Consider the following 72,089-nt stretch of genomic DNA (forward strand, 5'->3'; position numbering starts at 1 on the left):
TAAGAGAATCATCAGCACAATGTTTTTATATATTTTAAACTATAGTTATATTTGTGAAAGTGCAAAGAGGCATGGTGCATGATTCCAGGCACATTCATTTGGCAATTGCTTCCCTGAAAACCTTTCAGGGATATGAAGGGGAACATCTTTTAGTAGAAGAAGTTCCTTAATTCTCCAAGATATTTGCAATCTTTCTAATTTAGTGATTAGTCACCATGCCTAATATAGTCTTGTTTGCGAAAAGTTTATTTTCTTACTCTCTCTGCTAACTCACTGAAGTGGTCTCAAGTTATAAACCAATAAAATCAAAGGCATTACCAAAATTAACAGTGGATAAAACTGTACTCTATTGTTTGTTTAAAATATGTTCCATTATATTATACAGGATGTAAAATTTTGCTTTGTATACATTAGTTAAACAAGATTAATTGTTCTTTCTGCAAAGTCTAACATCTTGCTATATTGCATAAAATGTTGATTTTATTAAACGATTACTGCCAATGCTTGTAAATTTCTTCTTACTTTGTAGAAAACACTGTCCATCCAATCCTCTGAGGTCATTTAGTTCACTACCACTGGTCTTTTATTGAGTTGAGACTAGGCTGTAATCCCCAGAAATTGGAATCAATGAAATGACTTTAAAGTGAAAAGTTCTACATTATAATACAAAATGGTTCTTTAATGTATTTACTTCTCTGTATATTCCATTTCATTTGAAAGTACATTCATACTGTAATTAAGTCAACAAATTATTTTCTAATTCTAATGCTCAGACTAGCTGGTAGCAGAAATATTCAATGGATTTTTCCCACCAAATGAAAGTAGTAATTTAACTTAATTCAAATACATGAAAATTTGTTTATCCAATAAAGAGATTCAAACTTGGAAAATAATATCCATGCCATTGAAAAAGAATATTTCTGCTAATGAGGAATTGATATTATAACACTTGTATTTCTTGAACAATATTCAGACCAATTATAAGTAACTGGAGACTAAACAGGTAGTGATTTCTCTCAATACTGTGTGTTTCACATTTATTTTTTCAGAGAACATTGACCATCCTTTTAGAATAAATATTCAGTTGCCGAAAACATGAAAAAACTAAAGGATAGAAGCGAACATTTCCTGTCAGAAACCTGTATAAGTTTCTCCCACTAAAAAGAAAGTAAATTACAGAAAATTTTATGTGATAAACTAAGAATATTGACCCTCTGATGACTTTGAGACAGAATTCTAGAAGACAAACTTCACCTTGACTGTGATTTAAGCTTTCTTTTGGAACTGTGCCTTGACTTTACTGGCGTATAAAAGCTCACATCATCGTTTCTAAATAGAGTTTCCACTGTAATGGGTTATTAATATTGCCAGTGCTGTTTGACTGAGAACCTGAATGGGCGTGAGTGCACTGTAAATTTAACACTAAGCATTGGCTGACTGTCACCGAAAGCTGCTGTGTGTGAAGGAAGTCCTCACACGTGGGCGGAGACAGTTCTGACCTTGTTGCTCTCTTCTCTTTGGCTGCTTCAACCCAGAGGCATTGTCAGTGTCAGTGCTAAGAAGGAAATGAACTGATCATTGCAACAGACTTAGGCTAGAATTAGTAAGTAAAAGTGGGAACCGTGGTATGTATTAAGAACGTCATCTCTCTGTGTGTGTGTGTGTGTGTGTGTGTGTGTGTGTGTGTGTGTGTGTGTGTGTGTGACACAAAAACAGACGATATTGTGAGCTATAAAATTCAGGATCTGAGCATGCAAATAGGGCTAGGTCGTGCCAGGATCTTAGAGCTGGGTGATTTCTGGCATTGGCTGGTACCTTACTTTCTAAGCACACAGTCAGCGTCTCCAGTGCTGCGGAGAAATGTGAAGGACTTTCCGATCTTTGTAATCAAAGCCCGCGATATACAGCTGAATCTAAGACATGTATTGTCCAGATTATATTAATAGTAATGCTTAATTGATAGTAGATGAAATACAATAAATACCGACAGCAGTCTTTCCCTGGAATGTTGTAGAAGAATGTCTGGGAAGAGGAAAACATTTCCTCCTGCCTGATGTTTTTGTTCTCTGTTCGTTAGAAACCTGGGGCTCACTTATTAACCTGGATCCCTGATATCTCTCAGACGCTGGCCCGGAAGCACACACCAGCCGATATCAGGCCTCCAACACATATACAGCAGAGGACTCACGGGTCTGCGTTCAGTCAGAGCAGATGCACCTAACCTTTAAGAGACCGGAGGCCCAGGGAGTTTAGAGGTCTAGGGGTAGGTGGGGTGGGGACATCCTCATTAAGAGAGGGGAGGGCAGGGAGGGGGTATTGGAGGTGGAACAGTCAGAGGGTGGACCGGGAGGGAAATAAAATCTGTAGCGTAAAGGAGAGAGAGAAAGAGAGAGAGAGAGAGAGAGAGAGAGAGAGAGAGAGAGAGAGAGAGAGAGAAGAAATCTGGGGCTTAGTTGTTCTTTCTATATTGAATTTCTTCCTCACTCTTATCCTTTTACTTTAACTTTTCTCACTTTCAGAAAATAGTTGCAGCACAACTTTCTTTCTATTTCCATCAGATTCAGAATACTTAATAACCATTTCTTCGTTTTATACACTCATAAATGTTGTGCATAGCAAGAGCCTTTAGGAGTGTAGACATTTAGGGAAGAGATAGGGTAGCATTACGTGCAAGAAGACCCCTGGGTTCAATCCCATTTCCCCCACCCACAACCCTTTTCACTACAAAAAGTAATAAAATCTATGGCTCTTAATTTTCTTAGCTCTCTAATTCAGTTACATGTTGAGCAATTGTTCCCTCATGATTTCATCATTTTAGAACACTCTCTCCTGGTGAAACTCACTCCCTTTTCCTTTCTGCTCTTTATCAAATTCGGGGACACTTGTGGCTTGAGCATACTGCCCCTCCATGATGCCTTTCCTCCTCCCTGCTGCTTTTGGTTCAACTCTCACTTACCCCTCATTTCATGTTCTTTTACCGTGATGCTCAATCAGTCACTTACTAGCCTGGCTTCTATCACAGGCGATGAGGTAGGAGAACAGGTTTTGACCAGTGGCAAGTTTAAAATAGTCTACAATGCCTGTCACCGCTAAGGTTGCCACTGAAAAGCTATCAGATCACATGTGCCAGTCTGCCTCCCTGCATGCTCTCCTCTTGCTTTCTTAGCTAATTTATTTTCTGAGGATATTTAGAATGGTAACTTCAAACTTAAATTTCAGTCTTCCTCTGTCTCTCTAATTTAAATCCCTAGAGTTAGTATTTGAGACCCTGCTGTAAGACACAAGTTTGTACCTATGATGCTAACTTCTTCATGAATTAAAAAAGTCCTGCCCCTAACCATATGGCACCTTTGTCATCATCTTTATTGTCTATTATATATAACTTATAATATACATGCTATAATATATAATTATATGTAATAAACTTATTGTGTATAATACATTAAATAATATCTAAATATATATCATAATTATATTATAATTATAAATAGAGAAGCTATATAATAGCTTCTATAGTCTATAATCTTTTCCTGGTTTTACTCCTCCACAACTGTTTCCAAAGCTTATTACCAGCCTGATAAAATTTCATGATTTTTCCCTTGACAACAAAAAGTACTTTTGAGATAATGACATCATGCCTCTGTTCTCTGAATGTGATTTAGTCATCACACAAGTTTTAGCCTCCCTCAGACAGATGAGGATTTTAAAAGTCATGTTATGTTTCCTTGGGGTCCTTAAGCGGTTCACTTTTTTAAAGTATAATTTCATTTAATTAGAGCATTATTTTCAGTTATAAATTCTCTATTTCTAAATAAGATAAAATAGATCATAATGGGATTCACATATTTTACCTGAAATTGCAATTGCTTATTTAGTTTGTCATGTCCTCTATTAATAAATCATATAATTATTTCATAATAAGAATTATTTCAGCTAGTATGGTAGACATTTTATTCTGTCATTCTATTATGTTGGAATCAACAATTATAGTTTTCATGAGAGAACAAAACAGGAATCATTTCCAATAGGAAAAAAAACAACGAAAATTAAAAACACACTTGGTGATTTGATGTACGTGGATTAACTCATGACACTTGGGTCGATTAACCCTGGTCAACTGAGATTTATTATGACTGGTGGGCACTCTTAAATGTCAGTCACTAACTGGACAGGAGAATGGTTGAGGCCCAGGACATATTCATTCTGATGGAAGCCCACTAATATCATCAGAGAAAATGGCAGACAAAATACTGAGTTTTATTATTTAGACTTATCATTTAAAATACCTTTCTGGAAAAACACTACAACTTCTTAGTGCATTCTAGACAACGTGTGTAGAGCTATCTTATTTCTAGTAACATTCTCGTATAAGATTAAGTGCGGCAGTGGAAGAATGCTAACTTAAGTGGCCACTATTGACTCTAAGCAGGTGTGTGACCTTGACTAGCCCAATCATTGTTCAGCAGCTTGTTTAATCTCCATAACAACACTATAAATGTCTGCTACTAACTCTCTGAAATAACGTCAGTGAATTTTGCATTACACTTTTCTAAATGACATCACCTTTCAGTAAAGTATTTCCAGCACCGTTTGTATTTTTGTAAGATATCCTTGTACCAGAAATTACTATAAAATGCCACGTATTGGGAACAAAAGAAAAGAAAACAAATCTGTTCTCTCACTCTCGAAGAATGTGTGCAAATGATTCATTGAATGATCTGGCCCTGACAGAATGCAATCTTCTGGCCTTTGGCAGAGCCTCGGATATATTCGTCTTTGGCAATGAAGTAGGGCAGGAAGTCCCAAGGGCTTAGAGAGGATGGAATGTCTTAAACTCAGTGCTACAAAGTTCCCCTGTAGAGAACACATGTGTCACAGAAGAAACAAGCTGTTAGGCTTTACAAATTCTACATTATTTTTTTTACTGTATTATTTTTCTCGTTTGATAAGCTGTCAGTGTGTAAAAGCACACAGAGAAATTTTGGTAGAGGCAGAAAAAGGGAAACAGATAAAATAAAGTATCTTAAAATCATTGTGCTTCTGCAATCTACAATAATATATTCATGTGATAATCTGACTTGCAAATTTTTACAGCATTACATGAGGCATTGAGATTTATTTCACAGTGGTCTTTCCTATCACTAAATAACATTCTTCAGGATTCAGAAGTATTAATGGTATATTCCAAACTTTTCTCTACACCTTTTTACATTTACATAATAATGATGACCTTTGAGACTCGGCACCCTATGTGTCTGAGGGTTGAAATGTAATGTCTAATAATATATATTGTGGCTAAAGATATTTAAAGACATAGGCAAGGGGAATGGTAAGAATTATTGCATCAGATTGCCAAACTGAAAAATTGGAAAAGCTATAAGCTACAATTTCTTATATAAATCATTTAAGTTAATACAATTAATAAACAAACAAGCTGTACATTGCATTGGCAGGACATAAATTCTAACCATGCCATGTAGCAGTGGCTGCTACATATATGGCATTTAGTTCACCTTTACCAAAACATCATGAATATTTCCTCAGCAGTGGCATTGTTATTTGCATAAAGTTATAAAATGTACGGTAACTGCAATGTGGAATATTTTCTTACCTTGAATTTGAAATTATTCTCCCATGCCCATGTGTTTTACTACATGTTCTCTAGTTGCCAATGTACAGAGTTTGTGTACCCTCTGAGATATAAAGCTGAACTAGAGTGTGCAGGTCACCACCCGCAGGCCAGTCAAGGACAGACACGATCTTAGCCGTTACTGCTGCTTTGACTCCATTGTTTCCAATATATGAACTGCTCCTCTTACACACTTGTAGAATGAGGTCATTATGCAGGAAGGCAGGTCCAGGATAAGACAGAGTCTATCATTGTAGGAGAAAGAAGGGTAGGCTGGGCAAAGTCTAGGAAGGAGAGAGGAGAAGGAGGAGCGAGGGAAAGAAGATGGAGACAGGGGAGGAGGAGGATTCCGATCCAGTAGGTCAATTTTATCTTGTCTAGGTGGGTGGTTTCCATTTTCTTAAATTGGCAGTGAATTTGTTTTTGTTCTGTGGATGCATTGTAGATTGAGAATTTAACACATAAATCTAATTGTTAAAGTACAAGTATCTAGAGCTTTGATTTTACTGCGCTACAGGGAATGTGAGCAAAGTTCCCAGCGGGCAGAGAAACAACCTGTTTCAGTTCTGGAAGTCATGCTAGGCTACAGGATTACAGGATGCATGGGGCTAGTGTGTGAAGAAGGAGTCTCTCTCTCTCTCTCTCTCTCTCTCTCTCTCTCTCTCTCTCTCCCTCTCTCTCCCCCCCCCGGGTGTGTGTGTGTGAGTGTGTGTGTGTGTGTGTGTGTGTGTGTGTGTGTGAGAGAGAGAGAGAGAGAGAGAGAGAGAGAGAGAGAGAGAGAGTGGTCACCAGATCTCCTGGAGATGAAGCTACAGATGGTTGGGACATGCTGGATTCATTTTAATGGGATTAGATTTGCTTTTGTAGTTACACTTATTTTTGTGTGTGGGGGGGGAAGGGGTTGGAGGTGGGAGGTGTGTACTCTCCGTGCTATTCCTGTGTAGATCAGAGGACAATCTGCTTGATACAGTTCTATTTTTCCAGCATGAGTGTCCCAATGATTAAACTCAAATAACCAGGCAAGTGTATTCTTTTCTGAGCTACCCTGTTGCCCTAAGGGATTAGTATTTTTTGAAGGTAATATTTAATTATTTAAAATGATAAAATAGGACACTTAACTGTCGGATGTTCAGTACTTTCTCTCAGTGTGCCACAGGAGACTAGAACGCATCCTTCTAACTCACTAACCCCTATAAACCCATCTGGACAGCACTAGAACAGGTTACAGAGGGTTTCTGAAGAGGATAATTGTGTCCTACCTACTTGAGGTAAATGCTTGCTGACCAACAGAAACTGATTAGTTTGTCCACAAACTAATGAGTGAGTGAAGTTCTCTGGGAAATCTCCTAGGAAATTTAGGTGATAATGTTAATCAGAGATGTAAAGTTTGCTTCTCAACTACAAAATTCAGCTCCCATTAGAGGCTTAGTTGAACAAACATCAAAGAAGAACATTCTAAATGCACCCTCTTGGGAATGACAAGGTTGAACTGGTTTCCCAGGTAACAGATGGTTACTGAGAGACAGGTGGTTGTAAACCATCTTGAATGCCATTCTACTCAAGAATGTGGCAACAGGAATGAGAAATCCAGGCAGTAGGCTCTATGGAGCCATCGTTGTAGGGAACAGAAACTGAACAGTCCAGGGAGTCATGAACTACAAGCATTCCTTATAGATCGCTAACAGATTCACACCACTGTCATCATGAAATCTAAAAATGAAATCATTGCTGTATTAAAATCTCTCTCTCAGTCATTTTCCCCCTCTGTGTGAATCCACTCATTATTCTTAGTTCTGCCTTGAAATGAATCAGAAATAGCAAAAGGCCAAACATATTTTCTTCTTTATACAAAATGTCTGAGCTGAGACAAGACAGCAAGTACTGATGGAAGGTGTCTGGAAAAGAACACTCACTCATAGTTGAAATTTTCTCTACAACATCACCTCACAAGGAAAGGGACACCTGAGCATATCAGAAGGTGGCCTTTGCAAAACAAGCTGTTTTCTTCGTACTGTTGGATCTACACATTTAGACCTTTCAAGAAATGTGTTACTTGTATAAACAAAATTCTTCTGCAAGATAGCTGTCTCAAAAATGACTGTCATTGTCCAAATGGGAAGTGCATGAAGGAAAACAGAAAGCTATGAGTAATTCCTCATTGTTACAAAAGACGACGCAGGGAAACAGGAAGGCTGGAGGCATGGCCACTTGTCTCGGGCTCTGAAAGCCACTCAAACAATTTCTGTTCACTCTCCCCAAATTTAAAGTCATTTTCTTTAATAGAAAAGGATGGCAAGGACGTTTGCAGAGACCTGAGTTTTTACTGTCATCTCTACATAGTAACATTACATGGTTTTTACCTGGAAATAGGCACATTTCTTCTTCATTATCTTGGTTTTGCTTTCCTTGCAAGTATATGTTTGTTCATTTTATTTTCCCATTGTTTGTCTTGTTAAACATTTTGCCCAACAGGTATTTTTCTTGTCACATTTTCTTGTGAAGTTTTATTACTCTTGAGTTTGCCCTTTTTAAATATGTATTGACTTCTACAGTTTGCAAACAGATCTTTTAAAAAACTAACCTCCCTGGAAACATATCGAAATCTCACTGAATGTCCACATTGATTTAATAGTTCTGCATAATTCTCAACAAGATTTTTCAGGATTTCTGTTTCTTACCATTCTATTATTTTCTAGAAATTTTCATCATAGGTTGAGAGTACAACCCATTTTCTTCTTGTAGAATGTGACTATCATAAATTGGGGAAAAGTTGAATAAATTTACCATTTTGGTTTCTTTCTTTCATGTCATTTCTTCAGACTTTTTCTGCATATGGTTTGGTAGTTTTCTGCTTTTAAATTTTCCACCTATGAATCACAGTTGAAAAATCACAGTCAATATGCTTGTATCAATTTTGTCATTTACTCTTTTCCTACTCTAATATTGAATCCTTCGTTCTCCAAATTAAAACACTCACTTGGCCATTCTCTTAAGATATCGTTTTATCAGACTCCTTTTTAAGGCTCTCATGGTCTCTGATTTTGAAAAGTGGTTCACTGTGCTGTTTGTAATTTTATCAGATTATGTTTAGAGACTCTTAAATAGAATTTTACTTGAGAATGAATTATAGTTTTAGTTTTGTCCAAATACATTAAATAACAATTAATATATCAGGAATGATTGATGCATTGTTTTTTGCATACAGGCACACAAATCTTCCAAACAAAATATAGTTGCTCGGTGTGCTTAATTATGTAAATACTAATTAGTTTCTTCTACAGTGAGGACTAGACTGGGGCTTTATCTAATAGCTGTAATTTTAGTTATCCTCAGATGTGCAGATCATTGTTCAATCTTTTATGAACAAATCTATTTAACAAAACACAAAATACTCTGATGTAAAAGAAAGTATGTTGGGGCTGTAACATTTGTCCCCTTCCAGTTCAGAACAAGCAGATCTGCTTCAAGGATCCTCAGACTGAGGCTGACATCTGGGTTCTCCTTCCTCCTCCAATTCACAGAAGTTAGATGATGGGATTCCTAGAACTCTATGATCCTCTAAGCCAATCTCATAATTCAGTTCCCCTGCATGTGTATATGTTATTCACAGTTCTCCTGATAAGTGTTTAATCACGACAGAGACAGTATCTACTCCATGCAGTGCCACTTTAATATCCTATTAGGATCCTGGTTTTCAGACTCTTGATTTTAATTTTTGAGAGACTTTAGATCTGGAAAACGAAGACTCCAAAAATTCACATTTCACTGCTGGTCTTTGTTAAGAAGTTTTGATATCATCTATGATTATGTAATTTTACATATTTCCATATTGTTGTATTTTTATTTAAAGAATACATTTCTTCTGATGCCCTTAATATAGGCATTTTAATTTAAGACCCAATCAAAATAGCTCACTTTGCTCAAATGCCTGTATAATTAGTTAACTGCTACTAGATTAATTCATCAGACCAGTTTCATTAATTCACAATGCCTAATCTATCAAATACATCGTATATATATTTTCTCCCTGTACACAGAATTTATTCATTAAAATACCCCATGTTTCATATTCCTGAATACTGGAATGCTGATTTTGTTGTTAGATGATATTGAATTGTACATCGACAGGCGATGAATGAGCACACCAGTATTTATTTCAACATTGACGTCTTCCCATCAGAAAACACGTCATGAAGAGTAGATGTCTTTTGAAATATTGTGATTCAAAGAAAAAAGAATAAGGCTAATCCATCATCAACCATAGATTACAATAACAATTTTCAACAGATTTAGCTCAATAGTTGTTTACCTTTTGCATAAACCACAACCATAAGTAAAAGATGGTGGAGTAATTAAAAATACAGTTTAAGAATATGGATTTAAAATCAGAGAGTTTACCTTGTTCAATTTATGAAGAATAAACCCTAGCACAAAACAAAAGAGACCAGAATTAGTCAAATGAAAGCACAGTAATTACAAAAACTACAGCAAAGCCTTAGGGACAAATCACCTACAATTGTATCAATGGCTTCCGCCCACTGCTAGTTCTTTCTCTACCCGTACATCAGCAATCAGCCATAGCCTTTTCTATTGGTGTAAGGATACTATTTAACCTCTAAAACACGCATGAAAAATCCAGGTTCTTAGGAAAATAGATTTTACTTAGAAAATCATTTCCCCTTGCTCTTAATGGTAAAACACTTGCATTCGATGTATCAGCCAGCTTATATATTAGAGAAAACTATACTACCAGCCATCTTATATGTTAGAGAAAATCTTTTTAAATTTTTGGATAGATAGTGTTCTAAATCAGTAAAATTATATATTCTGAATTTAAGGACTAGGTATTTTGCAAAGATCAAAAATTTTTATGTTTTTATTTTACTTGATTTGAGATACTTTTGTGTATAGAGCATTTCCTTATTTTCCTTACTATGTAATATGAAACAAAAGCTTCTGAAGATTGAGTTTGGTCCTTACAAAGGAATGGTGCCTACATCACTGGCCTATATCAAAACGTCAGTTTCATAGCTTGGCTTCTGAGGGGGACATCATCACACTTGTTTACTTGGTTGATTTTAAATTTAAAATGGTAGTGTGTTGCACTGGAAAATATGAATCAAAAGCAAACCATTTCTGGGAACCCAGAGAGGAAAAAAAAACCACATTGCTACATAACAAACATAGAAGTTTAGTAGAACGATATACACTCTTCAAACATTATTTGGAAGATTACATACTGGTATTCACTCAGTAAAAGATGTTTAGTGATGCCTAGTATAGACCAAACAATGATTTATACATGTGAGACGAGAAAAGAAGAACAAAAAAAGATGTTTTTTAATGTTTAAATTATAATCAAGGGAGACGAGAGCTCACGAGCATGAGAAATAAATAAGTTTTCAACAGGATGTAGGGCAGTGGTAAAGTTTATGGGAGTTGCAAAAGGAGAGTAGAGTAAGGATAGATTTACAGAAAGAAAAAATTGTTTTAAATACTTTAAAAGTAGGGACTCAAATTGATTTGCCTCTCAGGGAAGACATTCAATGAAGCTTAATGACATTGAATGAAATGGGAAGCAGCTCTTGGATTTGCTCAGGCCTCAAGTAAGTGATATAAATGAGTCTCAGTAGAAGAATGTGTGTGTGTGGGGGGGTGTTGTTGTGTTCACCCAGGCATGAGGAAAGAGACCAGCAGAACCCTATAGACCGTTGTAAGGAATCTGCACTTGTGTGTACAAGTCTATATAGAACTGGATTGACTTCAACTGTGAAGGTTGTTCACGTAACAGTTAGCTTCCCTTCTTCTTTTACAACAGCCTCTCCAGCTTTGCTAACGTAGTCATGGCTACCGTGAGACCATAGTCCCCTTGGTTGTAGTGTTCTCTAACATCAGGCCCCAGCTGTAAATGTTAAAGTACAAGCATCCCAGAGGACCCATCAAGACTTCCCAGTCCCTTGCAACCTCAGTATATACTCGTGTTATTGCATACTACCTACATGCTCCATGGTCTTTGCTATATAGACTAGAACAAGTTGATCCTATGGTGTACAGAACTTTCTGCTACCTCTTGAAATCCTAGGCAAGTCAGATTCCCTCCCTCTGTTCAGAGTCTCAGAAAGCTATCCTCCATGCTAACTCAAGCTATCCTCATGCTAACTCATGCTATCCTCCATGCTAACTCAAGCTATCCTCATGCTAACATGAAGTCATACATGCCAGCTGTCTTTCCAACGTTTCCACGTCAACTCATTTTTCCTCATTCGATCCTCTCTTCAGGTTTTGGAAGGCAAGGTTCTCTCCATCCATGAGCCCCTCATTCTCCATCTAGTATGATGCACATTTACTAATGCTTTTTTCCTTCTCACGCACATCGTGGCTCAATCCTATTGGCCCAAGTGGCCCTGAGGCTCTCTACCAACAAAGCTCACTCTGAAGGACCACTTGCTCTTTTCTGAAAACAACATGTGGCTTATAGATCAGCTGTAGTATTTGTACTACTGTAATGGAGAAGCTTGTCAATTCCATTCATAAAATCCATGACTCTTTTATATTGATACACATAGAAATAAGATCTGATTTCACTGAATGTCATCCTTGTATATGGTTATTAGCAACACTGTAGCCATTTTGGGTTTTGCTGAGTTATCCAGAGGGCCATGACAAAGTGACAAAGGCATCAGACATCATAGTGAAAAAAATGGGGAATAAGTAAGGGCTACAGAAATAGCTTAGAAATTAATCCAGCTTTAAATTCTTGCAGAGGACCCAACACTCAAACTGTAGCTCAAAAACTAACCGTGACTCTGGTTCTAGGCGATCCAAAATCCTTTTTGCCCTCCATGTAATATTGACTGTAGACATGGTACACGTTCAATCTTGAAGTCTGTCATTCATGAAAGTAAAGTAAAAATAAGTAAACCTTTAAAATAGACTCTTAACATCTGAAAAGCTAAATTACCTAAAGGATACTTCATATTTAAAAAATCACATGAGGTAATGAATGTTGATTATTTCTTAATCCAATCTAAGTTGATGACCTATCTGTCAACAATAACATCTTGATTGGTAAGAAGATCAAGGTTCCTAGGTTCCCTCATTACGTTATTCCCTCTGCATAAATACAGTGTTCGTTTACCAACACTGCCACCCTCATTCCCCATCTTTTCTCCCATCCTCAGCTTAAATCCAAAATTTAAACAATCAGATATCAATTACTATAAATGAGTGTAAATATTTTAAGCTACTAGATTAGTCCTATAATCCATTTTAAAACAGCAATCAGCCTGGTAATACAGTACTTACGGTTGTCTCTCAGTCTCCATCAAACTCTACATTTGATGGATATTCACACAGTGCAAACTGAATCTGATTGTTGCTTTGTTCTACTCTGTGTATCTGATGATTTTAGTCCACTTCAACACATTAAATAATGAGGCTAAAATAACATAATATGTAATTCAACATTTAAATTCCTGTCATATTCATTAATAGATCATCATGGCTTGTGCTCAGTGTATGCTATTTTTCTTAGTTTGGCTTCAGATTACTGAGTTATGTAAATACTTTTTGTGCATTCATTTATACCACGGAGGTTAAGCCCATGCTTGTATGGATACACATGCTACAGATTTCCAAAATTGAGGTTGTTATGCATGTCAGTGAATATTCATTTAGTGCTTAAATATATAAAGCAAGGCTCAGAATTATCATACCATAAAAGTAACCTGATTGGACAGTCAAGTTTCATATCTAATATCTTATACTTTTATGTATTTGGAACTGGATATTTCAAAACATCAAAATCTGCTATCTCAGTTAATGAATTTGGGTCTGCAGACAACAGCACAGTAAGCAAAATGCCTATTGTATGAGCATAAAAATTTGAATTTGAACCTCCAACATCTGCATAAAATCCAGGAGCAGTGGCACATGCCCACAGTTTCAGTAGTGACAGTCTAGTCTAAATGGTGGTCTACAAGCACAATAAGAGACACTGTCTAAATATTAAGGTGGGAAGTAATGTAGTATGGTTATCAGCCCCTGACATCTTATGTAAAGCAAGATACTCAGCAAATACACGAACACAAATAATGAAACAATAGAACTGATTTAGTATCATTAAAATGCTCGGTATAGAACATTGCATCAACTGAAGCTCTGATAACGTCACATTATCTGTGAAGGCAGAACTGGGCGCAAACAAGCTATAGCCCTTTCTTTGTCTGAGGTATTTCTGCCTTTTCTTCATTGTCATTTTAACATCACTGCTGAAACCGTGTAAATGTAGGATTAATTTTTAAATGCACTATTCATTTTTATTCCATGCATGTGTTCACCTGCTTGTGTGTATGTGCATATGCTATGTGTGCTCTTGTTGTACAAAGAGACCAGAAGACAACCCCTGGAGTTGTAGTAATAGTCAGGTGGGAGCCTGATATGTTCTATGGGATCCACAATATGGGAACCACAATCTGGCCTTCTGCAAGAATAGTGACTGTCCTTAACTTGGGAGCCTGCCTTTAAAGTTTTTATTATGTTTTCCTAATGTATTGGTCTTATAGCTCTACCAAAGAAAATTGTGAAATTCAGGAAACTACTCCTCTCCTAAACAAAACAAAAACAACTAATAATTTAAGCGATCGTTTACAGCAACTGTATTCAACATGTCACTCCATTTTAAGACATCATGGGAAAACGAGCTTGAGTTAGACAGTTTTAACATCTCAGGTCCTCAAATTCCCAATCCTGACGCGCTCCATATATCTTTGGGATGAGAGCAAAATACTGACTTTGCACTTAATGTGTGTATTTAGGCATTATTACATTGATTCAATACTCTCGGACGTTGATGTTTTCAAAACACAATTATATTTTGTATACCCTATGAGCTTATCTTTGTTGAGAAGAAAGATCGTTTTCTAAGACTCCACAAGGCCTAAATTAGACACAAGAACAGTGAGCAGTGGTAGTCAACACTGTGTGAGTTTTCATGGAACCTTTTCGCCTCAGTCCATGGATTTATTTGCCTAATTATTCCCAAGATGTCCTGGTTTGAAATTCACTTTCTACTAATCATTGTTTATTAGGGATCAGGAAGTGCTGACCTTGTAAGCTCTCACGAGACCCTTTCCTTATTACTAAAACATGGCCATTTCCCTGGTCCTCCACAGAGGAGGCTAAATTTACCAGATTCCCAAGTGCAACTGTGAAATAAGTAAACAAAACAATAAAAAAAAAAAAAACCAAAAAACTAGGACTCTGCACATCTTCAAGTATGTCTGCCACTGTATGATGTGAACCTGCCCTGAATTGGTAACAGAGATGGGATTTTAAAGTGCAGGTAGTTTTCTATCCATAACTGAAAATTCTAGTAATGAAGTTTTGGAAACTTTTTAAATAAAAAACAATATAAAATAAGTATATGTCAAGTATGAAAGTATATTAATAAAATTACAATGTTACTTTTATACCAAGGTGTGCTATTAAATAATATAGAAGTTACTATTCACAGTTATTGTTATATTGCATAATGCATTTAATATGATAACCAACATTATCAAGAATATCACTAAGTGATGAACCAAAAAGAGTATTTAAGTTTTGGCTGTATAAAACAAAGAATTATTTTGATGTCCTCAGAGGGACAGAGAGAGCTGGATAATAGAGGTTTTATGGGTCTTTAGAGCAGTTTGTAGTTGAAAACTTATACATCTTTTCCTTCTGGAATTTTCCATATGTATCCTTGAACTACCAAACTACAGATAAAAAGGAAAGACTGTATTGATCATTGTACCGAAAGAAAGTTCTGTGTGTAAATGTCACTTTATATTAGTCGATTTGTTTGATGTTCAGGAACACAGTTGTATAAATATTTTGTATTGTAATCTACAGTTCACATGTGTATGCCAATAGATGATGTTTAAAAGCTTTAAATGCTATATGTAGATTGCTAATTGTTTAAGTGAAGTAAAGGGCTTGGTGTTATATTTCATCCATCTGGCTAACGCTGCTGGGCGGACACTACACAGTGACATAAAATATTCTTGTCTTTAAAGAGCCAGAACACGTTGTTAATAGAGCCTATAATGAATGTATGTAATTGACCACCACAACTATTTCCATCGATATGATAAAATACTGACAAAATTAACACGAGGGAGGAAATATTTATTTTATTTCATAATTCCAGGTTACAGCCCATTACTTCAGGATATCAAGGCCGAAGAAATTAGAAGCAACTGGTTACATTATTTCCATAACCAAAATCTGTGAGAAATAAACTGATGTCTCGTACATGGTCTACACTTATACCATCTGAACTTCTGTGACCAGGGAATGCTGCCACCCACAGTGGACTGTGTCTTCCCATATCAATTAAAGGCAGCAATTCAGACAATGCTTTCAAGATCTGCCCACAGTTAGTAGACTATTCCTTACTCCTCTCTTCTCAGGTGATTCTTAACTGAAAGGTTGACATTAAATTATCAGAAACACTTATACAAAGATGGAAAACATATACTCTTCTTCGGATAATTAAAAATTTGGCGAATATAGCATTTACTTATAAATAAATAGAATGAAATGTACGTATATTTAATAAAATATGTTATGTACCTAGACTGTCATATTATGTGTAAATTATACAATGTTTTGGGTGTTTTTCTTAAAGTAGGTATTGGTGAACAATGCATCTTATCCTTTAATGTTAGTCTTAATTTAAAAACTATTTTGTTTTATGGACAGCATGAGACTTTGTAATAAACAAAAGCTATTAAAGCAATGAAAATTGGTAAAGAATTTGAGAATAACCCTGGTGCGAAATTACCAAATATACAACCCAGAATCAACTAACGCATGGGCTTTAAATAATGCTAAATATTATATAGTATACAAGTGTTTAATTTTAACATTGGTTGCTATGGTTAATTTATCATGCCCAATTGATAAATTAGTCCTCATTATGGGCACTATGATTAAGATAAAATGCAAGATAAGCAGATGCCTGGCTTCTGATGGTTCCACTAGAGAGGTTTTATTTTGTTAAACTTTCCAGAAATTTTATAAGAAAATTACCATGTGCTCCATCTCACAGAGCTGTGCAGGGCTCAATGCTATCTGCTGTTTCCAAAAGCCATAAGATATGCATCATTTCCCACATGGATAAATAGAGACAAGCGAATGGATGAATTATATCTTTATTATTTATTAATACCTATTAAAATAGAAAATAATAAACTGGAGGATGATTAAAAATGTAAACAATATAGCATAAAATGTTCTTTACATATTAATTTAACAGTAATGCAAAAGAAATGACGTGTGATTGTGAAGTTCTAATGTTGAATACCACCCTGACTCTCCCAATTCTTTTTTTTTTTTCTCGGAGCTGGGGACCAAACCCAGGGCCTTGTGCTTGCTAGGCAAGCGCTCTACCACTGAGATAAATCCCCAACCCCGACTCTCCCAATTCTTAATCTAAGAATATTAAATGTCTCCATGTACTGTGACCCCAGGGAGTCAAGGGCAACCCATGTTATAGAAACTTGAATTTGCACACTATTTTGGTTTGTCACACACAATTTGTGTTACGTTGGTTTCGTAATCCTACCACTTTGGAACATAGTTTCCTCATTGATGAGAACAGAATAATAAAATAGTTAGCAGGACATAATATTTATCTTATTAGAAATGGCCTTTCAACACAAAATGAGTGCAGTGGTGTTCAGCGTTTGCTTATGTTGCCGAGAGTAAGTCAGGGACATTCTGCAAATCTTGGTAGACGATATGACTTTTTAAAAAAGTGCCTTTATCAATAATTCATGAAATGTCTCATAGTATGCAAATTGTTTGTTAGAATAGTGTGTTTGGCTGTGCAAACTCCTACAAGGAGAAAAGCAGGGTCAAAAGGATGGGGACTTTTTGTTCCTGGAAAACCTTTCTGATGTTCTTTCTTAAACGTTGCACAAGAAGAGAGAAGGTGATACCAGTGCCGCCCACCTTCTCTTTAGCAGACAAAAATGGCAACTCACGGTTTATTGAAAGTTAACTGCTTTGACTCAGAATAATTAAAATTTTCAAGAAATCACTTGACAACCGATTCCACTTTTGGCTATTATGATCTGTATCATTACATGGTATATAGAAAAATAGTTTTATACTGCTGTCTAGTTTTACATAGCTTCTGACAGAAGTCACTCCAGTTTGAGTCAGATTAGGCAAGAAAAGTGAGTTGAGTAATTTTCAGTGTGCTGTGCCATAATTCATAGTAGCTTGTTTTGAAGTCTGCGTTGTAATGTTACTACAGTGCTATTTAAATGAAAACATGTTTGATTAAGGAGTTTCAGGACACAGAGACACAGCCATCACCCTACTTCTAATAAAGTATTATGACTACTTTTATTCTCACCTACCAGTTTGTTTTTTACTCAATGTATATTATTCATAGATGACCTCAAATCAGGTGATACAAGGAGAGGAAAGCTGAAATTATTGACTTACAAAGACAATGGCAGTGGAAAAATGGGTATTGTAGCAATGCTTAATTCTTTAAAATGATTAAAGCAACCCTGTCCTTCGAACTCTGAAGTGCACACAAGCCATCAGCCCTAAATATCAGGATGTGCTGAGCTTATGCAAAGTCAGTCAGTACCTGCTGCTTCACACCACAGGCAGTGTAGCCATCCCTACCCCCCACACTCTGTTATCACCTCGTTCATTACTCCTTCATCACACTTACTAGTTCCACAATTTTAACTCATTATATCTGTTTCTCCCACAAGACGCCTAATCCTGGAGGTCAGGTCTTTCCATGGCTTATCTGGCTTCAGTAGCTGGCATGAAGCTTCACTGTAAAATGAGTAAATGGTGAGTGGATGACTGGCCACAGAGACAGGATAGAGATGCTGATAAGTACAGCTTGGAGAGTAGTATATCTATTCCTTTGTCTGAGACTAAAGCAAAAATTCTGGGGGGACATATGGTGAGAACTCTAGTCATTGATAGCATTTTTTTCGCTTACTATAAACTATTTTTGTGTATTTGTAGTTTTATATTTCTCTTTTATTATTCCTTGTGCAAAATAAAATTAGATCATAACAAGTCAACAAATTGAAATATCTTTTTTATTGTGGCCTACTAAAATGATCAGACTTAACTAGTGCTTTATTTTTACTTTTTTAATGGAGTGACTCTTTTGACTTACCTCCAGGCTAACGTTTTTGAATATGCAAATGCATTAAGGTTTCAATTCTAAGACCAGAGGATGGCCTGTATTGTTTGAAAACTGAATAGGAAAATCTAGTTTATGGTTTCACTATAGTCACTGATACAAAATAAAATGAATACTTACAGACATTCAGGGCTTAACTATATTTATCTGTTTTTATATAGTGTTTTTTTTTTAATGTTGGTAATGACCTTGGCATAAACTGAAGGAAAAAATCTTCTAGAATGACCTGAAAATATCATGCAAGCTTGTCTGAAATATCATTTCAGAAATATGTTTCTTTTGTAAGGTATTTTAAACAGCAGACAGATTTCGGGGCATATAGTTTAAAGTAACTTCAGAGTCATAACGAAGCCTTAATGTGCTTTTATTATTCAAGCTTTACAAGTAGTTCAGGGAGAGCTCGATGGTATTATCACCACTGTTGAGAAAAACATGCCAACATGCCGCACTTTACCAGGACAGCAGGAACCCCTGCCAGCAGGGCTGTTAGATGTGAGGCTCCCCATCGCTCCATTCAGCTAACAAGCTGCTTTACAGGGGCTCCTAATGTCTGCCTTGCATCAGGCCAGTTCTATCCTGTCGACTTTTCAGGCATATTGCAGAGAGCTCTTCCTCAGTTTTCAGAACTCCTTTCTATTCTCCTGAGAAACCAATAGGTAGTAAACTGCAAGGCTTTAGCATCAAACCTCTTACATACTTAAGCATGAGCCCATGGTGAGTAAACATATCTGGCATTCCTTTGAGAGCATATAATAAATCTTAGATCTTATTCAGTATCCACCTTGAATGCTGCCCCTATAATCCCCCCATCATAATACAAAAAAAATCCTTATTTTAAAAAATAGGTCTTTGAAATTACTTGATTACATGGTGATTATTGCCTGGTCAGGTACACTTTGTTTTCTGTCTACAGTTTTTGCTGATGAGTGCTGTTCAGTGTTTGACGTCGGTGACCACCTTTCTGTTTAAGTCTTGGGTCTGTGGTTTCCCTTCCTGAGGAGGTGTGCGAGGCTGAAATGCCTTATTTGCTGGCTGAGTAGTTCTGAAATGTAAAGCACAGTCCTTAATATTAATATACCTGAAAGTGACACCAGCCATCCATGCCTCTGATTGATACTGCTGAGGTGTTCTCTCCTCCAGAATAGTGCACTGTTGCCTTCCCATTCTTTCTGAACGTTGTCTTCGCAAGACTATTGTGAATAAATATCGCTGCAAATCAATGTTATTGGGTGAGATCTGGAAAAAGATACCCACAGTCAGTCATCTCACTTTTAGTGGGACACACGCATACAGGATAAATAAAGTTGATACCAACTTATGAATTACTTTATTGAAGGATCACATGAAACCAACAATTTTTGTGCACCATAATGACAATGTTAATGTATTCACGTTTCATTACAAATTCCCAACAGTCGTAAAAGCTCTGCTTGACCTATCAAACTACCATCATGGAGGGAAGATGCAGAGTCCTTGAGGTTATCATCAATGATAAGATCAGGAAATATTGGAAGAGTGTTGGTTTGCATCACAACTTTACAAAGAATGTGGCAATATTCACAGTGTCAAAGTTTACTACACATTTAATATGGTCCAATCATGAACACTCACCGCTCACTGAATTGCTCTGGTATTTGGTGTCCAGAAATCAAGTCCGTTTAAGTAGAAAAAGCATATGTGTGTGTGTGTGTGTGTGTGTGTGTGTGTATGTGTGTGTGTGTGTGTCTGTGTGGGTGTGTGTCTGTGTGTGTTTGTCTGTGTGTGTGTGTGTTGTGTCTATCTGTGGTGTGTGTGAGATATGTGTGTGTTGTGTCTATCTGTCTGTGTTGTGTTTGTGTGTTGTGTGTGTGTGTTGTGTCTATCTGTCTGTGGTGTGTGTGTGAGATATGTGCGTGTGTGTGTTGTGTCTATCTGTGGTGTGTGTGTGTGATATGTGTGTATGTGTGTGTGTGGTGTGTGTGGTGTGTGTGTGTGTGTGTGTGTGTGTGTGTGCAAAGAGGAGGAAATATTTTCAACTTAAGTACACAGATCCTGTAATTTTATTTTCACAATAGTTTGGAGGGGTGGTAACTAGATACTCCCATGTAAAGTTTGTTGGGGTTTTCGTTGGAAGGGAGGGTTTGTTTGTTTGTCTAAGAATATGGTATGAAGGACAGCATCTATCATACGCTCAAAACAATAATGTACAACTATATCAGACCAATCCACCTGAGTGTACTTATCCACGAAGGGGAAATATGGACGTGTGAGTGCTGAACTTAGCTTCATTAATACACTTTGGGCTTTCAAGCAAACAAAACACAGTCAAGAACCACTGAACCGCCACTCAGAAAGGGTCTCCTTAATAATGAAATTCATGACCTGAACAGATTAATAAAGGAACAGTAATTTGGCAGGTAAAATAAATTAATTTTGCATAGAAATAGCAGTGTGCTTCAGGTAGGCTAATCTATCTTATGGTCCAGCCAATATTTCACACTATGATGACATGTATCCATTTTATATTCCAGTGCTGTACTCAATACAGCGAGTGTTACACTCATTCATCATCTGCTACCATAATTGTACTTCCCAATTATGCCCCCTTGGTGGGGGTCTTTGTAAGAGAAATAATGGCAATAGACACCAGAGCTTTAATTAAAGAGCAAAATATATGAGTGCCCAGCTGAAGAAACACTGTGTACCTTGAATTCTAATGGGAATTTGGTGAAGACATGCTATTAATTAATTTTTTTGTCATAGATTGTTTATAATCTTTAGGTTATTGGGATATTCTGAATAAGTTAATCGCTTACCTTTGAATGTTACTGGAAGGAGTGAGGTGTGGCATTAGAAGTGAGAGGAGTAAAGAAATAATGAAAATTAATTTTACCTCCTTCCTCATATAACAGTAACCCAGTTGAAAACGTAAGTGAAGGCTGTCTATCTGGGGGTTCCTATAGCTACGCTAAGACCTCTTAACAGTATCCTCTTATCACAGGAGGACGGTCTTACCTTCTACTTCCAATGGGTTCATTGCTATGCAGTACAGACCCCTCTGGAAGGTCGTGCTCACTTCCCAGCTGAAGAAAGTAAAGAATAAAGAGACCTGCTCTCTTGCCTAGGGTTATAATATAAGTTAGCGGCAAAACGCATATTAAAATCCAGGTCTCCAGAGTCCCAGTGTTTTAATTAGCTTAATAATCCATGCTAACTTTCATGATTGTTAGGGCTTAGGTTTTGGTATTCTTAGCGTTGTTCTCAACACCTATGAAAAATGGCTGCCCTTCAAAAGGTTAATGTGAACTATGAGTTACACCAATTATGCAAAGCCTAATCTTTGCTACTTATCCACCTCCAGGGGGATTGTTGCAGTGTGAGCATGGTTCCTCATTCTGTACTCAAACGAACTTTGCTGACTTCTTTGAGAATTTTCCTTTCATAGTACTAACAATGAAACAATGAATTGAATGTTTCCACATACAAACTTAAAATGAAGTAGTAATAATTGTAAAAACTGTAATAAAAAACTTAATGTTCACTGGCTTGTAGACACTTGCATCCTTAATACAAAATGGAAGAGGTATTAGTTCTGTGGTTTGTTTTTTTTTTGTTTTGTTTTGTTTTGGTTTGGTTTTTTTTTGTTTTGTTTTGTTTTTGCAAAAGAATTATAGCATATGACTTTTTTATTTCTAAGGTCAATTTGAAAATGATTATTTTATATTACTTGAATAATCAATTATTGGATTTATCAAAATTATTCATATATATATATATATATAGTTTTTTCTCAGATCCATTTTTTACTTACTTATAATTCATACTGCAAATCAGGTCTATGCCTGTATTAGTTTATTCACATAATTATTTGGTTACTGTTGAGTCGGTTAAGGAGATTAAAATCAGGAAATGATTTTAAGTAGCATAATTAAACTTTTAGAATGCCTACTGTACATGGACTTTAGATGTAGTGTTGAAGTGTTTCTCTTGAGATGTATTTTAATGAAACTCGGTGTTGAAGTTTGGATGGTCATGCCAAGGATAGTTGGGGACCACAGTAGAATACAAACCTTTACTGAATTTCTACTCAGGAGGAGAGCTGGAAACCAAGGCAATAAGAAGTGTTTAGTACACAATGATAAGTCCACAGAATACCAAGTGTGAAGGCATGCACGAGTGTGATTCTTCCAAACTAGATGCCCTGGAATTTTCACTTGTTGGGTTCAGGCCTGTGGCTCATATTAAGGTCTTGGTGTACCCAATGTGTTTCAGGCATTGCTCGACTTTCTCTGCACCTCGGCAGTTACATCTGAGAACAGAACTTCAAAAAACCAGTAGAAATGATGATACTATAGCTATTAAACAAACAAACAAACAAAAAAACATTGTTTAATCTGCAATCCAGTAATCTCAACTCTACAAGTTATGAATAAAAATCTCAGCTAAGGGTTGGGGATTTAGCTCAGTGGTAGAGCGCTTGCCTAGCAAGCGTAAGGCCCTGGGTTCGGTCCCCAGCTCCGGAAAAAAAAAAGAAAAACGAAAAGAAAAAAAGAAAAGAAAAATCTCAGCTAAAGCTTTGAATGCGAGCATTGCAGACTGTAAGCTCCTTTACCACTCTTGGCGTAGTTGTATAAATTTCTTTTTATTGGTATTTAACAAATTGCCATCATTTTGCAACTAACAATGCAAAAATTTTATAATTTGTAAGGTCATACATTCAGAGTCACAAGTCCACAAATATGTGTTTAGGTTTCTACAAGGACAAAATATAGTGGGAGCTGAAATTTCATTTGCCAAATTCTTTCACTTCCAAAGTGTTTATTATTTGGTCTATTTTATAGAACTGAGGCCTATGTTTCCTTTTTCCACCTTCACTATGCCATGGAGATATATCATATATATATATATATATATATCATATATGGTATATATATATATATATGATAGAATTTACATATAGAGTCTCTTGCCTTGTGGTCAAATTAATCTATACTTCAAGCAGAATCATTTTCAAATATTAGCTCCTTGATTCGTGATTTTGTTCTTTATGCCCAGAAAGACTTAAATTATTAAATGGTGTCCATTCACATGATCTCCTAGTTTTAGGATTCACTGGTGTGAGACATTTATTGCATATGAAAATCCCTCTGTGCATCTAATACCAAAAATCTTGGGAGGTGGGTAAAGTATTACATCACTGGGTCAAATGGAGCTGTTAGAATTCTGGTTGACACAGAGTCTCAACCTTTGTTTGTCTCCCTTGACCCAAACGTCCAATAAGTGAAAATCTTAGTTAAGTTAGACCCTAAAATAACATTGAGATTTAACACTTGAGCCCATTATTTAATTCATAAATGTTTAAATCAAACATTTATCACAATGTCATCATTAACTAACTAAATTAATGAGGTGAAATTATACCAAGGATTGGAGAATTACATACTAGAGAAGACACTGAGGGAATTGGGTCATCTAAGCAAATACAGAAGAACACATCCTACTTTGAAGGTATATAATTTTCAAATACTAAATCAGCAAACACAATACTTCTTCAAGCCAAATAGACACAAGCTTTAATCTTGACTGTAGCCTCATGTTAATCACATGATCTTATAATGACATATTACTTGAATTAAAGATGGTGCTTGAAAGTGAGTTCAAGGTTATATGTCTAAATAAATATGTGAAAGATAGTTATTAACTGAAAGAAATAGGACATTTAAATGCTAATGAATATTGCTAGCTTTAATTCTTGACATTTTTATGATGTTTCTATTCAAAATTTGTTCATTTTCTACTGAAAATTTGCTCCAAAACTGTTAAAATACTGGCACATATGTCCTGTTACATAAGACTAGAATAATTCATTTGATTTTATACAAATTGGTTTATCAATCATTGCCCTTTCAAATTTAAATTTATCTTAGCATTAGTTCTGTACTGTTGCTCTAATCTTACATGGAATATAACTGTCAGATATGAGTTACCTTTAGATTTAATTCCATATCATTATTTTTACTAGTGAAACAAAGGTATCAGTGGGAAAATTGCTATACACCTTTGGAATCTATACTCCCACAGCTAACTGACCACTTGAAATATTTTTTTCAGTTGAAGACAACTACTTACGTATGTTATCAATCAGAGAAACTGAGCTAGAAGCTTCACCCTGTGAACCAGTTCTCACAGTGCTGGAAGGTTCTTAGATCATTTAGGAGTAGAGAAGTCACCACCATTATAGCCTAAAAGAGGGAACAGATACCCATACAGTAGTGGCACAAATGTTATGGAGGAAAATAACACATTTTAATTGGACTTAAGTCCCATTCCATGAGACAGAACCTATAGCGGACACCACAAAATTGGCCAAGCACCTGAAACTTAGGTAATGGATCCTAATGGAAAACCTACAGCTATTATTGTGTTAAAGGAATCTAGCAGCAAAACAATTACTAATGACATCCTGTTCTAGCCATAGAACAGTTTGCCATTCATTCTTCACAAAGAAGCATCTTCTTGCACTACACAGAAATGAACACAACCTCAAACTGTTCAATGTGCAGGAATTCTCCAAGATACAGCCAGAACTCCGAGACAGCGCCATCGTGCATGTACACAACCTTTGCAGGTCCAAACCAGACAAATTCCAGCACAAAGAGAAGGAAGTGGACCTAAGAAAGCCTCCCCTCTCACCAAGAGGCTATTCAAAAAGAGGCTGCTAAGAAAGAGAAAATTAGTTATTTTCAATGGCATGTCATTGAGTATGCCAACGACATTCCAGGATGGGCACCAAGCTCAGAAGTAGTTTGCCTACACAAAACGAGATCAATGATTTTATATGTGTTTTTTTCTTGTTTTATCTAGTCTTTTCTTTTCTGTCTTGTTGATATTTGTTGTTGTTTGTTTGAGATAAATAGATTATAGATAATAGGTAACAGATAAATCATAGATAGTGGATAAAAGATGATAGATAGATAGATAGATAGATAGATAGATAGATAGATAGATAGATAGATAGATAGACAGACAGACAGGCAGACATGTAGGTAGGATAGATTGACAGACAGACAGATGGACAAATGGATGGACAAAGAGAAATACAGGCAGGCAGACAGACAGGCAGACAGACAGACAGACAGAATATAAAGTTAGGTAGGGATTGAGAAGGATTTGTTAGAAGCTGGAGTACTAGAAAATAGGATCAAAATACATTGTCATTTGATAGAGTTTATGAATGAAAGTATCTGGTACAAAAAAAAATCCTTTCTAGTGAGTGGTAAGGCTTTCAGATCTTTCCCCAGAGTGAGATATGCTCAGTAAACTGTCACCTGTCAATTTGTAATTTGCTCCATGAAAGGCACTATTTCTGTCCTTCCAGGTCAATTTCTGTGCAAAATCTCAGTTATAGATAAAAGTCAAGAGCCATCTGCATGGCCTATCCCTGCACTTCCTCTTTGGAAGAAAACAGCTACCAACACATGGATACACATATTCCTAAGAGATTAAGAAGCACCTTTACCTTATAAGGTATCAAATTTCATATACCATAAATGTCATTTATCATTTACAATATATGTCCCTATATGTACCTATAAAATATATTGTTTATACTCACTATTGTCTGAAATTTATATTACTAATGACGTGATACAAGTAATGCATAAAAATCTCAGCTAAATCTTTGGGTGCAAGCACAGCAGACGGTAGGTCCTCTACCATTCTTGACATTGTTACTTTTCATTTGGTTTAATACATTTAAAAACTATTTGAGAGTTTTAGTCATGCATACCACACACCTTAATCAAACCCACCACACTGTCTTTTTCCTCCAGTTCCTCCTGACTTTTCCTCCCAATACCATGGGCTTTACTCCTACTCCATTTAGCCTGTAGAGTTTTCAGCCTATTTGTATGTAGGATGTGGTAGCCTCTGTCTGGATCGCAGCCCTGAAGAAAAGTTACTCTTGCTCAGTTGGCACCCATCAATTGCCAGTAGCTCTTCAGCTAATTGTTGGATTAGAGACCCACCACGTCCATGCTGGGATCTCAGCTGGCTTAATCTTGCACAGGATTTAAGCATGTTGTTAAAGTCACTATGGGGACATCTGTGTTGTAGCCCTTACAAATACTTCCTGCCAATATAGGCTTTTACAATCTTTTGTTCCCACTTCCTAAATGATCCCTGAGGTTGGGATGAGGGCAGATATAGATGGTCCTCCTTAAGCTGAGCACAACAGAGTCTTTCATTCTCTTCACGTTAACCATTTATCCATACATCGGTCACCACATGCTGTGGTAAGAAACATCTCTGAGGCAGACTGAAATATGTCTTAATCTTTGGGAATGAATATAGAATAGGGATTTTTCTGACACCACTTTTTAATTCACATTTTGGTTGTGTATTTTCTAGTCTTCAGATGTAGGGGAATTGGGGTTTTTGTTTGTTTGTTTTCACTTGTTATTGGTTCTTTGAGAGTTACACATCATACAGTCCAATCTCTCTCATCTGCCCTTCTGCTCATACTCACCCTCCACCCTTGAAAACTCTCCCACTAACAGAGAAAAAAAGAATTTGTTGAAGCTGTAATATGTTATAGTGTGTCCCACAGTACACCCTTTTGTCCTTACTTCTTTGCTTAAAAATATTTATTCCAACGGACTGGTGATCATCTCAGGCTAGCTCCCTATCTGGACCCCATGGTGCTTGTGAAGTTCTGTGGCCAACCCATCCAAGTGGCCTCTTGCAAGGGTCTTCAGTCTCAGGTTCACCCCAGCCCGGGCCATAGGTTCCAAATAGTGTAAAACCATGCACGCTCACAGTGGAGTAACTACGGTATTTTATAGTATACGAATCAGACGAATATGAAAATGCCCAATAGTCCAAAGGGTTTGGATTGTTTGTTGTGGAGGAAAAATCTTCAAAATATTAGATACTTCTATTATCATGGTCAATTAAAGATTTCTGTATATGCTTGCATGTGGCTAAAATGCACCAGGAAGAACATGTATGTTGAAGAAGTGCTATTCACGTTTTAGTGCTGATTGAACACAAGATCACCAGACCTGTCAAGGGAGGACTGGATCCACTGCTCTTGGGAGTATCAGGGTTTCTCACGTTGTCATGAATTGCAATAAAAGCCAGTCTTTAAGCAATTTAAATGAAATTAGTTTATGCACTTAGGCCAAGTGGCAGCCCACTGTGGAAAGGGAAACAGGTCAGTTTCCAGCTGCCACGCCATAGGGTGACAGTGCAGACAAGGAACCAGAAACTATAAGACAGCCACCTGAGTCAAGACAGACACTGTCAGGCTGCTGTCAGGGGAGACACTCCAGCGCTGACCTCATCGTGCAAGTCAAGTTTGCAGGTCAAATGTTGACTGTTGCTTTCTGCTCTGTCATTTGTCTACTCCATGGGCACATTTTCTGAGTGCAGTTACCTCACATTTAATGAAAACAGACTTTGAAATAGGAAAATGTAATGACATTGGGTTGTGTGAGCTTTCTGTGGAACAGAATACTGTCAAAGGAGAATGCCCTGAGGAAGAGAGACCTGGGATGAAACTGTTAAGACAATATTTGACTTCTGTGCGAATTTGCCTAGTTCAGGACCTTGGATTGCCCAAGAGATGACAACTCAGTGGTAACCAGCGAAAGCTGTGTCACAAGAGCCCTGCCGCAGACCCCAAGCTCCCACTGTGACTTCTCAGCAAAGCTTAACCTAAAACAAAGAAAACAAATTCCCATGAAAGCCCAGTGAAAGGTCACAGAAAGGAGAGGCAGAACTCATTAATTTTTTTTCCAGGCCTGAGGGTTCATTCTTTAAAATGTGTGCCACACTGGCACGTGCTGTTCATGGAGTGGGGGGTTCCTTTGTTTGAAAGCTTACCCTCTCCAGGTTGCCTTACCCAGCGCTGGCTGCCCTTCAGCTTCGTGCCCTAGGGTTAGCTCAAGCCGCCTCGCAAATTCAAAACCTGGAGACTTCCAGGTTCAGCCCAGGTGTGTCAGCCTCTTGAGACTTGACTCCTTAAATAATTTTATGCTGGTTAATTATTCACCTAAAATAGAAGAGAGTACAAACAATAAAACCCACACCATCACCTTACTAGGCAAATTCTTTTGTTTTTGATAGCTACAACATTTACATTGAACATATGGGAGGGTTTTCTATTTGGGAAGAATCCCAGTAGATTATTATCCCTGATATTTGTATGTCGGTTCAGGCATTAGAGTCAGGCAATGATTTGGAAGTGCTTACACACCTAAGTTTGGACTTTGTTTTGCTTCTCTGGTAACTTTGTCTTCTTCCTCTGCTTTTCTCCCTGTCTATGTCTCCCCTCTCTGCTTCCTCCTTCTTTCTCCTGTGTGTTTGTGTGGTTTATACCTGTTCACTTGCAGAGTTCAGAGAAGGGTGTCTGAGGTTCTGTTCTCCCACTCTCTGCTTTACCTCCTGGGGACAGGAGCTTCCTCTGCATTAGACCATGGTAACCAGGTCCAGTCTATTCTCCTGCCTTAGCCTCTGACAGCACAGGGGTTAGAGGTGTGGGTGACTGTAGGGTTTTATAGGTGGGTTCTGAAAATCGAATTTCCAAGTCTACTTTTCGTGTTTTCTACCAAGTAGAGAAGAAAGTGTCGAAGAAAAGTTGGAGGAGGAAGAGCATCTGGGGCAGAGGGAGGTATAGTAGGTTAAGTATGGTAACTTCTGATTTTTTCCCACTCTGTATAAATTTTCTTAGGTTCAAGGTAGAGAAAATAATATGTTCTGATCTTGGAAGAGAATAGGTCAGAGTAGGGGTTAAAAGCGGTATTTGGTTGTTGTTTTGGATAATTGTGTGGGGGTTTTTTGTAGCAATTTTTCCATTAAAACGAAAACCCATTTGAAAATAATAAAATGATGATAAACACCTGCTCAAGGCATCCACGGATAGTAGCCTTACCTACACGTGGAGTCTATGTAACAGATACAAGCACGTGAAATTAAAATGAATGGAGTGGAGGAGTAAAAACATCTTTTAGAAAATATTCCGTTCTACTTATCAGTGGTATTAAAAACTTTTGAATGCTATTAAAATTTGTCCTTGTGATGTGATTAATATTACAGTATCATTGTGAAAATACTGACTCAGAATGTTGGAATGATTTCCAAGTCTGCTTGTAAGCCGTGTTTATTGAGACATTGTTGGCGGGCTCGATGACTGTCATCGTTGGCAAAGTCAAGTGGTAGAAATTCATCGATCCAACTGGAAGAAGTGCAGATTGCCTGCGTTTCTGAACTCTTGAGATTCATATTTCATGCTTATGCAATAATAATGCAAATATTTTATAGATTTCTGACTGGGAGGATTTGTGTTTAGCTCATTTCCATCAACTATTCTTTCAAGAAAATGACTTATTTTAAGTTTTGTCAAATATTTTATTTTTCTAACTCTGTGCATCTGAATGTTGGTTCTTACAAGTACATACGTGCCAATTAGTACCAAAGGAGGGTATGCGCTTCCGTGAGTTAAATGGTGTTCTCAGTGAGCAGCCAGTGAGTGCAGAGCTCTGAATTCCAGGTTGCTCTATGAGCAGTATGAACTCTCAATCATTGATCAATTTCTCCAGCCCCATAGTCTCATATGTTTTCATGTAATATGCATTTTATTGTGAAGATCCATCATCAAGTTATATCATTAGACGTACATTGTAAAGCAAGAGCTGTAGACCTTTTCGTTAGGAGCATTCTTTTCATCTTTTAGTCCATTGAAAGAGGAATACATTTCTCTGCAGAGTATGGGGTTCTATAAACAGCAACTGTTTCATAACTTCCCATTAAAATGTGAGAATTCTGAAGTCTGAAAAGTTTATTTTGTAAAGGAAAGATACAAATTATTTTCAGTGTATTATCACAAGAGAAGTAAGACATCTCTTGTTGGCATGCAAGATTTATTTTCACACTAATCCTCATTAAACATTTGTAGGATTTTCAACATAGATAATGCATTGTCTCTATGTTCATCTTCATAAACTGCAATCTCTCGAATACGCTGACAAATAATGAAGTAGGAATGGTACCTGAGTGCACAGCTTCTTCTTTGCTGAGCATATAGTAGTCAATATAATAGTCAATATAGTGGTCAATTTCACAGCTCAGAAAACGTTTGCCTAGAGATTTCTCTCTGCATCATTGGTGTACTTGCCATGCTTTTTCAAAACTATGATATATTTGTATACACACACACACACACACACACACACACACACACACACACACACACACGCACAAGGTGTAGAGCTAGTATATAGGGTACTTTTTACATAGCCTTGACCCAACTTCTTCCAATGCTGTCACTGCCCAAACATAATAAATTTGTCCAAACTAAGAAGTTAACAATGATTCAGCTCTCAAGGAAATCAGAAGATCTTTATGGATGCCCTGCTGCTTGTTTATCCTCAATGTTGCCTTCTCTGCCCTGACTGCACCCCCTAATTTCTAAGTGCTCCTCATTTCACACTTTACGTTCCCTGACCTGTTACCTGTGCTAGTTTCCATTCTTTGTGATCTTGATAATTTTGAAGAACAGTTTCCTTTCAGATGGTTCTTTTAGTTTATCCATTTTTTATGGATTGGTGGAAGAAGATCAGAAAGAAGTATTCCTTTTCTCCTCCAGAAATTATTATCCCTGATTGCTCAACTAGATCATCTATTTCTGAGAAATTTCTTTACCACAGTTATTGTTAGCTCATTTAAATTATAAGATAGCCATCAAATCTGGTTCACATTTGAGGGAAGGAAGATAGCTTTCTTTGAATGTAAGAAATGTGGGAAGGTAATTTGGGCTTGGTAATGGCTTCCTAAAATGTCTTTGTTATTCAAATCATGTTGTGTTGCTGAATCTTTGGAGGATTTGTGATAACTGAAAGGAGATGTCTTCATGGTAAATGTATTTCACTCTGAGAGTGGATCAAAATGAACTACAACGCAGACAAATTAGACTCTATTCATCCCACATTTGACTCCTTAATTTGAACATAGCTGGATTAGATTATTTCCAAAGGAAAATGAGCAAGAGAAGAGAAATGAGGCAGGGTGAAGGATGATGATCCTGTTCTCAGAGTTCTGTGAAAGCAGCATCTAAGATTTCTCCATGCAAGAAAGAGACTCACCAGATACATTATTGCCACATAAGACAGGAATATTCCTACCCTCAACCCATGGCAGAAGAATACCTAGAGACCCTTTCCACTATGGTAACATATGGAAATTAGTATTAAAAATTAAGCTGAATGGTGAGAAAAGACTGACATGGTTTTTAAAAAGCATTTGAGTTTTATGAACGGTTGCCATTATGAAGCTCGTCCCTCTGACATCAGTGTGACAGTGGTGTCACATCATATAGATGTAAAGTCTGTCTGTGCAAGACTGGATGGATACTGGTCCACTTCTTACACAATATTCATGCTGTGCTTTTCAGTCAGGCTATGGAATTTCTATTATCAGTGTGCTGTTGCTCTGAGCAGGCATTTCCCAAGACCCAGTAGAGATGGACACACAGGACTAGGGAAGAGAGGATAACTGATGCTGATGAGAATTAGTTAGTGCTAGAGTGTGAGAGACTGAGATTTCCATCTGCCATCACTGTTCACTAACCAAATTGCATTGTTGTATTCACTGAAATTTTATAAAATTTGCTTTTAATCATCTAGTACATAAAGATGGATGCCTTATGGGATTGTTTCAAGCAATAAGTGAGATTCCATAGGCCAAGTGATCGGCAAGACACAGAGAGTTGATTCTTTTTTTGCCTTGGGTCATTGAGTGTTGATCGTGGTGATGCTTCTGATTATTCTGAATCCCAAATTCAACAGAATCACAATAAATGAGGCAAATGCATTCGTAACCTTCAATAGTAAAGAAGAGTTAGGGTACATAACATTTTTTGCGGTTAATCTTAACTATCCAATTAGTTAGATTTGCCTAGAAATAAGTACAATGTCCCCAGGTGTGTCATCGATGATGCTTTCCCAGGGATATTAACTAAGACTTGTGTGGAATGTGTGCAGCCCCATCCCTCATGCTGCGGTCCTGTGGGACTCAAAAGGCAAGAAAGACAGATAATATTCCCTTCCCCTGATTGTCCATATTCTCACCTATCATGATGAAACCCCTCAAAACAGGACTTCAAATAAATGTATCCTCAAAGTGAATAACACTGGGAAAAGAGAGTGAACAAGATAATGAAGATAGCCATTCAACCTAGACAATACATAAAAAGAGAAATGTGGGGTGTTAACAACCAGCACACAGAGGTTAAGGCAGAAGATCAAGAGTTCAACATCACCCTAAGATACATAATAAGTTTCAGGTAAACCTTGGCAAGATAAATCTCTATCTCAGAAAACAAGCAAACAAAACAAACATAAAGAAGTCATATATATTTGTTTTATAAAGGGCACAGAAGGGGCTAGGCAGATGAGTCACTGGTTAAGAGCTGTGGTTGCTGTTCCAGAGGACCTAGGTTCAGTTCCCAGCACTCATGTGTTAGAGCAAAACTATGTGTAACTCCAGTCCCATGGGATCAAATACCTTTACCTGATCTCCACATGTGCCAGGCATGCATGTGGTGCACACATATCCATGAAGGCACAACGCTCTTACACAGATAAATCAAAAAAGAATAATATTAAAGATAAATTGGACAGTTTCTTCAAACAAAATTTAGCTAGTGTGTACCCATGACTGAACATCCTTTTGGAGACAGCTCATGAACAGCCCTGATAGCTTAGACATATCTTGAAAATTTTGTTAAAGAACTAGTAATATTAGAATGGGGAACAACTCTATTTCATAGCCAAAATGATTATTTTACTTTAAATATCTTAATTGATATCAAATACTCATTTTAATCACATTTAGTTTCAAAAGATAAACACGGTTATATAAATCAGTTGTAATATTTTCAGCATTATAATTCTCATGGACCTCTCCAATAAAGGGACAGGGGAAGGATATCTTTCAAAGGAATGCTTAGCTCATAAATGAAAGCACAAGGTTTTTCAATCTCTGATGTTATCAACAAAGAGTTGTATTTTTGTAATAGAAGCTCTAAGAAGTTGCTTGGTAAGCTTAGGATTACACAAACAATGATATAAGACTCCTTTTGGTATCATTTACCTACTGAAAAATCACATGATAGTTTTCACTTTACTGGTGGCCAAGACATACTACCCTAAATTCATACAAGAAAGATAAGAGAAAAGAAATTCTAAATCTTTCATTTAAGCTATACTTCTCTCTCATCAGAGAACCTCACAAACTCCCCTGTTGGGTCAGTAATGCCAGAGAGTTAATTTCTCTGCCCAAACAGGATGTACAGATTTGCTGACATTTCAATATCCCATGTTTCAATATCCTCGAGGATATTAATAAAGTTCTATTTCTTATGGGAATCTCAGATTTTTTTTCTCCCCAGGAAAGATAACAGATCAGTATTTGTTATCTCAAAATATTAAGGTAATTAGTGCTGGGTGAATTAAAAAGCACAGCGCGGCATTTACAGCGTCCAGATACATTCTGAAGCTCAGAGGATGCTTACTTGAACTTTTATCAAAACTAACGAAGTTTTAGTGTTTGCAAAATTTGAAGTTGTAAGTCTCAGGGGAAAAGGGCTATCTTGCAAGATTTCTAGAGCATCACGTTGCTTCGTTGAACTGAAAATACTATGCGCATGGGCATTTGGGTGCTTTCTCAGCAGTCTGAATTTCCTTAAAATGAGATGAAAAACCTTAGAAGTGTGCAGACCTCAAAAAATGGAAAAAAGAAAAAAGACCCAAGCTTTCAAATACTCATTAATTGACTTTTGTATAATTTAATAATCATTGCATGTCATTACATTGGTTTCTGTTTTGAAGAAATTATATGTTGAACTGTGTAACTTGTAGCTGTGCAGACCCTCCGCCTCCGACCCCCCATTCACTAGTGCATTAGAAGGAAGAGAGGCCCAGGGAGTACAGACCAAACGAATCCCTGGGATGGCACTGGCTGAGCGGGGTCTGGTGCATGATGGGTAACAGCATATGCTGGGCGACAGGCCCCACGTCCACAGTGCCTAATTTACCAGGTTGTTTAGTATCACATCACATACCATAGTTCCTACTTCTGCTGATTGTCCTTTTCTGGTGCTGACAATATATGAGATACAGATAATTTAAGGGAAGGCCAGCTGGTTTACACAAGGCCGTCGCAGCAGTGAAGAGCCTGCTCCTTTCGCATTCTGCTTCGACTGTCTTGAGTCCATTTCTGAACCGCAGCCAGCTCCCACTGGTGAGCACTACAATGTTGTCATGTCATCAGCTCAGTCAAGATGTTCTACCATTTGTGTGTGTGTGTGTGTGTGTGTGTGTGTGTGTGTGTGTGTGTGTGTATGTGTGTGTTTTAAAACTTGCCAACTTGGCTGTTTTCCCATAAATTATATGAAACAATATTTCAAAAGAAAATATTTTCTCTCAGGAAAAAAAATCAGGTCCAAATTTGTGACGTTGAGCAAACAGGATACTACCATATTCTCTGGTTTTTATTTACATAATAAAATGAAATAGGAAATAGGAAAATTACAATAAATACTTACAATAAATAGCACATATTATAAGTATCTACCAGGGTTTCTTAAATGAGTTATATTTCCTCACTCCTAAGTGATATCCTACTTTTTTGACTCTCTCTCTCTCTCTCTCTCTCTCTCTCTCTCTGTCTCTGTCTCTCTCTCTCTCTCTCTCTCTCTCTCTCTCTGTGTGTGTGTGTGTGTGTGTGTGTGTGTGTGTGTGTGCGCGCTTCTCAGGCATCATGTAAGCATGTTTCTCTTATGAACAACTCTGAGAAAAGAATGTAACAATATCTGTGATGTAATTGACACTAGAATGTTAAGAGAATAGAATAGATTCTTTTCCCTTAAATAATACGCAGGCCTAAAGGTAGGAAGGTCTGAAATAAGCTTGGGCTTGTGCAAAGTGGAGGAAGCGTCTGTGGGTGGGCTTGCTGATTTGAGCATATGGTCTGAGGAAGCAGGCGAGCATTTCTAATGATGTCAGATCACATCATGTTGTGTTGATTGAAGTGACACGATGCAAGAACAGCTGATTTGTAATCAATGGACTTTCTTCAAAAGCTCAACCAGGGAGGGTTGGAGGTTGCAAGCCTGAGAATGTCCTTCCTTTGGAATGTTAAGTCCCTGTGTAACAACATCTTCAGTAAATTCACGGAGACTTTTTTTGTATTTTATTTTCTATCTAGGACGAAGTGGCGACAAGTATGAAAACGAAGTTTTGGCAGAAACCTAACTGTTGCATTTATGGGGATGATCTTCCACATCTAGGTGTAGAGGAGGAGGCTGGCAGTGAGGTTTTGGTCTTAAATGGATTACACCGGGTGCTTTGGGTGGAGGATGGGAAGCAGGACTACAGGACCAGACACCAGAGTGCACTGCACGCTGAGGTGGTGATAAGTGCCCCTTATTGCTTGCTTAAGACATTTCCCGTCTCATCTATAACAACCCAAACTCCATTTCTACAACAGCAACAGCAAAAAAATTCAGTAGGCTTGGCTGCTCCTGTCTACAATCCAGACCCCAGGAAGCAGAGGCAAGAGGATGGCTAGGAAGTCGAGGCCATCCTGGGCTGAACCATACATTCTGAACCAATCTGGCCTATAGATGAAAACAAGAGTATACATGGAGGGAGCCAGGAGCCCCAGATACATATGGAGCAGAGATGGCCTTATCTGACATCAGTGGGAGGGAAGAGAGGCTCGATGCCTCAGGTTGGGGGAACACTAGAGTGGTGAGGCAGCAGTGGGCCAGTGGGTAGAGGAGCACCCTCCTAGAAACAAAGGGGAGGGTGTGGGGGGCTGGATTGGAGGGTTATGGAGGAATAACTAGGAAGGCAGAATCAAATAAAATGATTAATAAAAACTATGTCAAAAGTAATAAGTGAAAGTAAATGGGTAAACTTCAAAGTCTATTGTTTTTCTGTACAGAAACAAAGCAATATTTAGCAACAAACATCACAGAGCCTACATGGGTATACACTAAGTCCTCTCCATACACACTGTTTAGTTTGAGGTGTTTGTGAGGGTGGGGGGATCTTTGATGCCTTGCCTGATTGGGGACCATTTGCCCACTACTGGGATCCGTCATCCGGCCTTGACATGAGGGTTTGTACCTGTCTTATGGCATTGTGTTATGTTGTGTTCAGTTGACAGCATTGAGAAGCATGCTGTTTTCTAAAGAGAGGAGTCTTGGATCTGGGGAATAGGGAAGTTGGGGGCTCTGGAAGGGGTGGTTTGAGGGGAGGATGCAGTAGAGATGTAATGAATTAAAAAATATCATTTTAGAATATTAAATAATATAAAGCATTGCTTTCAAGACAGAGGAGATGGTTTGATGTTTAAACTGACATTTATGTAGGCATGAGATCCGGAGATTAATTCTCCACAGCCCATGAAAAGCTGGGGTGCTGGGGTGTGGATGAATGTTTCTGTGATCCAACTATTTCTACAGGGACGTGGACGATGGACCGGAGAGAATTCCCCTAAGTCTGCAGGCCTGCTAGTTCGGAGGATGAAGGACTCAAAGTAGAAACTGATTTGGTTAATACAGAAGTTGTCCTCTTACTTTCCCATCCGTCATGACTCACAAGCACCCATTCTCTCTCTCTCTCTCTCTCTCTCTCTCTCTCTCTCTCTCTCTCTCTCTCTCTCTCTCCCTCCCTCCCTCCCTCCCCCATCCCTCTGTTCGAAACTCAACGTATTTTATGTAAAAAGTGTCACTTTTTGATTACTATACTAAATGTACTTTCTTTTAATTTGAGGATGTCATCTAAACTATCATTCATCTTTGAGTGAATAATATTTAAGTACTGCATAAACACAGACCCACCACACACACACACACACACACACACACACACACACACACACACACACACACACACACCTAAATCCATGAATGAAATAAAATTAAACACTGGTGTGCTCTTTATGTAGAGCTTGCCATGAGACAGCAAATATTGTAAGATATATAAAGGATGTCAAAATGCCCGAAATTGTGCTACGGCAGGAGAGTGCATGAATTATTTGCCTAACCAATTTCATACGTGAATAAGCAAATGAGAAGATGGTAATAGAGGGGGTGGCAGGCTTACCCGTTATTTTCAACACAAGCATAAAAATAAGTTAGAAATATGAGTTACTTCATGTTATGTTGTCTAAATACGGAGAAATAGCAGATTTTATTATTCTCTTTAAGAACGCTAAGTGGAGAAGAAAATCCATTACTATTTCCAATTAGTATAGATAGTACACTTATTCTAGCAGGGACTCAGTTAATTGCTTTACATGGATTATTTAATTGTATTTTCATTAATATCCCATTTTAGATTTTAGAAGAAGGCAGAGGGGGTTAGAGTCGATAAGCAATTTGTTTGAAATCAGTAGCTAGTTAATGGCAAAACAAGAACTGTAGTCCACCCCTTCCCTACGCCAAAGCCTCAGGACACAAGGGAGGCAGATGATTGTGACAACTGTGTGTGGTCGCTAGGATGCATGAGAAGAAAATATCGGCATTGGGTAGATTTTGAGGCCTGAGAGGAACAGGCAAGAATGCCTCAGTGGGAAAACAGTGAGTCCATTTGTCTTCCTTTGATTTGGAGTAGGCAAATGCACAGTGGAGGACGAGAACATCTACTGTCCGATGTGCATGTGTCAGCCTTGGGTTGAAGGATAGGAGAGAGGAAGCCAAGGGAGCAACAGAAGAGGAAAGAACTCAGCAAAGACAACAGCCAGACATCAGGGTTCAGGCTATGTCTCCAGAAGAGGGCATGTAGGTTTCTGACAGAGACATTTGCTGATGTTTCAAACAATGTTACCCACTTTCCACATTTAATTATCCAGAGGAGTAGGGGAAGTAACTTTGGACCCAAAGGACTGATTCTTTACAGGTGCTTTTTTTTTTATAGCCAGTTTTTAAAATTCTTTTCTTCTTCTCTTTCTTCTCCTCTTCTTCTCTTTTCTTCTTCTTCTTCTTCTTCTTCTTCTTCTTCTTCTTCTTCTTCTTCTTCTTCTTCTTCTTCTTCTTCTTCTTCTTCTTCTTCTTCTTTTTCTTCTTCCTCTCTTCCTCCTCCTCCCCCTCCTTCTTCTTCATCTTCCTCTTCCTCTTCCTCCTCCTGCTCCTCCTTCCTCTTCTTCTTCTCCTTCTCCTTCTCTTCTTCTCCTCCTCTTCCTTCTGCTCCTTCTCCACCTCCTCTTCCTTTTCCCCCTCCTCTTCCTTTTCCTGCTCCTCTTCCTCCTCCTCCTCCTTCTTCCTTCTCCTCCTCCTCCTTCCCACTCTGTGCTCTAGTTTGAGAGACTTGTTCTACTAAATAATTGATTAACATATATGATAGCAGTTTTTCAAATTCTTTTTCTAAATTAGAAACAGTTTATTGATTCATTTATTTATTAACTTACTAAACCGAGAATGCCATACCTTCTACATACGTGGGTCAAATCTGCCCCTTTAGCTCCTACGTCCTCTTTCTGCCCTATTTCCTCTACCACCCCTCCCTCCCATTTTTAGTTAGTTTTATCTAAGCTCACTGTCCACACAGAGCAGGCTCTATGAATTTAGCTGTTGTTCTATCTACAGGAGCATGGGTAGCCTTTCAGGGGCTGCATCCTTGCGGGGAGGACTCTTTCTTCCCTGAAGTTATCAGTTACTAATACCTTCTTAGCTAGGGGTGAGACTTTTTGTGTTATTCTATTTTTGAGCTGTCCACTGCCATCTTGCTCATTTTCCTACCAGCAGAAATAGGCAAAAGATGCAGAAGGAAGGAAACCGTTTACATTTCTGTTATATTTTAAGAATGACAAATAGGGAAACTTTGAGTGATTTTTCCCTCATAGTTGAAAAGCTGAACCTTTATCCAATGGCCTGGAATGGTGGACTGTGAGAAAATTTACAAGATCTCCAGCTGGTCAAATAAAAACAGGAAATTTCAAAAATATCACGGAAGCAATGAGACAATACTAAAAAATTGTTAACAAGGGTTTATTTAGAAAATTATACAATTTTATACCCTTTCCATTGTTTATTTCTATAATTGACCAAAAGTCCACTTTTCCAGAGATAATTACCCTATACAAAGAATGAGAAGATAAGGTGCTTTATCCAATTCTTGAAAAGTATCCAAGTAATTCTTTGTGTGTGTGTGTGTGTGTGTGTGTGTGTGTGTGTACATAAGTTTTAACAAAATTACCAAAATAAAATTGTGCTATCATTGTATGAGTCCATCTAAACAAATTTAATTCAAACAATATTTGTCAAATAGGCCACCTATATTGTATAAAATTCAGTACATAAATTCTGTAGGAGAAAAATAATGAGGTAAATACTAATATTCACATCATTGGTGCCAAGAAACACAATTGCTAGCTAAAGTTAAATTTTCCACTATCAATTTAGGATACCGGGGTCTATTTTATTTATAAAGCGCCAGCCAGTTTCTCTAGTAGTCCATGCAGTATATTTGAAACCTTGTATTCCACAAGTAAGTCAATATTTCTGTTGACCAATTATCACCTTGTGTTGTCTCAGTTGTAGGAATAAATAGGGAAAACTAGTCTGATTGAAAACAGTGAGGGAGAGCTAGTGGGTTTTAATCCTTTAATCCTGCATTCACCAAATGTACCACTTCCATTTTCAAATGCTGAGAAATGAACTCTTGTTCTGGAAAAATAGTTCTGATTTGGCAGAGAAAGGGAAACCAAGTTGTGACTTAATGGTTCTGACTTTGTGGTTTTATGTTTTATTGAATTTGACCACTGGTTCCATTTGGGATGAAATGAAAAGATCTCACTGGAGGAGTGTCCCCCAAATGTATCCAGCCTGATAAACGTCACACTAGATATCAGGGCATCTTCTTTTTTCCTCTCTCTTGCCAGAAAATCAAAACAAATGTTTCAGAGATAATCCCTCAGTCTTGATAAGGCAGTTTAATTTAAAATCATAAGATGATATAGAGAATCTCATAAAAGTGTTTTATGAAGGCTGATTTTTCAAATGGTTCGTTTTCTATAAAAATGTTTATGGATTTTTAATAGTCTCTAGTGAGTCATTTCTTGAGTCTATTACTTTTTATGCTCTCTGGCATTATGGCGTCACTTTCATTCAACGTGAGTCTTTGAAGGAGAAATAGTCAGAGTTGAAGTCTCTGAAAACTTACCCAGTTGTTCCAGTTAAGATGGTCGCCAGTCCAGATTGTTCACGTGAGAGGAGAAGATGCTAGTCATGGGTAACTTGACCACGATGAGTAGTGCTTGAGTCTCTGCCACACCAATGTATTTCTTGTAACATGTAACATGCATGACACTCTCACATCTTTCTTCTTCTTGCTTTCTCCATAGACTTCCTAATTTCAGTATGGGAAAGTGATTTATGAACAACAAAGTTAATATAATTCCCAGTACTAACCAACATATGGGGCGAAGTTTTGAGGTACACATAAAGTCATAAGTATATGCAATCTGCTCTCAGTGAGTTATCAGAGTCATGTACACAAAGGGGTCAGGGGTACCCCCTTCTGTATCATAGACTAAATTAATTGATTTTTATGTGTACTTTTGGTCTGTTCCATCAATATCTTGTTTAATTATTATTTTCTCGTCACCTGCTATTGTTTAACTTTATTTTCTACAAGCTCAAGGCAAATCATTAGATGACCTATTTGTGACATTTCCTGAGTTGAACGTAATCGTCTCTATCCTAAATTGTCCCAGAACTCTTTCAGCAGTATGTCCAAGGCTTGATCAAATGGGTTCTCATTTTTCTCTGAGTTCTAGACTTCGATTCTTACTTTCACTGATCTCTTCTGTCCCTAAAATTCATTCAAAATTACGTTTTGCAGTTTTTATGTATTTGCATACCTTTTGTGATTTGTTTGTTATCAGTTTGTGGCTTTTAATCTACTATGAACTGTTAAAATAAAATGAATTTTTTATATCTTATTTGATTTTCAAATTTTTCTTTTTGTCTTAGAATAGGATTCATTTTAAAGATGGTTCTACATTCTACTGCTGTTTAAAACAATGTGTATTCCCTATCCTTTGTTTGTAATATTTTGTAATCACACCTGATAAATACAATTTATTTGTGGTATAATTTAGCTCGTAATTTGTCTGGCTTATTTTTGTTTTGGAAGGGCATCCAAAAGTGAAGGTTGAGAACCAAAGCCCCTCAAGATTGTTGTATCAGGACGTACCTGACATTTATCTGCTTTTGCTTTTGGTCACTGAAATTTGGAGCCTCAATATTTGGTTCATAACTATAATCATGATGTCTTCTTTTTTATTGGAATTATTTATTTACATTTCAAATGTTATCACCGTTTCTGGTTTTCAGTCCATAAACCCCCTCTCTCACCCCTTATGACTAAGGATGTTGGACATTTCTTTGGGTGCTTCTCAGCCATGTGATATTCCTCAGTTGAGAATTCTTTGTTTAGCTCTGTATCTGGTTTTTGAATACGGTTATTTGATTCTCTGGAGTCTAACTTCTTGAGTTCTTTGTATATAGTGGATATTAGCCCTCTCTCAGATGTCGGATTGGTAAAGATCTTTTCCCAATCTATTTTTTGCTGTTTTGTCCTAATGACAATGTCCTTTGCCTTCTTGATGTGCTCCCCAACTCTATGCTCTTACTAATTTGTGGTAGCATTCTTTATCTCTTCTGAAGGCATTTGCTTGATGTCTCCTCCATCATGCATAAGCATTGCCATGTGAGCTTAGTCGTGGCCTCTATCTGTTTGATACTTGGATTCTCATCCTTCTGTCCAAGCCCACAACTGTGACAGGATCTATAATTATGATTGCTTTTCTATCATTGTAAATGTAACATATAATAAGAACAAAATCTGTTCTTTCAGAAATGTCTTGGACCTTTTTTATTCCCTGTCAATGTTCAAGAAAAGAAGTTTTCAGTTTTGCTTATATTACATGAATTTTTACAGATGGACTTTGAAAAAGATTACAATTTAACTCCATGTCAGATTTACCTGCAATAATTTAATTTGTTTTGTGCTACTCGTTTACTGTCATACATTTTATTAATTTTTGATCATTTGTTCTTTCTAATTTACAGAAAACTTCAGTCATCAAACAATGAACATTTTAATTAGCTGTTTTGTTAAGTTAGGTTCGTGTCAGAGTTAACATTAATTAAGAACATATTTCTGATTACCGAGGTAATATTTTCTAATTGAAGCAATTCTGTATAATAGGAAAAAATAGGAAGGAAAAAATATCTACTGTCAGTATTTTTTAATTCTCATTAAAGATTTGCATTATGGGTATTTTCTGCATATGATAATATAAGCCATACATTTGTTCTTTTAATTTTGCAAAATATACATTGACCAACTTTTATTATCATAAAAATGTACAGTTAGTATTTTGTTCATTCTCATTTATATCGGTTATCTTGATTTCTGCCTTATTTTGAATAATAGTTTCTTAGAATGTCTGAAGAGAAACTTTACTAGCTCTGTGGGATTCCTATGTACAGAAAGGACAGCAAACGGTGGCCCACAGTCTGTTCTTCTGGCTACTGTTTTATAAGATGACAACACGGGTCACGTTTTATGTTTTTTTCCTAAGGCATTTTATATGATACAATAGCAGAGACAGAACGTTGAGAAAGAAGCCAAGAAGCCTGCCGGTTCTAGCCTTGCTAGTACAGAATGAGATGCTGATGTCTACCTTAGAGTAAAATCTCAGGCATGAAATAGTTGGCTATTGTGTATGCATAATTCCATAAGGGCTATATACACATACACGATGCTAATTTTATCATATGCAGAAAACACCCATAATACAAATCTTTAATGAGAACTAAAAAATACTGACAGTAGTTTTTCCTTACTATTTTTTCCTGTTACACAAAATTACACAAAATTATACTTTAGTTATGTTGTGTAACAAAATCATTGAAGAAATGTAAATTGTGTAATATTTTTGCCATTGATAACAAAATATAAAGGCTTTTTAGAAATGTATTTGTCTTTTAGATGTATGGATGCTTTGTTTGCAAGTCTGTCTGTGTACCACATGCATATCTGGTGCTGGGAGACATCAGAAGCGGATCTCAGATCCTGTGGTACTACAGTCATAGAGGATGGCTCTGAAGTGTCTTGTGGGTGTTGGGAGTTCAAGCACAGTCCTCTTGAAGAGCAGACAGCTTTTCTCCCTGCTGAGCTATCTCTCTATTCACCAGAACGTTCACTCTCTAGTGTTGGACCTGCACGAGAAGGACTGGTGTCTCTCCTATCTTTATCCACCACAATGATGTCACAGCTTTATCCACCGCAATGATGTCACAGCTGGTCATTTGCCTGATATATTTTTTTTTTGATTGTCACATCTCATTTAATGTTTTTGAAATGCATTCTCCTAAGATTAGGTATCTTTCTTATCACTTTGGTGTTCTGATTCCTGACTTGCTTTGCTCCTCTCAGAGTAAAGGATCGTTATTGGTATACATTACAGAAGACAAATGTTTATGCTGTCTGAATTTGTGGTTTTGTCGTGGGACCAAATAAATCTTTCCTATAACGTATTTCCACCTCAGTCATGCCGCTCATTCATGGAAGTAGTTCTCAGAATGTCAACCTGTTTTGTGGGGAGATGATACATTTCTCTGAATCTGAGGGGTGATGGGAAAGTGGGATTAAGGTTTATTGAGAACTCTGCATTTGAAATGATTTTAAGAATCCTTTTTGAGATCACCTTCTTCCAGGAACCTTGCCCCTTACTGTAACCCATTTCTTACCTGGAATGTGAAAAGGAAGGCTTATTCATTGTGTTTGCATTTCCTCTGTTAAAGTCACAGTGATGTCCATTTATAAGAACACGAAAGTGGCTCCTGGAGCTATGCCCTGCATGGAACGACATTTGCTACCTCAGACCATATCGGGGGTCTTGACTTCGGATTCCAGTGGACAGAATGCCTTTTATCGCCCCACGGTTTTGCCTGCAATTATAAGTAGAAACCATGTAGAACATAATTATACCATCAGCTGAATACTCATTAACTCTGGCTTTCTAAGCTACAAAATAATCTTTGCAACTGACCCCAGCAGTCTACAATATTTACAAAGTTCCTAGGCATGTATGACGACAGTGAACTATCACTTCAGGAAAACAAAGAACTCTGATTTCCACGACCTCTTTTAATTTGGAATTTAAGTCCGCAATAGAAAAAATGTTAAGCTCTGTGCCCCAATTCCATCTGCCAGAATGTGTGAAATAAGAATTTTGTACTGCAGTTTGGACTTTCTTCAGAGCTGTAATTAAATGTCCTACCCAAAGCAACGTGGAGAATGAAGGGTTTCTTTTATTGCTCCAGGTTGGCTCTTTTAATGAGACAGGCTGTTGATTCCAGTGACAGAAGTTTGAATTTTCACTCAGATACTAAACCAGTTCCTTGGCTGGCAGCTCCTAATATGTAGATTTGTCTCTGTGTCTCAGTAGTCTGGATCCATAGTCTTACTTCTGGCAGCTAAACCACAGCCCTTCGGTGTTCCCGATTGGTGTTATCTAATTCTTGGGGCCCATTACATAAGCATTTCAGCTTCAAGAATGAAGCAATTAGGAGTTGTCACAAGACGAATTTCACTGGCTTGAACTTTGTAAGTTTGTAAAAAGATTCGCCATTGTTAAATATTGTCGTCCTTGCCTTGAGATTTATAAGATTCCAGTTATTTCTTATCCTTTACCCACCAAGAGAATCAACCACAAATGGTCATTTACTGGCTTTGGTTTTACAGATGAAACTAGGAAAACGGGAAAAGCCCTTTGAGTCTGGCTGCTGCAATTCCTCAAGAAAAGTACAGATTGGGCCTCGGCACCATTCTCTTCACGACTGATGCAGGCGGCTAATACCTTAGTCTGGTGCGGTTCATTCAGTCTCATCTGCAGCCTTGCCCCGAATTGATGGCGTTTCATGAAAATATGTTTATATTATTTTTTCAATATCCTAAAAATAAATGTAGCCTCATTTACATTAAAGCACATCATAAAAACTTAAAATAGATGAAGTGAAATTTATAGAGTAGAAGAAATTCCCTGACAGTGCCAATCTTTACTGAAATGACACAATACAATAGAACGCAGGAGCTCTAATGTTTACTAACGAGCTATTTGTTGATATTAAGTGTAACAGAAACAGTTGATGGTATACCTGGAAATTCATATCATATTCATCCTACTTTTCTTCTATGGCAACTAAATCTTAATGTCATATGAATCATCTTTAATATCTAAAATCATCAACGGTTACCTAAAACCACAGCACAGTACTCATGTCCTCCAAGTATCACCCTTTATAACATTTCCTATGTAGTAAGAGCTGATGCTTCTTTGAAAACACAGAATTTTGGCCCAGAAAGCACTTAAGTGGCTATAGGTATCAATTCTGACAGCATTTCCTCTCATGCAAGTCATTCCTGGATAATAGATACTAGACATGGTAGTTCCCCATGCCCAGAATCCTACAGCTCCAGGTTTATTCAGCTGCCTCTTACTCACTCCGCATTTAATGTGAATCTGTCTCTATCTAACATTTATGATTTTACTGTTTGACTAGAAAAGACACTGGCAAAATATGGCCAATGAGTTAAATCCAGATCACCTTAACTTCTTATACAGTTTTATTGGAAAATGGTTATTTGCATCATTTATATATTTTCCTCGGGCTGTGTTTGCATTATAGCCTTTGGAATTTAGTCCCTTTGACAGAAATCATCTAGTCTGTGTGGAAACCTAAAAGTCTTCCACAGCTGCTGGGATCTTCTGTGATAGTTCTCAGAACTGAACACTGACCCTGACTGGTTCCCATTGCAGCCCAGCTTTATCTACCCTTTCTTACAGCTTACCCCGATTGCTTGGCTTCTTAGAGAAATCAGTAGAGCAGTCCCCATTCAACGTGCTAGAGAAAAGCCATCGTCTCCGGGGCTTATCAATTAAGTCACATATCTTCAGGAGTTTAGCTATGGCTTCCTCAGCTCTGCTGGGTGAGTCATCTGACAGTGATAGGCGAAGGACTCATGGGAAGAGGGTGTTTTGCTCATCTGGAGTATTTCCTTTTTTTATCCCATGGCTTTTTTCCCTCTGAATTATTTTTCTAAGAAAAGATAAGCTTTATTTGTTTATTTTATTGACAATTTTTATTGGTAAACTATTACTATTAACCTCTGTGTCACGGTGTCAAGTTACATGCACATGGTACCACATTGTACTGCCTGAATAAATGACCATGCACATTCTGGCCCTGTACCATTTTTTCCGGGTGGGAGGCAACTGTAGGTCAGAATAATGCACTTCAGCCTATAAATTAGATATCTGACTTCATTCTACGTGCTGGCTAATTTGTATCTTAAGGCCGTGTATGTGTGTGTGTGTGTGTGTGTGTGTGTGTGTGTGTGTGTGTGTAGATCTGCACATGCACATACAACAGAGCATATCTGAATGTTAGAGATCAATGTGAGTTGTTTCTCTCGTCCCAACATTTAGGACCTGATCAAACTCAGGCCTTTAGAGTTAGTGACAAGCACCTTTGTCCATTACGTCATTTGACAGACTCAATGACATGGCTTTAATTAAGATTTGCAATGCCTAGAATTCTATTCAATTCAGGCATTTAGAAAAGGTCTCAAAGAAACAATTCCTTATGAGATAAGCAACTTTCTTGAAACCCTCTTTCTTCCCAATGCTAGAACATTGGATTTGAAAGGAGCACATTAGCTTTTCATTTTTGAAAATACCCTGAATAATCCATCCATGCTTAAACTCATGAATTAAGTCTAAGTGGAGTAAAATGCACTGGGTAGATTCAAGACTACCCAGACTCTGTCTGGAGTTGGACTTCCTATGATAACTTTGGCTTCTGGACAGGTTACAAAGCTTCTTTGAACCTGATACACATAACTGTACATGAGACAATTGTATCTCCACGACAGTTTTCCTGGGGTTACTATAGGGGAAATAAGAACAAAACTTCAAAGGTACTGCCCTAACTGCTAAATGACATTCGTTATTGTGCATGGGAATGCCACTCCCATTATTGTATGTCTTCCATAAAGTATCAAGTTCTGACATTCTTGCTTTGGTATGATTTTTAAATCCTGTGATCATATTTTATTTTTATAGAATGGGAGTGATGTAGGAGTTCTTGCTTATTAAGTCCCTTTCTTTTTTGCAGGGGCTCACATTGAAGAGCCTCAGAAAACTTGGGCCTTTTGATTTCAGAGTAGAACTGGGACTAAGTCAACGGGAGCTTCTGCAGTAAAAGGTTTTTACTATGAAATGGCCACTAGCACATGACCCAAAAAGTCCCCTATATATTTGATCTTTAGTCCTCTAGCAGTGATCCTGATTTGAAAGGCTGTGAAAAGTTTTAGAAGCACAGTCTGACTGGTGGAAGTTGATCACTTAGGATGGGCATCCAGGTTTGGTAGCTCTAGGTCCTATCTGTTCTACCTCCTGACTACAGGGGCAGCGTCACCATTGGTCTCAATCTCTTTCTGCTATATCATTGCTGTTGCAATGGGTTGTAACTCAGACTAAAATGAAAGTCTATTTTCCTTACCTGTTACAATATTGGACATTTTGTCACAGCAGCCAAGAAGCAACTAATACATCAGCTAAATCTATGTTTTTTTATGTTTTATAATATTTTAATTGACATAGATGTTACAAATGAGATTTCACTAGTCACTAGTATTTTTTTCATTGCGTTTCCCACCTATTTTATAGACATCCATAAGTAAGTTCAGCTAACTGAAATATTGTCTAATCATCTCTGGGACAGCTATCTCTTGCTCTCAACTGCATTTAAAATGTCTCATACGGGAATTTCTTTAAATGGAGTCCCTCCGGATCCTCGGCTTATAAAGGAGTCAAGTTAAGCTCCCGATTCAACAGGTACAAGTGGGAGGGTTCAAGGCCCTGTCAGTCATCCTCAGAACTCCGCACCCGGTATCAGACACGGGCTCTCACATCCTAGTTTCAATGAACGAAGTTCTTGGGATCCTGTAAATGGTGATTTCACAGCTCATCTTTCATGAAAAGATGGCAAACATTTTCACTATTGTCTTTTTACAAAGGAAAACATATGCGTTGTTTTTGAAGATTTTCAAGGATAGCATTAAACGATCAAAAGAGCGGAAGTATAACAAACACGATAAACTTGCTACAAATAGCATTCACCATCATGTCATTCAATATTCATATTAATTTAAATTGTGTAAAAGATATTGGAGTTTCAGATAAAAGTGAGTTCAGTTAAGATAGAAATAAAATCAACTTAGACACATTTTAGCACGCTTAGTTTTTATAGACTATTATCTATGAATTCTTTTCTTTTTCTTTTCATTTTATTTCAGTCACTTGTTGGTTGTGAATTGTGAATGGGGCATTGATAAACATGACTCAGCACTTATCTGGAGAGTAAAATGTTGAGTCCTTTGGGCCTATACCAAAGTGCATCTGAGTCGTATAGTAGATTTATTTTTACGTTTTTGAGTATTCTCCACAATGATTTCCTTAGTGACTGAATAGATTTGCAATTACACAACAGTATAGGTTACTCTTTTCCTAAAATTACACCAACATTTGTTATCAACTGTTTCCTTGATCTCAGTTTTCTGCCTGGAATGAGATAAAATCTCAAGGTTGTTTTATTTTAATCTGTGTTTCCATAACTGCTGAGGATATGAATCGAACACTTTTTGAAGTATTTCTTAGCTGTTTCTACTTCTTCTGTTTGTAAGTCTCTGTGTAAACCTTATTTCATTCTCTTGTTTCCTCAACTACTTGTATATTATCTATGTGAAATGTCTGTCTGTTAAATGATTTTTCTGTGGTTTTCCTAGACATGAATACATAATTTGACTCAACAGAGAAACAATGTTCAAAAGGAACACAGATGCATAGCTCAGAGGTACTCTCCAGATAGAAATAGCAATGTAGCTGTCATTTGAAATGAGAAACAGTACATAGTGAGGGAAACCCAATTGAGGAAGCAAGAGGATGTCAACCAGTGGGACAAGATTAAACAAATGACAAATAACACCAACGTTGTTTGACAAAGCCTCAAGGAGTCATATTTTGTGTTTCCCTAAAATTATATATAAAACACATGTAAGTTTATTTTATGCAGAGACTGACAGACAAATATGTTACATACACACAGATACACCTATGCACACCCACACCCACACCCACACCCACACACACACACACACACACACACACACACACACACACACATGCACACTTGGACTGACAATATTCCTGGCAAGAAGAATAGACTATCAAAGCCTCCAATACCAGGCAAAAAAACAAAAAACAAACAAACAAACAAAAAAACAAAAACAAAGACAAAACCCCTTTTGAACAGTAGCTCATGGTCATTTAAGTGACTCAATCTAGATTATAAGTTTAGTCCCTGGTTGCCTTTCGTGTAGGGTAAGCCTTATTTATGACGATATCACACATTTGAGACAACGGACTTGGATGTTTCAAGCTCATTTTAGCAGAAAGTCTCATAACTGCAGTTTCGCTTGCATGATTCGAGAAGATACTGTGCAAGCTGCCAGGGGAGGAAAGCAATTAAATAATCCTAACCAGTGGCAATATCTATGATCAGTGATGTCCAACATGTCCAACATGGCGTGATATGCATAAAGGGTGAATAACATAGGTGGCAACCAACAGATGTCTAACTGGACTAAGTAAGTCTTAATGGAATAAACATTTTATTATGCTCTAGAAAGTGTATGTACGATAAATATTAAGTCACAACAAGAACTAAAGCATACATAGTACCGGAAATCTAGCTTTTTCTCCTGGCTAGTGAAGTTATGGACCTTTGAAAATAATCTATTATTGCCGTGTGGATAAAATGCTTAATTCATTACTGTGTTATAAATCTTGTCTTTATACCCTCAGGTAATTATGGCTACCACTGGTCCTCAGAGAAGGTTCTTTTTACAGCAAATGAAAATCATCACAAAGGATGACTACTGAACACAATAAAAGAACCAATGCATTATGAGGTGCCAGTCTCAAGGGATGCATCTGCATCAACGCTCCTGACCTCTGACTAAGAGAACATCCATAGGCTTAGAGGGAGACTGTACGAACCAGAATATCAGGAAGCCCACTCTCACAAAGTCTCTCTTAGAAATGGCTGCATAAAAATACTGAAACAGTTGCATTATTAATAGATTTCTTAATGTTTAAGCAGGGAAGTTTCATGGAGTCCACACCTAGTCCAAGAACTATGGACAACAAATGACTGCCATGCAAAGGAGAAGTAGCCTCTCCAAGGACTGACAACCTCCTTATTTTGTCCAATACACAAGAATCTCCCCTAAAATCATATAAACAACAAAACCAGAAACGGACTCAGCAAGTCATATGTATGCACACATGTAGCACAAGTATATTTGTGCATAAATATGCACATATATGTATATGCACATATATATGCACACACATATATATTATATATGTAATATATATATATATATATATATATATATATATATATATATATATCTGTGTATGTGTAACAGTAATTGAAGAAACCGAGGCTATTCCCTCAAGATGGAATCATAGCAGGAGCTGAAGGGAGGGAGGCTGAGAAAGGCTAGAAGGAGGAAGGGGGTAAATGATGTAATTCTATTTCAATTAAAACATTTGAAAATAGTAATAAACAAAAAATAATAAAATATAGGACATAGAACAATGGTGAAAAAGTTGTATTTATGAGTCATATAAGGAGCTTCAATCATACTGCATAAATTTTACATGCTGAATTTGGAATAAACATTTTATTATGCTGTAGAAAGAATATGTACAATAAATATTTCATGACAACTCATAAACTCTGTTATTATTTGTATTTTCATAATACAATAGACTTGTATCACAAGAGCATTTTTACAAAGATATGTTTTTCCTTTTGTTTAAAACACAAGCATCTCTTTTCTCAGTAAATCAATTTTGTACCATAACCATGCATACCTGATGTGAGCCCTAAATAGCTTGTCATAAGATCAGCATTTAAACTCTTTCTTAATGCAGAAAATTTGATTTACTAGAATATATGCCTTGATTGCCATAGGAAAATGTTTACAGGAGTTTTTTGTAGTGTTAAAATTGCATCTGATTTCTTTGTACTTAAGTGGAAGAAGAGTTCAAAGAATAAAGATGAATAGTTGAGTAATATGGAGGTTCATTTTGTAGCCCTTGGACACACTGATAAATGTAGGATGTCATCCATTAACTCTATTCATGTGTAAGTGTTAATGGTTTGTTTATCTTATGTTGCCTAGGACAAATTACAATATACTAGAGAAGTTTAGTCGACTTCCTTGATGATCAGACACAATGCTTAACTAATCTCAGCTTTGTTGATAAAAGAAGTCTGTTACTAGATCAGGATTAAGCATGAACACAATTATTTTAAAATGCTACAATCCTTTTTCTTTGTAGTAATTCTTCATTTTGAGTGTACTGATTTATCCAACTTACCTAAATTTTGGGTTTGAATGTGGTTGGTTAGCTCAGTTGGTTGGAGTGTGGTGCTAATAATGCCAAGGTTGTGGGTTCGATTCCCAAACAGGCCAGATATGTGGTGAAGTTCTATGTAAATTCAAAAGAAAACTTTGAAAGTACATGATTGAGAGCTTCATCCAGGATGTTACTGTTTTATGTTTGGTCTTTGAGTATGTTTGCTTCTGTTCTCATATTTTTTCCCTTTGGTATTCTCGCTAATGTTTAAACAATAGAGCACTACTTATTTCACATTCTTTAGAAAGCTGACCGAGAATTGTTCTGGTCTAAAAGAACTGAAGGGACAAAAATGGAGAAGAGACTGAGGGAAAGGAGGTCTAGTGACAGACCAAACTTGGGATCCATCTCAATGGGAGATTCCAAGGCCTCACACTATTACTAATGATATGGTGTGCCTACAGACAGAAGTCTAGCATGGCTGCCCTCTGAAAGACCCAACAAGCAGCTGACTGAGACAGAGGCAGATAGTTATACCCAATCAATGGACTGAAACTGGGGAGCCCTGTGGTTGAATTAGGGAAAAGGTGGAAGAAGCTGAGAAGGAGTGTGACCCCATAGGAAGACCAGCACTCTCAACTCACCTGGACCCCTCTAGATCCATTAGACTCTGAGACACCTACCAGGCAGCATATAGTAGCTGATACAAGGCCTCCAACACATATACAACACAGGACTTCCTGGTCTGACCTCAATCAGAGAAGATATTCCTTACCCTCGAGAGAGGTAAGGCCCCAGAGAGTGGGGAGGCCAGGCTGGATGGTGGGGTGTGTAGGGAAGGGTGGCATCCTATGGAGGCAGGGGGCAGGAAGAATGGAATGGGGAACTGTTGGAGGGCAGACCAAGAGGAAGTAATGAATGGACTGTAAAGATATAAAAGCAATACAAAATAAATGTTTTTTAAATATAAAAAATATTAAGAAAGAAAAGAGAATAGAAACTTCCTTGACCTGTGCATTCACTCTAGGACCCCATGTTCTGTTTTTTTATCCCCTGCAGCACATCCATTTTTATCTATTTCCATGATTTCAGCTATTGATGCTTTGCACTTATAGCTGAAGTTCCAGACGTGACTTCAAAATCCGAACTAATGACACCAAGTGAACTAAAAATAAATACTCTTCAAAAAAACACCATTCCTTTTCTTTCTTTCCTCACAATAACGTATCTGTGAGAGAACAAAAGGCAAATTAACTCTTTGGCCTCTGGATTCATATAGCACAAAGAAGCAAAACGTGTGGTAAGGGAAAAAAATCTTTAAAATTTTCAACCTTCAGCATGGAGACTAAGTGCCAGCTTTGTTCAAGGAAGAGTGGAGAGGTCTACCAGTTGTCTGTAAGGGTTTGCATACAATGAAGCTGGGTAAAGCTTGAAGTCTTTGTTTTACTTTCCTTTATTTTACTTGTAGAAGCAAAGAAACAATGAAATACACTGAGTTCAACAACAAATAAAAAATTGAAACTAACAAAAATCTTGTAATACTGTAATCAGGAGTATTAGTGTGAACTCTAAAATGTGGATTAATACATCTAATACTAATGGTAACTGGAACAGATACTATTTTAATATTCTATTTAGAAAGAGGACAACTGGCAAAATGAATTCTTCATCCATAGTAACCACAAAGCTATTAGAAACGTAGGTCAAAATAGATTACTTTTTCCTTGTCTATATTATGATCATAAGTGGACTTCTCAGAGCCACTACTGAAACTGCTAAGCAAAACCAGAAAGAATCAGACGCTCCTCCTAAAGTGTCTTTCTCTACAGCTTTCAGTCACCAAAATCTATGTGTTATATCTTTTTTTAATTTAATTTTATTTTTTACTTATTCACTTTACATCCTGTCCACTGTTCCCCTCCTAGTCACCCCTCCCACAATCCTTACTTCATAACCTTCTCCCTTATCCTCTGAGTTGTTGGCAGACTCTTGGGTATCTCCCCAACTCAGGCACTTCAAAACTCTGCGAGGGTAGGCACCTCCTCTCCAACTGAGGCCAGGCAAGGCAGCCAAGCTAAAATAATATATCCCACATTCAGGCAACAATTTTTGGCATAGTCCCTACTCCAAATGTCTCGGATGTACATGGTGACCAATCTGCACATCTGCTATATATGTGCCAGGAGACCCAGTCAAGCCCATGTGTGCTTTTTGGTTTGTGGTTCAGACTCTGAGAGCCCCAAGAGTCCAGGTTAGTTGATTCTATTGGTCTTCCTAAATCCCCTCTCTGACCTGAAATCTTCCTCCTATCTTCCATAAGAGTCTCCAAGCTCCTTCCACTGTTAGGCTGTGGGTGACTGTATCTGTCTCAATCAGCTGCCGTGTGGGGCCTCTCAAAGGACACCATGTTCTGTCATAACAGAGTATCATTGATGGTGACAGGGATTGGTGCTTATCCATGGAATAGATCTCAAGTTGGGTCAGTTATTGGTTGGCCATTCCCCCAGTCTCTACTCCTTCCCCAGTCCATGCATTTCTTGAAAATAATAAATGTTGTGTTGAAAGTTTTGTGGGTGGGTGGGTATGTCTATCACTCCACTGGGGTTTTGTGTGCTTTCAGGAGGTGGTCTCTTCTGGTTTCACACATGTTGTGAGTCACAGCTATGGTTACCCCCATTGATTCTTGGACTTCTCCCTTATCCCAGGCTTCTGTCTCATACTGGAGATGCCCACCCCCCATTCCCAATCAGCTGCATATTTCCATTCATTTTCATGGCCTTCTGACCACCTCTTACTACCTTTACCATACCTGATCCTGAACCCAAATCATTCCCCCTTCCCCTCCCTACTCCTTTCCAGCTTCCTCATTCCATCTGCTCCTTATGACTATTTCATTCCCACTTTTAAGATTCAAGCATGTTCACTTGTGCCTTCCTTGTTTAGCTTCTGTGTGCCAGTTGAAAGTAGTATGGTACCTGTATTTTATGGCTAATATCCTCTTCTAAGTGAGTATATGCCATGCATCTTCTTTTAGGACTCGGTTACCTCACTCAGGATGATATTCTTAAGTCCCATCCATTTGCCTGCAAAATTCATGATGTCTTTCTTTTTAATAGCGGAATATTGTGCAGAAGTAAATTTTCTTTATCTATTCCCCAGTGGAGGGACATATATGTTGTCCCAGATAAAGCAGCTATGAACATAGTTCAGCAAATGTCTTTGGAGGATGTTGGAACATCTTTTGGGTATATTCCCAGGGGTAGTATTTCTGGGTTTTGAGATAGAACTATTCCCAGTGTTCTCAGAAAATTCAATGTGAATTTGCAAAGTGGTTATACAATTTTGCACTCCCTCCAGCAATGGAGGAGTGTTCCCCTTGTTCCAACATCTTTGCCAGCATGTGCTATCTGTTGAGTTTTTGATCTTAGCCATTCTGAGGGTGTAAGGTGGAACCTCAGAGTTATTTGATTTGCATTTCCCTAATTACTAAGGACTTTAACATTTCTTTAAGTGCTTCCCAGCCATTTAAGAGTCATCTGTTGAGAATTTTCTGTTTAACTTTGTACCCCACATTTTAAATATTCTTTAATCTTTTTTTTACAGTCCAGACTTTGTCCCATTCCTGGTCCATTCTCCATCCATGTCCACCCTCCAACTATTCCACATCCTACACCTCCCCCCACTCCTATATCTAAGAGGATGTTACCACTTCCCTCATTCCACCATACATCCCTGTTCTTTGGGGCCCCAAGTCTCTTGAGGGTTAGGTGCATCTTCTTTGACTGACTTCAGACCCAGCTTCAGTCCTCTGTTGTATATGTGTTGGGAGTCACATATCAGCTGGTATATACTGCCTGGTTAGTGTCTCGGTGTCTGAGAGCTCCTGGGGTTCCAGGTTAGTTGAGACTGCAGGTCTTCCTGTAGGGTTGCCCTCTTCTTTAGCTTCTTCCAGCTTTTCCTTAATTCAATCACAGGGGTCACCACCTTCTGTCCATTGGTTGGGTATAAATATCTGCATCTGACTCAGCTGCTTATTGAGCCTTTCAAGGGACAGTCGTGATAGTCCCATGTTTGTAAGTACACCATAGCATCAGTACTAGTGTTAGCCCTTGGGGCCTCCCCTTGAACTGGACCCCAATTTGGGTTTGTCACTGGACCTCCTTTTCCTTGGGCTCTTCTCTGTTTTTAACCCTGCAGTTCTTTCAGACAGGAACAATTCTGATTCTGGGTCAGAGTTTTTGGCTGTCAGATGGCAATCCCATCTCTTCTCTTGATGCCCTCTCTTTCTACTGGAGGTGGACCCTACAAATTTCCTTTCCCCACTGTAGGGCCTTTTATCTAAAGTCCCTCACTTTGAGTCCTAAGAGTGTCTCATAATCCAGGCCTTGTTATATCATAGAGGGTTCCCCCACTCACTATATCCCAAGGATGTCTATTTCCATTTTTCTGCTGACCCTCAGGGCTTCCTTCCTAGCCCCCAGTAACCTGATCATGTAGCACTCCTTTATACACGTGATAAATGGGCTGAGAAAGAAATTATATAAAACACCCAAATAATATAAATATTTGAAAATAATATGAAATACCCTGATGTAACTCTACCCAAGCAAGTAAATGATCTGGATGAAAATAACTTCAAGTCCCTGAAAAAAAAGTTGAAGAAGATCTCAGAAGACAGGAAGATCTCCCTTGCTCATTGGTAGGATTAACATAGTGAAATTTGTCATCTTATAAAAGCAATTACAGATTAAATGCAATCGCCATGAAAATTCCATCGCAATCCTTTACAGACCTTGAAAAAGAAATTCTCAACTTTATATGGAAAAACAAAAAACCCAAAAGGTAAAACAACTCTAAACAATAAGAGAATGTCAGAGGAATCACCACCCTGACCTCAGTGTGTACGACAGAACAATTGCAATAAAAACTGCCTGGTATTGGTAGAAAACCAGACACACTGATCAATGGAATCAAAATGAACACCCAGAAATAAACCCACACACCTGTGGACATTTGGTTTTTGATAAAAAAAGCCAAAATAATAGAATGGACAAACAAAAGCATCTTCCTGAAATGGTGCTGAACTGGATGTCTACATGTAGAAGAATGAATATAGATCTATATTTATCATCCTACATAAAACTCATGTCCAAATGGATCAACGATCTCAACAAAAAAAAAACCAGATACATTAAATTTCATAGAAGAAAAATTGGGGAATACCCTTGAATGAATTGGTTGAGGGGACAATTTCCTGAACAAAACACTAATGGATCATGCTCTAAAATCAACAATTGATAAATGTGACCTCATGGAACTGCAAAGCTTCTTTAAGGCAAAGAACACTATCAATAGGACAAGTCAGCAGCCTACAGATTGGGAAAGGAACTTTATTAACCCTTCAAGTGGCAGAGGGCTATGGTCTAAAATGTACAAAGAATTCAGTGTGTTAAATAACTACAACACAAATAACCCAATTCAAAAATCTAGTTCAGAGCTATTTGTTTTAAGTTAAACATACCTGTCTGTTTCTCTAATACAGACACTCTTGCCTATAACTTCACATTTTTTAAACTTTTTTTATTGGATATTTTCTTTATTTACATTTCAAATATTATTCCCTTTCCTGGTTTCCATTCCAGCAATGCCCTCCCCTACCCCCCCTCCTCCTACTTCTATGAGCATGCTCTCCCACTCACCCATTCAATCCCTCCCTCCTCCCCTCCCTGTCATTTCCTTACACAGGAGCATTGAGCCTTCACAGGATCAAGGGTCCCACCTACCACTGATGCCCAACAAAGCCATCCTCTGCTAAATATGCAGCTGGAGCCATTGGTTGCTCTATATGTATTCTTTTGTTGGTGGTTTAGTTCCTGGAAGCTCTGGGAGTTCTAGTTGATTGATATTATTATTGCAAACGCCTTCAGCTCCTTCAGTCCTTTCTTTAACACCTCCACTAGGGAGCCTGTTCTCAATCCAATAGGGGCTGCAAGCATCCGCCTCTGTATTTGTCAGGCTCTGACAGAGCCTCTCAGGAAACAGTTATATCAGGCTCCTGTCAGCATGCACTTCTTGGCATCAGCAACAGTGTCTGGGTTTGGTGACTGTATGTGGGTTAGATCCCCAGGTGGGGCAGTCTCTGGGTGGCCTTTCCTTCAGTCTCTGCTCCACATTTTATCTCCTTATTTCCTCCTGTGAGTATTTGGTTCCCCTTTCTAAGGAAGACTGAAGCATCCACACTTTGGTCTTCCTTCTTTTTGAGCTTCATATGATCTGTGATTTGTATCTTGGGTATTCTGAGCTTTCAGGCTAATATCCTCTTATCAGTGAGTGTATACATGTGTGTTCTTTGTGATTGGGTTACCTAGCTCAGGATGGTACTTTCTAATTCCATCTATTTGCCTTATAATTTCATGAAGTCATTTTTAATAGCTTAGTAGTACTCCATTGTGTAAATGTACATTTTCTGTATCCATTCCTCTTTTAAAGACATCTAGGTTCATTTCAGCTTCTGGCTATTATAAATAAGGCTGCTATGAATGGAGTGGAGAATGTGTCCTTGTTGTATGTAAAAGCATCTTTTGGGTATATGCCCAGGAGTGTTATAGCTCGGCCCTCAGATAAAGCTATATCCAATTATCTGAGGAACCACCAAACAATTTCTACAGTAGGTGTACCTGCTTGCAATCCCACCAACAATGGAGGAGTTTTCCTCTTCCTACACATCCTTGCTAGCATCTGCTCTCACCTGAGTTTTAATCTGAGCCATTCAGACTAGTATGAGGTATAATCTCAGGGATGTTTTCATTTGTATTTCCCTAATGACTAAGGATATTGAATATTTATTTAGGTGCTTTGTGGCCATTGAATATTCCTCAGTTGAGAATTCTTTTTTTATCTCTGTACCCCATTTTAAATAGGGTTATTTGATTCTCTGGAGTCTAACTTCCTTAGTTCTTTGTATATATTAGATATTAGTCCTCTATCAGATGTAGGATTGGTAAAGATCTTTTCCCAATCTGCTGGTTCTCATTTTGTCCTAGTGACAGTGTCCTTTGCCTTATGAGGTCCCATTTGTCAATTCTTGATCTTTGAGCATAAGCCATTGGCATTCTGTTCAGGAAAATTTCCCCTGTGCCCATGTCTTCCAGGCTCTTTCCTGCTTTCTCTTATATTTGATTCAGTGATTTGGGTTTTATGTAGAGGTCCTTATTGCACTTGAACTTGAGCTTTGTACAAGGTGATAAGATTGGATCGATTTGCATTCTTCTACATGAGGACCGATAGTTGAACCAGCACCAGTTGTTGAAAGTACTGTCTTTTTTTCCACTGGATGGGTTAAGCTCCTTTGTCAAGGACCAAGTGACCATAGGTGTGTGTGTTCATTTCTGCATCTTCAGTCCTATTCCACTGATCTAATCGAGTGTCTCTGTACCAATACCATGCAGGTTTTTTTTTTAAATCACTATTGCTCTGTAATACAACTTGAGGTCAGGGATGGTGATTCCCCCAGAAGTTCTTTTATTGTTGAGAATAGTTTTTGCTGACCTGTTTTTTTTAAATTTTTTTATTCCAAATGAATTTGCAAATTTCTCTTTCTAACTCTACGAGGAATTGAGTTGGAATTTTGGTGGGGATTGCATTGAATATGTAGATTGCTTTCAGCAAGATGGCTGTTTTTACTATATTATTCTTGCCAATCCATAAGCATGGGAGATTTTTCCATTTTCTGAATTCTTTTTCAAATTTTTCTTCAGAGACTTGAATTTCTCATCATACAGATCTTTCATTTGCTTGGATAGGGTCACACCAAGGTATTTTATATTGTTTGTGATTATTGTGAAGGGTGGTCATTTTCCTAATTTCTTTCTCATCCTGTTTATCCTTTGAGTAGGGGAAGGTGACTGATTTATTTGAATTAATTTTATACCCAGCCACTTTGCTGAAGTTGTTTATCAGGTTTAGTAGTTCTTTGGTGAGATGTTTGGGGTCACTTAAGAATATTATCATATCATCTGCAAATAATGAAATCCTTACTTCTTCCTTTCCAATTTGTATCCTTTTTCCTCCATTTTGTCTAATTGCTCAGGCTAGGACTTTGAGTACCACACTGAATTGGTAGGGGAAGAGTGGGCAGCCTTGTTTAGTCCCTTGTTTAGATTTGTAGCCTTGTTTAGATTTTAGTGGGATTGCTTCAAGTTTCTCTCCATTTAGGTTGATGTTGGCTACTGGTTTGCTGTATATTGTTTTCACTATGTTTAAGTATGGGGCTTGAATTCCTGATCCTTCCAAGACTTTTACCTTGAAGGGTTGTTGACTTTGTCAAATTCTCAATGCCCCAGTGTAGGGAAACGCCAGGAGAGGAAGGAAGGAGGGGGTAGTTGCATGGGTGGGTGAGCACCCTCATAGAAGCAGGAGGAGGGAGGATGAGATAGAGGGTTTCTGGAGAGGAAACCTGGAAAGGAGATAACATTTAAAATGTAAATAAAGAAAATTCCCAATTAAAAAAAAAGAGAAATTGTGAGATCAAAGGGAAAAGGTGAAAAGTAAAGCATTAAAGTCCATGGTGTGTGTGTGTGTGGGGGGGGTGATATATCAAAACCATCCCTTATCTTTAGCAATTCAGGGATTGTAAATCAAAAAAACTTTGAAGTGTTTCTTTTATTCCTGACCTAGCCACAATGGCAGAGGTTAATGAGCAATGGACACTCGAGTAGATGTGAGTAAGCATGATTCCTCATTTACTAATGGTGGAATTGCAAGGAGATCCCCGGGAATTCGGTGTGTGAAACCCTCCAAAAAGGTAGAACTAGATCTATCATATGACCCAACTATACCACTGCTTGGAATATACCCAAAATACTTGACATCCTAGAATTTTCTCAGGCATGTCCTATATATAATTTTAAAAGAGGCCCTCTTTTGAGTTGGTGGTCAGCATTGTCAAAGAGAATCCCAAATCATTACAGGTTTCTGCTGTTAGCATTGGTTTTCTACCAAAGAAGGAGGTTAAATCTCAGGTGGTGAAGACATCATGTACTTCAGGAGACAATGATATCCCAAATTGGATGTGGGATTAAAACCTATGACTTGAGACTTAGCTTTCATGGTAACAGAAGTTTCCCTGAAAGCTTTTAAAGGAAAGGAACTACCCAGTCCTACCCAGCTATGATGTCTAATAATTACAAGAATTACCAACACGGCACAACAACCCCAAGGGTGCAATAGTGGTATGTATGTCTTGATGTACCAACAGCTTTTAATTGAACTTAAGGCCAGTACAATGGGAATAAAACCATGCCTGATACTGAAATCTAGCCAACTACCCAGGGCTTGTGAAATTATGGATTTTGAAGGACTTACATCTGTCACTTTACAGAACTAGCATAATCTCTAACTAGAGTTTAAATATTTAGTTTTTTTTATGGTCACCAAACAGTGTAGTCCTCACTTCTCATCGAAGCTTTCCTTTTATTGATGAAATATAAGTTCTGTGCGGCATTCTGTGTGACTAAAATTGACTTCAGTAAGTGTGTATCACAAAACATTTTAAGTGTTTGTTGGAAGATGCAGATTTAAATTATGAACTTATAAATCTATACAATGTGCCATGCTGCTTTAATTGCAAATATATAACATTTATTATTTATATGAGTATAAATGTAAACATGTCATTTATATACATTAAAATATGATGGTATATGAAAGCTTATTCAATGTCTGATCACACAATTAGACTTTGTAATTAGTAATATTTTAATTGTTTTATTTGATATTTGAGTGATCTGATTTATTAGATATATCAAGTCTAGGAAATTCCATACTATGCGGGTTGTGTGGAAATATCAGGTACAACTTATATTTAGAAATCATGCTATATATCTAATTTGAGGCTTTATATCAAATTCTAAATATGTTCCTATTCATTACGGCCACTTCAATCACTAATTGGTCCAACATGTGGTGTTAATGGCCTAGATTATGATGACATGGTTGAAGGGCAGGCATATACATGAATATCTATTTTTAGCTATTGTTCTCACACATAGCTCTGTGTTTTTGAGATACATGTATGCTTCTTATCAAGTTGTATGAAACCAGCATGCACGTAGTGAACACAAGCAAGGGTGCTATGTCATGACTGGAACTGCTTTTCTTCTTGTATTTTCTTCTCTCCTTTCTACTTAACATGATGCTAGACATTTGGTTCCAACAGAAGTTTCTCAGAGGTTTAGAAGTTTAGGACTCTACAATCAACACTACATTTTTATGTCCCCATGGGGATGGTTGTTTATTTATTAAAAGGTATAATTGGACTGGTCACTGGACCACCTTTCCTTCAGTCTCTTCTTCATTTTTGACCCTTCGTTTTGGTTTTTTTTTTTTTTGGTTTTTTTTTTTTTGTTTGTTTTTTGACAGGAACAATTATGGGTCAGAATTTTTGACTTTGAGTTGTAACCCCTCCCACTACTTGAGACCCTGTCTATCTACTGGAAGCTGACTAAGCTCCTTCTCCCCACTGTTGGGCATTTTGGCTAAGGTCACCCCTATTGAGTCCTGAGCTTCTCTCACCTTCCCAGTCTCTAATGCTTTCTAGAGGGTCCCTCCAAGTCCCACTCCTAGAGGCTTCCTATTTTTATCCATTCTTTTGGCCTTCTTGGCTTCTCTCCTGTCCCCCACCCCCTATACCTAATCCTGTTCTCCTTTTGCTCTCTGCCCCGTGTCTCCTACCCAGGTCCTTTTCTCCATCTGCCTCCCATGATTATTTTGTTCCCCCTCTAAGTGGGATTGAAGCATCTTCTGTTAGGTCTTCCTCCTTGTTAAACCTTTCATGGTCTGTGTGTTCTATGCTTCGTATTCTGTATGCTTTAGCTAATATCCAATCATCAGTGAGTACATATCATGCATGTCCTTTGGGTCTGAGTGACTTCACTCAGGATGATATTTTCTACTTCCATCCACTTGCCTGCAAAACTCATGATGTTCTTTTTTTTAATAACTGAATAATACTCCATTTTCTGTATCCATACTTTGATTCAGAGACATCTGGAGATTTATCTCATCAGGGCACCAAGACCTGACACTATTACTGATGCTGTGGTGTGCTTACACACAGGCTCCTGGCATGGTTGTCCTCTGAGAGGCCCTACAAACATTTGACTGAGACAGATGCAGATACTTACACCCAACCACTGGAGTGAAGTCGGGGACCCCTGTGGCTGCATTAAGGGAAGGATTGAGGAACCTGAAGGAGAGGACAACCTCATAGGAAGACCAGTAAGCTCAACAAACACAGACCCCTAGAATCTCCCAGAGACTGAGCCACCAAGGCAGCATACACAGGCTGGTCTGAGGCCCCTGGCACACATATAGCAGAGGATTGCCTGGCCTCCTCTTTGTGGGAGAAGAAGTACCTAAGTATCTGAAGCCTTTGGGAAGAGGGATAGCTGAGGGGAGCAAAGAATTTGCTCCTGTCAGAGGCAAAGGGGACAAGGAATTTGATGAGGACTGTGGGAGGGGAGACTGCGAGCAGAGGCAATAGCTAGATTTGGAAGTAAATAAAATAATTTAAAAAAAGAATTGCTTAAAATAAAGAGGTCTAATTGGGTTTTCACTTGACTTGAATTAGGGGACCAGACATATTAAATTGGGACCTTGTGATATTAAGAATCTTTGGAAGAATTTTCTCCCAAGAAGGCCTCATGTAGGTGAGTACATAGAGCTTATGGAGTCCATACAGTATACAAGCTGCCAAGGACACATTTCAATTTGTGACCGCTAAAATTACCGATTCATAAAATTTGTGTACCTAGGATTTAAATATTTTACAACTGAAGAATTGTATTTGAAGCAGAAAAGCTCTGAGCACAAGACACTCAGTAGGTAAGGTATCTTTATATGTGTGAAGAAGGAGGATCTGAAAACAAATGAAAGGAAGAAAGGACATGTGGACATGGCGGCAAGGTCATGACGAAGTGCTGTGGTGCCAGAAGTCCCTAAGAAGTGACATCTGAAGATAACCTCTGTCCTCTAAACACAGAAGCACACATGTCACATCTACCTGCCACCATACTCAAAATGGTTTTAGTGTGTAACAATGCATTCTCATGGGTCAAAACATAAGTCAGCACATAATAGAGAGAAGAAGTGAGGGCTATAAAGAGCCCATAACACTTTAGGGACAGCATGAATGATTATTTATTTAGCACCAAGCAACATTTTTCTATTGTTTGAGGATAAATAGTAAAATAGAATTGGGATGATTACATGTAAAGTTTGGACTCAGTATGCCTGAGAGAGCAAAGAGCAAAAGTGCTTTGAACATGAAAGCCCCTACCTAGTTAACATAGGCTACACCCACTTCCTTTTTCTCCTAGACATTGAATACTATCCTTCAATTTATTGACCTTGTAAAACTTGCTACTCTAGCAAGATAATAGTTCATAAGGGCGTTTTTTTGTAATGCAATTCGATTACTCTGTTCAATGACCAGGACAATTACAGGACATACATGTTAAAAGTAGCCCCTGCTTACAGATAGAAAAAATACCATCTATCCTGTGGTTTTGACTTTATAATCCTTTGAATAATATGACTGGATGCTGTGTCTTAGTTTGGTTTCCTTTGCTGTGAACAGACACCATGACTGACTTGGAACGCATGAAGGAGTCATGGAGAGCAGCAGAGGCTTGGCACTGTGAGAGGCCAGAGAAGGCCATTGGTAAAGGTGCAGACCCAGCTGCAGTTCACTGCCATTCCTCCTAATAGTGTCACATCCTGAGCCAACCATGATCAAACCTCCACACTCCACTCCTAGGCCCCCACAGGCTTGTTCAAACATATGAGTTTATGGGGGCCATACCTGGCCTTAGCATAAGGCCAGATACATTTGTCTAACGTCAAAAGCTCCCATAGTCTATCACAGTCTCGACAATATTAAAAGCTCAAAGTTCAAGGTCTCTTCTGAGATTTAGGCAATTACTTCAATGCAATCCCCTATAAAGACAAGAATCAAACAGCAAATCATATACCTTCAACATCACAGGATATACATTACCATGCCAAAATTCCACAGTGAGGAAATACTGGACCAAAGCAAGACAGGTAACCAGCTGGGCAACTCCAAACTCTGCGACTTCAAGTCCGATGCCAATGCACTCTTCAGATCTCCATCTCCTTTCATCCTTGTTGACTGCAACAAACGTCTTCCTCCTGGGCTGGATCCATTCCCTCCTAGCACCTTTCCTTGGCAGATAACCCACGGCTCGGGCATCTCTGACCTCTTGGAGTCTCCAAGACAACGTTAATATTATAGCTTCCTGTTCCAGTGTCTGGGATCAACACAAGATCTAGGTTCCTCCAAGGTGTGGTGTCCCATTTCCAGCTCTGCCCTCTGTAGCAATCTAGACTCTGAATGATACCACTTCACTGCTGCTGCTGTTCTGGGAAGTCATTGCATGGTACAAGCATCTACAATACGCTGGACCCTCCTGTTGCAACTAGGCTTCACCAATTCCCTCTCATAGGCTCTCTTCATAGCGCCAAGCCTCAGATTCTTTGCATACCCACGTCAGTCATGGGTCCTCAACTAAAGCTGAGGCTGTACCTTCACCAAGGGCTTCCCTGGCCTCTCACAGTGCCAAGCCTCTGCTGCTCTCCATGACCCCTTCATATCTTCAAAACCAGTACCACCTGGGTGATTCTCACACATTACCAAGTACAGCTGAACCACAAGGTACAACCTTGGCTATCTCTGGAACACAGCTTCTTAACTATCAGAAAATACTTCCCAGAAGATTTTACCTCAATGATACTCATTTCTTCTTAATCACTCCTCACTTCTCAGCTCCAGCTCACCAGCATCAAATGTTTCAGTAGTCCCTTCAATTCTTGACGCTAAAGCCAAAGCCATGTGACCAAAGGTACCAGTTTCTGCTTCTTGTTGGGGCAGGAATATGGCTCCCCTCGTTCTATTAGCAGCTTTCTGTTTTACAACTCTGTCACTTGCTCTGTAGATTGACCTTGAACTTGGAGATTTGTAATGCTAAAATGAAAGGTATACATCACTATTCCTGAAGTTTTTCTTCACCTAGAATCTGCTCTTGTCCCAGGCTGGCCTTGAACTCAGAGTTCTGCTTGCCTTTGTCTCCTGGGATTAAATGTGTGCACCACCATGCCCAGGCCTAAGCTTTTCATGGCTACTCTTCCTCAAGATCTGAATCAAAAGCCTGTATCTTTCAGTCTCAAGATCTGGATCACAGGTGTGCCCTCTGTTTCTGGATTGTAGTTCATTCCAGATTAAAAGGCCAAACTATTCCTTGTTCAACTGTAATCACAAACACTAAGCTTAGCTGGGTGGGATCTTGCCCACATCAATCTCCGTGAATCTCTGTATTGCCCTGAACAGAGGATTGAGCCCCACTTCACTTCCTGGTGCTACTTTATTGTTACTAGAGCCATATATTTTGTATTTTTTTCTTTTCAAGATTGCTATGCTTGATCACAGCGCACTTTATGAGCTTAAGCCAGAGAAAAAAGTCCCTGCTGGGCTTTTCTGAGTCTTCTTTTGTCAATGCAATTAATATAAATCTCTCTACCTTAGCTTCAGGTAGATTCATCAGACAAGGGCAGAAAGCAGCCACATTCTTTACCTAAGTACCACAACTGTTTCTAGGCCCCATACTAAATTCTTCTCCACTGAAACCTGCTGGGCTAGGTCTGCAAGGTTCAAATTTCCCTCAGCATCAATGTCTTCCATAACCCTTGGAGGAGCTTCTCAAAACCCATCCCCCGCAGTGACACACTTCTTCCATCAAGACCATAACTGCTCCAACAGGAACACACCTCCTAACAGTGCCGCTCCCTGAGCCAAAGGTATTCAAACCACCACATGCTGTATCTTGGGTGTACACTCAGTGGCAGGCCTGGTACGAGGAGTCTCTGGTAACAGTATTTAATAAAGCTTCTTATTAAGATTTACTTTCGGTCATGAAGAATCTCTGAGTGACCCCAGAGTAAAAGCAGAATAAGGATTGGATGTTAGAGAAATTATGAGGAAAATTAAAAAAAAAAAAACCTTGGACTGAATAGAGAAGAGCTGGTTTACTGAAAGACAGATGCTGTTCATTATGCTTGATTGTTTAGTCTGCAAGGATTAGTGAAATATTATGAAGTGATGTATATGTTTTACTGCCTAGATACATATTTTTCACTAGTTATGGAAATTACAATTGAAAGTGTTCAAAGGAGGTTTGGTTAAATAGCGTGAGCCTTTCTCAGACACAAATAAACAAATCAAAGGACTGAGCATGTACCTTAGGGATAGAGTAGATGCCTAGCATATGCAAGATCCAGGTTTGTTCCTGAACTCTCAAAAATACATAAGATATGTATATATAAGTTATCTTTATATATGCATATATAAATGCAGATAGATAGATAGATAGATAGATAGATAGATAGATAGAACGAAAAGGAGAGAAATAGTATTGTATAATAGACTCTTCCATCAATTACTATACAGAAGTTTACAAGTTGACCGATATTTTATGTAGATTTTAGCCTGCATGGAACTCAAATGAAAAAATACACGGAGCCTGGCATTGCTGTGAAACATTTGCTGCTATTTGCATGTCCTTGAGCCTATAATTTAATAAGCTTTGAACCAGTAAAGCGTCTTCTGTTTCCTGGTCAAGACAGAATCACAAAGTCAACCAACCAGAGCCTCCAGGGATGAAACCACTATAGACTAAAGACTATACATGGACTGACCCAGGGCTCCAACTGCATATGTAGCAGAGAATACCCTTGTTGGGGCACCAGTGGAAGGGTAAGCCTTTGGTCTGCCAAGGTTAGACCCCCAGTGCAGGGGAATATTGGGGGTCAGTAAGGGGGATGGATGAGGGGAATATCCATATGGGGGAGGGGTGGGGATGGGGGCTTATGGACAGGAAACCTGGAAGGGGAATAACATTTAAAATGTAAGTAAAGAAATGTATCCAATAAAAAATTAAAAAAAAAAAGACAGAATCACAGACTGTCTGGTCAGGCAACTCACTTCTCTGTTTTCCTTCATGATTTTGTTTACTTTCTCATATTAAGTCTTAAGCAAACTCCTTACAATTAAATGTTTTATGGCTTCTCTAAAGATAACACAGAAACTATCGCTATGACTTTTGTTGCGAAGAAAATGAATGTCATATAGTTCATTTCAATCTCCGTATGAATTATACTTAAAGGAAATTTCTTGTTGTTTTTTTTTAATATAAATGATCAAACTTCTTGTTTTTAAATATCTCAACAGGTCCTTCCCTTCAGAGCTCTGGAAAACCCTGGAGAAGCATGGTAGGGAAGATTGTAGGAGTCAGGGCAGAGGGAGGAGTACAGAAGAATGTGGCCCACTGAGTTAAGTGAGCTCATATGGTCCCCCAAAGACTGAAGCAGCAAGCATGAGTCTGCATGGTCTACACTACTTCCTCTCTCCGTATGTGTCATGGCTGTTTGCTTGGTGGTTTGGGGGACGTATAATCATGGGAGGAGATGTTTCCCTGACTCTTTTGCCTGCTCTTAGGACTCTTTTCCTCCTACTGGGTTCCCTTGTCCAGCCTCTACATGAGGGTTTTCCCCTTGTCCTATTTTATCTTCATATTTTGTTCTGTTTGATTATTGTCTCTTGGAGGACCGCTCTTTTCTGAAAATAGACAGGGGGAGTGGATCTGTGGGAGAGTAAATTGTTGGGGAAGCAAGTAGGGCTGGGGGGTAAACTGTGGTTGGGATGTGTTATGAGAGAAGAATCTATTTTCAATTAAAAGCAAATATCTGTAGAAAAAAAACATGGCCAATAATATTTTGAGTAATAATCAGAGAACTGGAACCTTAAAGGGAAACAGAAAGTGATTGTAATTGTTTGGCAAAGGAGTAAAATGGCCTGGAAGGAGCATGGTCGTAGGATGGGATTGGATTTTAAACAGTTCATGACAGCACAGGCAGGGACCTATGAGAGAGGAGCGCTGGTGAGGGCGAACTCTTGCTGTGTTACTGTGCTTGTCATCTGCCTCAGAGAACAGCAGGAGCCCAGGTGGAGACTGGAAAGGTCTTGATACATTTCAATGTCAATGCAGGCCTTATTTTATTTTATTTTTAATTGGTTGTTTTATTCATTTACATTTCAAATATTATCCCCCTTCCAAGTTTCCCCTCCGCAAATACCCTATCTTATCTCCCTTGCCCCCTGCTTCTACGAGGTTGCCCCCCACTCCCCGGTCCACTCCTGTTCTGCTATGCTGGGGCATCCAGCCTTCACAGGGCCAAGGGCCTCCCCTCCCATTGGAATGAACATTTTGATTTGGGATTAAGTTTTTCTCATTGGAATATAAGTGCTGGTTTAAATTATCACTTTAAACATGTTTAATTGGAGCAATAATACTGGGAAAATAGAAGTAAAAACAGATACAGAATATGCATTTTGAAAGCTTGCTTTGGAAAAAGGTCAAGTGTTCTTTTTTTTAAAGGTAAAATTTTGGGTTCTGAGAAAAACAAGCTTCCTGTTTGACATTTTCTGCACTCAGTCTTCATCTTCCATTTCATAATCTAATTCAATAATTCTGATGATTACTTCCACAGCCTGGCTAGAAATTTTAATACCTAATGACTGTTGTCTGTGAGAAAATCTTTTGTAATTTTAGGCATGCTTTAATTTTTGCCCATACATGTTTGAACATATTCTCTAGACATTTTTTCTTCCTTTAGTCAATAGCTGTTTATACATAGTATAAAGCTTGATATTTTCTCAGGCCTGCATATATAATTTTTAAATAAGTATTTCAAAAATGTTTCTATTCTATCTGAAATTAGGTAATGGAATGTATAACAAAATGTAAGGAGTGCATACTTCTCTGTCAGCTTTTATCTCAAGACAATAAAACTGATGTATTTAGTTTCTCTTTGACCAATACCAAGGACAAAAGACAGTAATTTGTGTCAATAATACACTCAGGTTAAAGAAAAAAATCATAATTTCCCTATTGAGTATGTTAAATTTTCTGTTGTAATGGTTGGATAGGATTATCCAAACATCCGGTTTGTCATTGAACTCAAATATGGTTACTTTTCTTTAAATATATATAGAAAATTATAGTTAAAATATATTATAGTGTTTTTTAATTTATTCAGTACCATATAGCCCTGCATATAATTTCACTGTGTCATTAATTTTGAATGCAAATGAAGACAATTTATTTTTTTAGAAGTATGTTTTACTGATAATTAGGATTTAAGAATCAATTTCGACCTAATAAAATTCTAAGTGTGCCCATTAAGAAGTTCAATTGTTCATGACATAATCTATCTGATCAAAGATACCTATAATTATTTTAACATAGACTATTTGTTTTATCCTTAATAATTTTTGAGTAGTGGGTTTTATTTTATTGAAATAACCTTATTTTCCAAACATCAAATGATAAGTCATAGATCCCTGGGTCAAGCAAAATACATCCCGTGTTTATTTTCATTCAGGCATATTGGAATGCTCTTTCTTCTAGCAGTCATTCTGGAAGGATATTTCAGGATGCATTTAAGTTTGGCAGCAACGATTTATGGGTTTGCAAGTGAGCCACTTCTTAACTTCATTTAGCAATAAAACTAAGTTAAATCAGACATCAGAAAAGGCTGCTAAAGTATAAAAATTATCATGAAACAGCTTTATCCACAGATTTCATGAGAAAGATGGCAAAGTTTATTATTTTGCAGACATATTTATTAGTTCCGCATTTCACTGAAGATTAGCATCACTAAGAATTCACAGCATTCTGTTACACCTTGCCGCGTCGCCTTACCTCTTTCGGTGTTTTCTTCCAGCCACATTTGTCTTCGCCATCTGTGTCTCTTACCTACCTGCACCATGTCTATTTGTAACGTGGGTTATCGACGGAACGCCACTTCTTCCGGTATTTACATACCAACACACATAAGGTTTGTCTGATAGGGAAACGGATGCGCCTCCAGAATAAACAGTAAGCACCTGTAGGAAAGAGAGAGAGAAAGGTCAAGGACAAGACTTGGCTCCAAGACTTCGGCAATGCAGCATGAATCCAAGACTTCTACAATTCAGCACGCTCGGACAGAGGGGTTCCTTCATTTTGTCAGATTCAGTATCCACAAAAATGTGGAGAAAAGAAGTGAGAAACGGCAGTGAGAAGCAAAACGTATATCCTTTGTGGTTTTATAATACTTCTAATCATGTTTCCTGTCAGGGAAAAACAAAGTTTACTTCCAATCATCAAAAACATTTGCAAAGGAGATGTGTGCCCATGACTGCGATAGTCTGTGGGGCACTACTTTCCCCATAGGATGAGTGTAAGTAGGCCACTTGGGGACATGGGCAATGAACATTATTCTTTTGAGTGTATTTACAGAGACCAGTATGACCACTCGGCACAGAATCAGAAGTTCCCACTTATAGTATTTAACTTCAATACGTGCGTGTGTGTGCGTGTGTGTGCGTGCGTGTGAGTGTATGCATGCGTGTGCGCGGGGTGGTGTTTAGTCATTCAAGAGGGTTAACATATGAAGCTGGGTTACAAAGACACAAATGTGTAAATTAGTCTATTTTTTTACATTATACATAAGCATATCCTTCCTTATTTCATTAGCTGTATGCATGAGATAAGTGTT

The 72,089-nt window shown here is 37.9% G+C and overlaps 1 long non-coding RNA gene across 1 annotated transcript; it reads right to left on the bottom strand.

Moving 5' to 3' along the window:
- Positions 1–8,408: 8,408 nt before the first annotated feature.
- Positions 8,409–46,204, bottom strand: LOC102548042 (uncharacterized). The gene is made up of 9 exons (NR_190569.1): positions 44,668–46,204; positions 41,069–41,254; positions 28,744–28,893; positions 24,969–25,081; positions 22,910–23,194; positions 19,939–20,096; positions 12,429–12,515; positions 10,028–10,053; positions 8,409–8,496 (listed from the first exon to the last, which is right to left on the bottom strand). It is a non-coding gene; the product is annotated as an uncharacterized LOC102548042 (long non-coding RNA).
- Positions 46,205–72,089: the final 25,885 nt, after the last annotated feature.

This window comes from Rattus norvegicus, chromosome 2 (genome assembly GCF_021556685.1).
Source record: "Rattus norvegicus strain SHRSP/BbbUtx chromosome 2, alternate assembly SHRSP_T2T, whole genome shotgun sequence".
In the NCBI taxonomy this organism is placed as follows: domain Eukaryota; kingdom Metazoa; phylum Chordata; class Mammalia; order Rodentia; family Muridae; genus Rattus; species Rattus norvegicus.